The sequence below is a fragment of the Ranitomeya imitator genome, chromosome 2 (genome assembly GCF_032444005.1).
Source record: "Ranitomeya imitator isolate aRanImi1 chromosome 2, aRanImi1.pri, whole genome shotgun sequence".
Lineage (NCBI taxonomy): Eukaryota > Metazoa > Chordata > Amphibia > Anura > Dendrobatidae > Ranitomeya > Ranitomeya imitator.
Window position 1 is genome coordinate 473,293,156 of NC_091283.1, and position 72,089 is coordinate 473,365,244.

The window sequence follows — 72,089 nt, forward strand, 5'->3', positions numbered from 1 at the left end:
TGTACACCGAGGTCCTTGACGCTGCAGCACCACTACGGATCTGTCCCTCCTTTTTCAGGCCCCTCTTGAAACGGTCCTTCATGGAGCGCCATCTGGTCTTCAATTGTTTAACTGTGTATAAATTAAACAAAAAAAAAAGTTTTAGAGAATATATTGAAAACGATTACGCAACCGTGTGCAATCCCAATAGAAGACATCACAGACGGTTGTGTAATCCTGGCATGATGGGTCACAGCTGCATTTTGGAAATACTTACGAAAATTAGCTTTGCCCGTGGGGGAAGCGCTGTCGAAGCCATCCCACAGCGATTGTGCCACCTCTATCCACAAACGGCGCAATATGCCCTGGTCCGCGTGCCGGGGGTCACGGCTGTCCCACAACGGGCCCCGTTCCTCTATGGATGCCACCATCATGTCGATATCCAGTGGGTCATCATGGGCCCGTTGTGAAACCTAGAATAAATTTAAAATATTAATGTTTGCAAGATAAAAAATGTCCCTACCTCCTCCACCGCCACCTACCACCTCCACCACCACCCCCTCCCACCACCCCCCATACCCGCAAAAACAAAAAAATTAAAGAAAAAAAAAAGAAAAGGTTTGACATAAAAACTTACTCGCCGTCCTGCAACCACAGCTTGGCCCCGTGGTCTCTGCTCCTGCTCCCCCTGTTCCTCCTGGCTCTTCTCCTCACTTGAAGAAGCCTGCAAAATAGTTTACCAAAAAGTTGAATGACCCATCTACAAATGACAGCGAATAGTAAGCAACAGTAGATCATGTACTCACCGGACTCCTCAGCGGTGGGGTGTTGCTGGAATCGCAGGCCATAATGCAATTCTGAAATAAATAACAAAATAACATTTATCCTATGCTCCTAGGCACAATACAGCAATATAAAAAAAAAAAAACATTTACATTTCAACCACAAAGAACATTGCACTCCAACTGAACTAACGCTGTGCAAACAACACTGCCACATTGATTAAAAGAAACAATGGCAGAGACAACCCAATGCCAGAGTAAACAAAAGCCTAAAGATAACAAAACAAATATACAACAGACACTATGTCTAATCCAAAAAAGAGAGTTTTTTTTTTTTTTTAAAAAGTACAGTATGCACGGAGCAACCCAAAAAACACAATAGATTTTTGAAAGGAAAAAATTAACAACCCCCAAAAATTAAGGGCAGAAACGTTAATAACACACCATACTTTACAATAAAACCGACAGGGCCGGAGACAATAAAAGGCCATACAACGCCATACATCACAACCAGAAACATACAACAATGTCTTTACACAACCACAGTGCAGAACATAATACGCAACTTGCAATATAAATTATTACATTTAATAAAAGGGCGCAGAATCATTCTATACTACCATACTTTACAATAAATCCAACAGGGACGGATACAATAAAAGGCCACACAACGCCATACATCACAACCAGAAACATACAACAATGTCTTTACATAACCACAGTGCAGAACATAATACACAACTTGCAATAAAAAATATTACATTTAATAAAAGGGCGCAGAATCATTCTATACTACCATACTTTACAATAAAACCAACATGGCCGGAGACAATAAAATTCATATAACGCAAGAATAAAACATCACAACTGAATCCAAAAAAACACCACCAAACCAATAAATGGAAAAGAAAAATCTATCCTGAAAAGAACAATAATCAAGGCCGCAGACAATGAAATGCCATCCTATACAACGCCATACATCACAACCAGACTAAAAATACAACAATATCTTTAAACAACCACAGTGCAGAATATAATACACAACTTGCAAAAACAATTTTAAAAAACATGTAGAAAATGCAGAGAATCATTCTATACTTACATCTCTGGACAGCGGATGAAAAGACAGTCTGGTCTGATGTGTAGCCTGATGTGTAGCCTGCAGCAGAAGTGACAAACAATCCAAACATTTTCTTTATATATGGGGGATGTTTTTATCACTGTTTTCACTGTCTAGACACTGTCTAGACACTTTTTTGTTTAATTTTATTTAACGACGCATGCGTCGAACAACGCATGCACGACGCACACACGCGACGCAAGTGCGTTGTCAATTGGTTTCAATGGGAAATTGTAACGCAATGACGACGCACGAGCGACGCAAGTGCGATGCGTGCGTTTTTTAGACGCTACAAAACTGCAACATGTAGCATCTCCGACGCCACCCAGGTGCGGTGAAACGACGCATGCGTCGTGCGTTTTTCCGAAAACGCACGACAACGCAACGCATGCGTCCCCAATGATAAAGATAGGGGCGCATGACGCATGCGTTGTCGTGCGTCGACGACGCAGCGTCGCATGACGCTAATGTGAACGTAGCCTTAGTAATTTAATCTGGATACGCTGGGAAATTGGGAGCCAGTGAAGGGATTTGCAAAGAGGTGAAGCAGGAGTGTAGCGAGGAGAGAGATTAATTAGTCGGGCAGCAGAGTTAAGGATGGACTGGAGGGGTGCGGGAGTGTTAGAAGGTAGGCCACAGAGGAGTATGTTGCCATAGTCGAGGCGGGAGATGATTAGGGCATGCACGAGCATTTTGGTAGAGTGTGGGTTGAGGAAAGGACGGATTCTGGAAATATCTTTGAGCTGGAGGCGACAAGATGTGGCGAGAGCTTGGATGTGCGGTTTCAAGGACAGGGCAGAATCAAGGGTTACTTCGAGGCAGCGGATTTTGGGGGTAGGGGAAAGTGTGATTTCATTTATTTTGATAGATAGATCAGGTAGGGAAGGTGTGCGTGATGGAGGAAAGATAATGAGTTCAGATTTGTCCACATTGAGCTTGAGGAAGCGAGAGGAGAAGAAGGAAGATATGGCTGATAGACACTCTGGGATTCTGGAGAGCAGAGAGGTGACATCTGGGCCAGAGAGGTAGATCTGAGTGTCATCGGCATATAGATGGTACTGGAAGCCATAGGACCTTATGAGTTGTCCCAGGCCGAGTGTATAGATTGAGAAGAGTAAGGGTCCTAGGACAGAGCCTTGGGGGACTCCAACAGAGAGGGGGCGAGATGATGAGGTAGTATGGGAGTAGGAAACGCTAAATGTGCGGTTGGCAAGGTATGAGGAGACCCAGGATAGGGCAAGGTCTTTGACCCTAAAGGAAGAGAGGATCTGTAGTAGGCAGTGGTCAACTGTGTCAAAGGCAGAGGACAGGTCTAGAAGGTGAAGTATAGAGAATTGTCTGTTAGCTTTGACTGTAAGTAAGTCGTTAGTAATTTTCGGCAGGGCAGTCTCAGTGGAATGGTGGGGACAGAAGCCAGATTATAGGTTGTCGAAGAGAGAGTTAGATGCAAAGTGAGAGGAAAGTTCAGCATGGACATGCTGCTCAATTAGTTTGGAAGCAAATGGGAGCAAAGATATTTGTTAAAGGGACTTGTCATTAAGTAGTGTGTAAAATAAAAACTTATCATTAAAAATTGTCCATGCCCAATATCTTGATGATGAAAATTAACTTGTCGTCTGAAAAGACCTACCAGCGGGACTGTGGACCATACCCCTTTATAGTAGGGCACAGAAGGAAAGAAAAATTGCTGAGCTGTGACATCTGCAATGAGAAGAACAGCCATAACAACAAAAACGACATTTCCTATAGATTAAAGCAATGAAAATTTTCTTTCGGGGTGTTCTTCTCAACCAAAATGGTCGAAGGTAAGGAAGCACCTGTACCAACCTGATATATCCCCACACACCTTCCATCCTATACATTTCAAGCCAACCCTGTCCATTGATTTGTCGACCCCATTAACACCGTGAAAGCCCTCTTTTACATTCTTCCGCACCATCCTTATGCAGTTTGGGGCAAAACAATCTCACTGGTTTCCATGTAATGCTTCATTTGCCCTGTGGTGGCGCTATAGCTGTGATTCCCTGCAGTTGGTTTCAGCTTATTTTCAGGAGACTCTTCTATCGAAAAAGTAATGTTATAAAGTGGTCAATCCCTAGGAGACATCCACCTAGAACAAGTGTGAAGTGTAATGGCCCCAAAACATTAGACTAGTTGGATCAACCTCCTGATTATGATGGGATCGGCCGACTGTCTAATGTGTATGGGTGTAAGCAGGTTGTGGGATGTAGTGACAGGAGGCAGAGCTAGTTTTCATGATTTTACTTGAACGGGAATACTCCACGCAGGGAGGCAAACAGTTTAAACGGGGAAATAAACAGTTACCGGTAATTGGCAGAATGAACGATTCAATGGCAAAAGAATATGCAGGGTTGAAAAACACAGTAACGGCAGTTCCATTGTACACTTATGTCAGAAGTTTCACCGACACTAGATGCTGCTTGAAAGTCAGTATCGCCGACAACAGCTGGTGCGGTTCTTGTCCAAGAAGGTCCTGCTGGTAATGGTGGTCTGTCTTCTGGTGGCAGGTGTCGGCGTCCGGTACCTTCCACTGGGCTCCTAGTCCATAAGTGGCTGCGGCCAACGCGCAGGCAAGGCCGCAATACTGTCAGGGTCCTGGTCGAACGGTGTGGCAACGTCCGGCAATGTGGGCAGCAACAAACAGTCCTGCACACTGCCTTGGCTCTCAAGCTTATGTGCGGCGCTCAGCTGAACAGGGCTCCTGGCTATCTCCCTGACACTGCGGCAGCGTGCTTCGGCTGTGCACCTCGTGGAGCACGATGCACACGCACCTTGCTCCTCTCATGGCTGGCGGGAAACATCGAGCGCGGGTCTGCGCTATATTGATGCTCGAGGGCTGGAGCACTCACGTCCCCCTGCTGCGCGCTGTGTTTCCGCCAAGTCTCTAGGCCACCGGGTCTGTCTGCTGCAGTCCGTCGCAGCGCTGGCGGGTTGGGTGCGGAGCGCACTGCCTGCCCTGCTGCTCGCATACTGATGGCTGGGGCCTCTCTGCAGCTTTGAGCCCTTTCGCCCTCAGCTTCCAGCCGGGTGCCCTCTCTAAACTAGTGATGGGTTGTTCGCAAACGATCCGAGGCAAAGAGCCGGCTCCCTGCTGTGAACGATGGGAGCCGGCACCACAGCGAGAGCCACTGCATTTTCTGAATGGCTCTCACTGGGTGTAAAATCCCAATGTTCAGGAGGCGTAACTCCGCCAACCTGGGCAAAACTCCACCCACTCATCAATTTAATTGGTTACTAACAAGCAAGTTTTTGCCATAGGTGGGCAGGGTTTCGGCTGCATTACATCAGCATAAATATGTGTTCACATATTGTGAACACATATTTAATAGGGATCCATTTAGGATTCAAAAAGAGACAGCTCTATTTGGTGAGCTGGGCCATGAGAGCCAGATCAAAAAGAGCCGGACTGCCCATCACTACAAAACACGCCCCCTCTTCCTGGGTCATGAGGCCTGTCCTGTCCCCTATTCTTTCCCTAGGAATCAGGATGCAGCCTCAGCAGTTCCGGACCCGGCTCAATACTGGTACTTGCCGCCTGGTCTTCCTCCTTACATGGGGACCTCCCGGTTCTTCCCCCGACAGTCGGGGAGAGAAGGATACAGCTTGTCGAATTTCAGTGGCTGACCCATTTGTTCCCCCTAGAGATAACCTGCAGTATGAGGTATCAGACACCGCTCACTCATAGAGAACAAAGGGGCACTTGGCCGACCCCAGTGTTCTTATGTCCCATAATGGCAGGATAGAGAGGGATTGGGCATGTTGGATTTCAAGATGCCCAATCCTAGAATCCTGTGGCAGATAAGCATGGAAAAACATGGTCCTATATGTGTGAGGTCAGCTTTTGGCCATGGCCATGCCCATGTTTTTTTGTTTGCATCTGATCTGTAAGCTACACAGACACAAACACATGAGTATCCAGCAGTTTGTTGGGGGGTTGTAGCCTATTGACATAAATGTTTAAAATAAATCCAAAACAAAACTGATCAGAATGGAATTAATGTAAACTTTGGAATTAGTTAAAGTTCTATAGAAAAATTGCCGATTGATCTATAATTTTTTTCTTTTTAGACATGAACTCCAAACTGAACATTTTCCACTCAAGGAACAAAGGAAATAATACGGTAGAGATAGAAGAAGGAATAAGGAAAGTAGAGTCTGCAGTAAGGAGATAACAGAGACATCCCACAGCAATGCCCTCCAAGCAGAGGTCAAACTAACCGAGAAATAGTTTGATCTAGGGGTCAGGTTTCTGTCCCTCATGCTAAGAGGCCCTCTCCTTGAGCAATTTAATGACGCTTCTGCGACTACATGCGTCCCTTCTGGAGAACATAGGAATACTAAGGTGCATAAGATGGGTGACGTGAAGCAGGACCCTTAATATAAAGAGGGGGGTAAACATTTGTAACAGTGAATATTTACGCTCTTCATAGACAATGTGCAAGTTTTATTGTCCTCAGATTGAAATCTGTTGAATGGTTGTAATGCCCATTAGGCCAGAAGGGCTCATTCCTTAAAGCGAATTTCACAATTCAACCTGCATAAACTATAAATCTCCTGGACCTGATGATGCTATAGAATTTACTTAAATGGGGTGTCCTATTAGGCCGGGGTCACACTTGCGAGATCAATGCGAAAAATTAGCACGAGTCTCTCGCATCAAGTCCCGGGCTGCCGCCGACACTCGGTACCGGAGTTTGCGGCTGCATGTATTTGTATGCAGCTGAACGCTCCGCTCCCGAGTACCGGGACTTGATGCGAGAGACTCGTGCGAGTTTCTCACATTGCACTGGCCTAAGACGGATAGTAAAATTAGACCACATTTGGAGCGGTGCAGGTGGAGGTGCTTAGGAACTTTTAAAAGGAAGCCATCATCAGAAAATGACTTGTGTTTTAAATCAGGTTTTTACGTTACATGTATTTAAAGGAATGTCAATGTGTTTTGTTTCATATCACGTTCTTTATTTTAAAAATAAAAATGAAAAAAAAAACCCACAATAGATTTATTAATCTTGCAATTTTCGCACTCAGGCCATGTGCACACGTTCAGGTTTTTTCACGTTTTTTTTTCGTGTTTTTTTGCACTAAAAACGCTATAAAAACTCATTAAAAATGCATACATTATGCATTCTATCATTTAGAATGCATTCTGCATGTTTTGTGCACACGGATGCGTTTTTTTTCCCGCGAAAAAAACGCATCGCGGTAAAAAATGAGCATGTTCATTATTTTTGTGGATTTTCTGCATTTTTCCCGCAATTCTATGCATTTGGGAAAAAACGCACAAAAAACGCATCAAAAACGTGTCAAAATTGCGGTAAAAACGCATGCGGATTTCTGGCAGAAATGTCCGGTTTTTGTCAGGAAAATTTCTGCAAGAAATCCTGACGTGTGCACATACCCTCATACTTCTACTTTCAGGAACAATTGTCTGCATGCTCCTTATCAGCAGTGACAGGATTACACTGCTGACGAAGCCGTACGGGTTACGGCGATACGCGTTGGGTCGCACCCCGCTCCCACTTTCATCTGGGGCCCCCTTCTGGTTGGTATCTCCCTCTTATTTTGTCCGGGTCTGGACTTATATCATGGCTTGCAGCTTTAGATCTGTGCGACTCCATTTGCACATATGACAGGGCCTTTATTGCACTTGCTTATTTGTGCAGGCCTTACTATTTGTCTTTTATGGGCTATGGTGGGTGAACTATAGCATTTGTGATCATGGCCATTATTTTGACTAGGCTATAGGTATATACTCGCCCAAACAGGATTTATGTTGGCCACTATACTAGCTGCGCTTTGCTGCTTTTTTTATACATTCGTAATTGCCATAGGAGGTCTTTGCCATTTGCTATTCTTGGGGCAGTAATATATATGTTTATGGTGACTACTGTATATTTATATTTTTGTAATTACGTATTTATTGTCATCATTCTATTAACCATTTGGATTGTGTATGTAGTGCTCTAACAGTATAGGGGGTCCAGGAGTGGGGTGCTATTGCTCTGTTTTTACTTATGTTTTATGTATTTTTTCTGCTGTTTTGGTGTACTTAATAAAGTTTCATATATTATTAATATTTGGTGTAGTGTGCGGGCTTTACGGTAGTGTCTTTTTTCTTCTTTTTTGCTCATGTAGTCTATTACTACCGGCCCCCTGGCACCTCCCTGTTACTTTGATTATAGTTGTGCGCCTTATTTCTCTTCATTATACAGGATTACAATGACAGGTGACGCCTCTATACACAGCTGATAAGACAGAATCTACCAATCACCTCCTGTTAGGGGTCGAGTTCCCGCTTCTGCTGCGGTCTCCCATTCCTCTCCTGCCGCAGGTAAACCTGCTCAGCAGAGACGACGGTCCTTGTGTCTGGCTCAGTCTCACTCTGTGCTTAGGCTTGCTGTTGCTTGTCCAGCTTTTGCCATTAAAGCCAGTGCTGGGCAGCAGCGAGTGGACGCTTTTGAGACTAAGTCCTGCTTTTTCCCTTCTGAGCATGCCCAGGGTGAGATCTCCCGTTGGAGATCGAGGGTCACATGCTCAGATGCTGCAGTGGTTCCCATTGGTCCTCCTGGCAGGTCCTGAAAGTACTGCAGCTATATAAGCTTCGCATGACCGCACGGCCATGCGCTAGTGTACAATTGTATACGTGTGTTTGTTGTGAGTGCAAGTCGTTCATTAAATACCCCTACCCTATTGTATGACTGTTCGCGTATGGTGTATGGCTGCTATCTAGCGCCCGACTAACCACTCAACGTGTCACACACGTATCAGCGTCTATTGCTGTGACCGCCAGTGCGGCGCCACGCGCCAGTAGTGTGCCTCCTGACCCACGTCTGGGTTCTTAGTGGTGTCTGCCAGCTTGGCACAGTTTGCACTTCGGTGCTCTAATTATTACTGTTACCTAACACACCCAGTTGCGGTGTTGAGTGCTAGTAGTCTGATCGGACTTCAATCCTGAGTCTTGTGGTTGAGTTCGCTGACTCCTTGCTTGCACTCCTAGGTGCGGTATTGCGGACCAGTGGCTTAACTGGGTTCGCTTCCACCGCCATATTACGCTGCCATTTACTAGCAGCAGGTTTTCACCTGTACGGTGGACCCCGGACTGCGAACGTATCTATTAATATTACATCTTATTCTTGGTGCGTTCCGCCAGTCCTAACACCTCCCTTCACAATTACCTTTACACAGGCTCATTCAATGCATCAATATAAATTATAGCATCAGGGTCTGACCATTATGACTGTGTACATGTGTTGTTTCCTGAAACATCAGAAAGTTAGAGTCCAAAAACAGCCCCAATGACTGGTGTGAAAGTGACAAGATTTCTAATTTTTATTTTTAATACAGATTGTAATATAAGAGGTAAAACAAACATTGACAAACATTTTTATGCAACAGCTGGGAGGAGACAACAAATATAGCTGCCACTTTAACCTTCAAGAGAGTCGTCATCCTCCAGCAATCAAAATGGCAAATGTGCCTCGATATATGACATTACTGTATGGGCATACATGTTACACCAATGGTCGGCCAGAGCCCCGGCTGTACGGCAACCAAAGCTATCGAACTTGAACATTTATGGCTTTATCACATGCTATGCCAAAGCCCTAGAAATCTCTGATAGATGCACGTCCCATTTCTAGTATCTTGTTCATAGATATCTACATTGATAAAAGTACACGAGATAAGACAGGGTTCATATTGTGGAACTAATAATGGATGCCTGCAGATGATACCGTACAGTGCCATCCATGATCCATCGCTCATAGACTTCCATGACAAGAAAAGTATTCTCATGTTCTCCTGGACTCCACAGGATGTTGCAGTGTACTCCATTATTCTATTCTCTACGTTTTTTTACCTTTCAGATGGAGACAAAAATGGCGTTCCTCCTCTGCCAGCGATAGTGGCCTATGTGTAGGCTGGGAGCCTTCCCTCTGTGAACACAGTGCCCCCTGAACTCCCCTGCTACCCTATAATAGTATACCACCTACCCTTATTTTGCTGGCAAACAATAATGGCCAGCTCAGGACTTTTCACTGGACTTTTCCTTATTTGCCTTGCCCAAATAATTAGCGCCTAATGCTCAGGCACGGTCACATCTAATCTGTTGTCATTTGTCACTTAAGTGGTCCCTGCTTTGTCACATTGTCACACTGAGCTGAAGAACATCACCCCCTCCCTTCAGTTAGTGATATTTCAGTCTATGCAGTTTAAGCTCTTAAGCTTAACATGCCCATGCATCTAATGACAATACTGCTTTACATCCCACCTCTAAGAATAGACACGGGCCGGTCCGACTAACCCCCTCCTCGCCGGGCCGCACAGATATGTAATGGTGAACTGATATTATATTTATATAAGCGAGCTCATGGATGCAGCTGTTCGGGCCGTATGACCTTGCGAGCCTGACAATGCCACCCTGGCAGTACCCAGCTGTGCGCCCCTTTATCCCTAGGCTCTATATTCTGATACCTGTAGAACTACACTATCCAGCATGTCCAACCATCCTGTCATGAAGCCAGCAGGCTGGGATGTGTAGTTCGCTAATTGTCCGTTCTCTTGTAGACGCTGACTGAAGGTCTGCCTGTTCTACGAGATTTGGGGTCTTAGTAAAGCTGAGCGACAACCAATGGGGGCCGCCAACTGGCCACAAATTCATGGACACTCCGTAAAATAGGACACTGTCCGTAAAAAAAAATTGAGGCGTCCATGATTTTTATTGAGCCTGAAGAAACTTATACAGATAATTTTGACTGTAATTATCATCATTGGTTTATGCCTCAGTTATAGAAAGTGCAGGACTCTGGGAAAGCTGGGTAATGATGATTGTCCCCACCATTACAGCTACCATAGGGGGTTTTAAGACATGGCAAAGTAAAAAGCAGAGATTGTCTTGAGCACCCAGCCGACTTGGCAGGAGAAGTGTTAATATCACAGGGTATGTCAGGGCTGATAACAATGAATACTTGTGGAGTGGGACATCTCTGTCTGTCACTCTTCCTTTTATAGTAGTGCTGCTCCCTCTCCCTGGATATAAGAGGGGGCTGCGTGACCACCCTGGCTCTGTCATTCCTCCCATCTCATTCACTGCATCCCAAGAAGAAGCCCTTACACACACAGCATGCCCCCCAAGAAGCCAGAGCCCAAGAAGGATGCCCCCAAGCCCGCTGCTGCACCCGCACCGGCTGCACCTGAGCCCCCAAAGGAGGTCCCATTTGATCCACAAAGTATCACAGTAAGTATTCAAAAACATGGGAATTTATTAAGTACTAGATGGTGGCCCGATTCTAACGCATCGGGTATTCTAGAATATGCATGTCCACGTAGTATATTGTCCAGCCACGTAGTATATTGCCCATCGACGTAGTATATTGCCCAACCACGTAGTATATTGCCCAGCCACGTAGTATATTGCCCATCGACGTAGTATATTGCCCAGCCACGTAGTATATTGCCCATCGACGTAGTATATTGCCCAGTGACGTAGTATATTGCCAAGCCACGTAGTATATTGCCCAGTCACGTAGTATATTGCCCAGGCACGTAGTATATTGCCCAGCCACATAGTATATTGCCCAGCCACGTAGTATATTGCCCAGACATGTAGTATATTGGCCAGACACATAGTATATTGGCCAGACACATAGTATATTGCCCAGCCACGTAGTATATTGCCCAGTTACGTAGTATATTGCCCATTTACAAAGTATATTGCCCAGCCACGTAGTATACAGCACAGAGCCAAGTAGTATATTGTCCAGCGAGGTAGTATATTGCCCAGCCACGTAGTATACAGCACAGAGCCACGTAGTATATTGCCCAGCGAGGTAGTATATTGCCCAGCCACGTAGTATACAGCACAGAGCCACGTAGTATATTGTCCAGCGAGGTAGTATATTGCCCAGCCACGTAGTATACAGCACAGAGCCATGTAGTATATTGCACAGCGAGGTAGTATATTGTCCAGCCACGTAGTATACAGCACAGAGCCACGTAGTATATTGTCCAGCGAGGTAGTATATTGGCCAGCCACGTAGTATACAGCACAGAGCCACGTAGTATATTGCCTAGTGACGTAGTATATTGCCCAGCCACGTAGTATACATCACAGAGCCACGTAGTATATTGTCCAGCGAGGTAGTATATTGTCCAGCCACGTAGTATACAGCACAGAGCCATGTAGTATATTGGACTGCTCTATTATGGGTATACCTTGGCGATTGGTGGAGCAGCTTAACATACTTTTTTTGCAAAAAAACGTATTAACTAAATACCCTGTATTTTTTCATTTTTTGACTAGCACTTGATTATTTACTGTGACTTTTTTACAACAGAGTATTTTTTGACCTCTCTGTGCGCTTTTGTGTCTCCATGTAGTATATTGCACAGCGACGTAGTATATTGGCCAGCCACGTAGTATATTGCCCAGCCACGTAGTATATTGCACAGCCACGTAGTATATTGTCCAGCCACGTAGTCTATTGCTCAGCCACGTAGTATACAGCACAGAGCCACGTAGTATATTGCCCAGCCACGTAGTATATTGGCCAGCCACATAGTATATTGCCCAGTCACGTAGTATATTGCACAGCCACGTAGTATATTGTCCAGCCAAGTAGTATATTGCTCAGCCACGTAGTATATTGCCCAGCCACATAGTATATTGCCCAGCCACATAGTATATTGCCCAGCCACATAGTATATTGCCCAGTCACGTAGTATATTGCCCAGCCTTGTAGTATACAGCACAGAGCCACGTAGGATATTGCCCAGTGACGTACTATATTACCGAGCCACGTATGTCACAGGATTAAAAAATAAACATACTCACCTAACGATCCGATGGCCCCGTGTAGTTGAACATACTCACCATTCTTGTCGCTGCTCCTCAGCGTCCCGTCTCTCCGCTTCCTGGGATCCAACGGCGCTCTGCAGTTGGGCGCGCGGCTACCGCCATCTTGCATTCCCAGGATGCTTTGTGAAATTACCCATATGACTTAGTGGTCTCACGAGACCGCAAGATCTAATGGGTAATTTCGCAAAGTATCGCTGGGAAAGGAAGATGGCGGCAGGCGCGAGCGGCTCAGCGGACAACGGAGGGTGAGTATTGCAGGTTTTTTGTTTTTTTATTATTTTTAACATTACTTTCTTTTACTATTGATGCCGCATATGCAGCATCAATAGTAAAAGGTTGGGGACACACAGGGTTAATAGCGGCGGTAACGGAATGCGTTTCCACCGGCATTAACCCTGTGTTAACGGTGACCGGAGGAAAGTATGGAGCGGGCACCGGGGACACTGACTGCGGGGAGTAAGCAGCGGAGCGCCGGGGACACTGACTGTGGGGAGCGGAGCGCCGGCGACACTGACTGCGGGGAGTATAGAGCGGCCATTTTCTTCCGGACTGTGCCCGTCGCTGATTGGTCGTGGCTGTTTTGCGGCGACCAATCAGCGACTTGGATTTCCATGATAGACAGAGGCCACGACCAATGAATATCCGTGACAGAAGGACAGACAGACAGACAGAAGTACCCCTTAGACAATTATGTATATAGATGTCCAATACAATGTGCCAGAGGATGCTTAGAAGGGTATGGCCATCTTCAAGACCTGTCCCAATATGTAGTCAATGTAATAATAATAATATTAGCAAATACCTCCAATTAGAAATGTAGCATAGTTCTTCTGATTCGCAAGGTTGCTTACCCCAAGTTTACGACAACTAACTGTCACTATATGAGTGGCCATAACCATGAATATCTAAACTACTACAATGCCCTGCACATGGGGTAAGCAACATTGCAAATCAGAAGAACTATACAACATATGTCACTTAACCCATGTGCAGGGCATTGCAATAGCTTCGATATCCAAGGTTGCGACAACTAACAACTAAATAACTGTCACTTTATGAATGGCCGTAACCATGAATATCTAAACTCATGCAATGCCCTGCACATGGGGTAAGCGATATAGCTAATCAGAATAACTATTCTATATTTCTTATTGGTAGTATTTGCTAATTTTATTATCACAACTACTACATATTTTGATACAATCTTGGAAATGGGAAATCATTTAATACTTGTCAGCATCAATGCTTGCTGTCAATAAATGGAAGCCATTGAAAACTTTTAGAGATCTGATTCTCAGCATTTTCTACAATTGTATCCAGTGACAATCCTCTGTGAGGCAAATCTCCCTCTATTAGAGAGCACTAGTGGGTTGTCCACCCTTTGGAAGCTCTTTTTCTTCCTTAAATGCATGTATTATTATGCCTTCTATAGTCCCTGTGCTGTGCTGTCTGTTGTTGACTGCAGAATGAGTTATCTGGGTCAATAAGCTCAATTTCAAGGTCCAATAGGAGATTTTCTATTTCATCTGTCTTTGGTAATGTGCAAACAACCATGTTACAGTCTGTGAAATCCGACAAATCATCGGATCAAACTTTGACCAATGTTAGCCTATGGGGCCGTGCACATGTCCGATATTTTCCTCGGACAGAGACTGTTCATGGACAAGATCACCTTATGTCAGAGTTTGATCCGTTTTTCATAATTCACTCATCCATGAAAGTAAATGTGTAAAACGTCCGACTGCACTTAGATGACATCTGAGTGCAGTCTAAATTCCGAGCACTGACACAATGGAGAAGATGGAGAAGTTTTGTTCTCCATCTTCTCCTCAGTGTACTCCGATTCTCTCACGTGAAAGAATCAGCTCACACTATGCTGACACTCTGATCACTCTGACCCCTTTAATTTAGTGGGAAAGAAACAGAAATATTTTTTAATGACAGCTCGCTATGGTTTACTTGTAGTCCTATGTAAAACTACAACTTAATATTACAATATATTAATAAAAGCCTGTTTTCTCGGTGCCGCTGCCATGGGCGTGCAGCCTCTGCCCGCATTCTGCCAACTGCACCAAGATTTTGGAGGCAATACCTCTGCTCTCCTGCAGAATTGTGCAGCTGAAAATCATCACATTTAGCTGCAAAATGAAAAAAGTGCAGGTGCGAACATACTATTGGCGCAACCTGTGCAACAGCATAGGGGCCCGACGAGATATGGGGCCACTACTATTGGATCGCAAAGGGCCCATATACTGTTCTTGCACAGGGGCCCTCATCCGTCTGTGTCCGGACTGCCTTAGATGGTCCGCAGTTCCTGCAGACTACTGAGGGGGCTTCCATAACGCACACCATTAGTCTCTGTCTTGCTTGCGTCACTGGTCACTACTCGTCTTGAGATAATATCGCACACCATGACATATTGGGGGGGCTCCAAAGTCATTAAAGGGGAAACATGTTCATTATGTGGAAAATATCTATTAATATATATCAATTTCCAGATGGATTTAAGGAAAGAAAAGTAATAACACTTTTTTTTTTTTTTTTTTTTTAAAGCAGATCTGTCCCCTTATTTCACAATACAAGCTTGCGACATTTTATGCCGGACGAGGTAGCTGATGATCTTTTTATCAGATTTTTTTTTTTTTTTTTTAGAGCAAATACACTAGCATCATCAGGCCTAAGTGAGCTAGCCATCAATATATGCCATTTGTATTATGAAATGTGATGGGAAATCCTCTTTAGATCGGTCTCCAAATTCCATAATCTAAACTTTATACATTATTAGGCAGATCTCTTAGACCTGATAAGGTTGGTGTACTCCCTTTGAAAATCCATCTCAAAATGGCTGTGTAATGCTTTTTTGACAGTATGAATTCAGTCTCCGTCTACCTAGACTGATTGACACCTCCTCAGTGTCCCTCCTCCCTGTTGCTGCTGAGATCTCACACCACTCAGTACCAGCTGCAGGTGTCCATCGGGCTGGGTCGGGACGGAGACTGAATAGACTTGGACTCATGAGCTCTCTCACTTTTCATCAAGACTCATACATTGCTCATTTTAATATCAGGGATCATATAGACACTCTGTTAATGGATTTTCCTAGCAAGTACACCAGTCTCACCAGGTCCAAATATCTAATTTATGATGTATGCAGTTGGCATTGTAAAATCTGGTAAAATATCCACTATACAGTTGAATGCACCGCATTGGAGTAACTTAAATCCTATGTACGTCTTGTCAGTTATGATACTTTGGTGGCATCAGACTTTACAGTCAGTGGTACCCTAGCACCCTTACAACTGAAAACCACGTTCCTCCCTATTAGGTAACGTTAAATTTGCAACGTATCACACTGAATATAGTATTTGGCGCTTATAAGGGGCTGGCTTAGTAACTCATGCTATTTGTGACCGGACGTGGTGACCCATAGGGCAACACGTTGGTGAAAATCTTATTACATAGAGACATTGGCTAGCGTTAGAGAAACATGATGTCGGGATGACAAGTAATCATCAGGAACACATTACTCTGTCCGCACCTTGTAGAAATAATAGTGCCAAGTATTCACGCCCCGATCCAAACCCTCCGCCAGCTCCACCAGCCAGTGTGTGATAATGATGGAACTGATTAGGAATATTCATGGTTATACAATGCACGAGATAAAGGTGATGACCCACCTACAGCGTGGAGAAGGTGGCCCACTGATGGTACAGTAGCCGCTCACAGGCACCTACAGTTCTACTGACCTCGCCCTGTTTTTACCTCCTTTCTCTTTTCTTCCTATTGTCCGTCAATCTTGTGCATGTTAAGACCCCCATACATATTAGATAAAGTCGTCCGAACACGCCGATATCGGCAGCTAACCATTGGATCTGTATCGGGGCCTCCCAACTTTCCGCTAATGGATGTTGGGAGAGAGAAGGATCGGACAGTCGGACATTTCTTTTTTTCAGGGTAGATAAGGCAGCTGCCAGATGAGCGTGACAGCGGCTTTTTCCTCTCTCCCCATGGAAAACACACGAATGCTTAGCCGAGCACTTGTGTTTGTGAGTGAATCAAGAGATAGCTATCTGCCAAAAGAACGTTCAGCGGACTACTATCTCGCGTGTGTGGCCACTTTAGGGATCATGCAGACGAGCGCATGAATTGGATGTGCGCTGTCCGATTTTTGATCAGGAGGAACACGGACACATTCACCAGGGCTGTTCGGATAAACTTGTTTTCTCAGTCCAACCTTCCGTGATAAAGAAAATCACAGCACGCACTACTTTCTTCCGAGTATCGGATGAGACTCACCCACTCAAGTCTATGGGTGTGTAAAAAAAAAAAAAATCAGATCCCACATGGAACATCCGATTATTACAGATTCATTTCTATCACAAACATTGGAAACTGGATGTGATCATGCACAATTTTTAGCACAGATTGTATTAAAACAGATCACACAGATGTAAAATCGAACAAGCGCATAAAAATAGGATGAAAATTAGAAAAAAAAAATATGAGTTTTCTGATGCATTCGTCTTTAAGAGCCATAACTCCTATCATCTCATCCCAGTGCCTACTAGTAACTGCACGTAAGGAGATGGTATCCCAATACTGATGTAGTATGGAAACCCCCCGATTTTACTTTCCATTCATTCAGTGGAGGGTATAATTTTCCAAATTTTTCCTTTAAAGGCTATGCTTCTGATATATTATACAGACACTCTTTTGTGGATTTTCCATAAGTACACCAGTCTCATTGGGTCTAAGATATCCGCTTTTTAATGTATGCAGTTGTATTTTCATAGTATCTATTGCCTAATTTTTCACTCTGAAGCTGCCCATATACTGGTGTCTCCCCTTATGAAACCCACCGTGGCATGTTGCCCATTGAGAACACATGCACGCGCAGCCGAGCTCAGCATGCATGTGTATGTCCAGGGGGAAAGGGAGAAATAGCTGTTGGGGGTCAGGAGGAAGTGTGTATACTAATCTGTATTATTCAAGATTTGCAGTTATCTGCATATCTTACTGATTATAGCCTAATAATATTTTTATTTGTCCACAGATTGAATACAGCGCGGATCAGATTGAAGGTAATTTTCCGCATCATTTTTTACTTGAAACATAGCAATGATAAGTGAATTAAAGGCACATCTAAAGATCTGTAACTACATTGGACAATCCTGACGATATCGATGGGACTGGTCACCATCTAATGCAAGTGTGAGCTCCATACTCACCCGCAATAAATGATGTAAGGGAAAGAAAAATTGGGCATTTGGGATTTCAGCACCCTGTCCTTTTTATTTTTATTTTTTTTTCAGTAGAGATAAGCTGCTGCCAGGGCTGTCTGACGGTGGCTTTCCCCACTCTTGCCATAGAAAACACATGAACTGGGATCATTGATATTAACACAGCACTGCTGAAAAGCGAGATGTTCACATGTGAAAGGTTAACCTACCATGTGCCCTCTAGTGGTCAGTGTGAAAACTCTTAAATCCAGACTTCATTGTATATGAAAAGTGATAATTAAAATATTATATTTAATGGTTAATTTTTTTTTAACTCCAATTCCATTGCCTTAGCCTAATAAATAAGGAGGTAACTGGCCGACCTTCACCCACCCCACCTCCATACATGTGTGTTCAAGTAATGCATTGAAATAGAGATATCGGACATCAAGATGGTACCGCCTATTTTTTTTTTTTTTACTTTTTGTCTATGATTGGTTTGAAGTTATAGAAAAGGTGGGGGGACATTGAAACGCTGGTAGAGAACAAAGCCTTTGCGCAATGTCAGGGGATTAAACTGGCAGGATTTGGAATGAAGGGAATGCCCAAAGGAATGGACGGAGGAATCGCTCTAGCTTAGATCCAACATATATAATGGGAACCCGATATCCGCCGAGCCTAACGGCTGCAGTAAGTGAGATTGTTCAGCTGCTTCTGATATTCCTCTGTTGAAATACTAGATAATAGTATTACATTTCTTCACCCTGTGTTCCTGTTAAACTATATATAAAAGACAAAAAATAAATAAATAAATAAACAGCAACACAATTATTTTTAAGCTTCATTTTTTTGTCTTGTGGTATTTGCTGACATTCTTTTCAGCAAATTCATAATTTTACACAAAATCAAAACTGTTCTTTATTTTTATGCGATTTGTTTTGCACATTTTTAGCACAAAAAAGTCGCTCATTTTGTTAAAACGCTGTAAAAATCCTCCAAAGTTTCAGGCCTAGATCAAATCACAGAGTAGGGGAGGTAAGACAGGAGTGGAGTACATATGTTTTGTGACACATTTTGGATCTTTTCGTAGAGTTGAAAATGATGAATTAGGAGAACACATTTGGAAAACTCTTAAAAAAGGCACAAATAGGAAAATTAATGTGGTGAAAACAAAAAAAAAGACGGAGAATACTAAAAAGGCAGTAATTTATCAAGCTCAAAGTCAGTTGGGCCAGGGCGGCAAAGAAAAAAAACATTCTCCAATCTCAATCCTCGTGCCCAGTTCATTATTGCATTTCCACCAGTTTTTTATTCTTTTATTGAATATCTCGATTTTCGCTTATGTGCTTTAGTTCGTTTTCTAATTTTTACCAGGGCCGTGGAGACAGTAAACCAAACCTTCGACTCCGACTCCTCAGTTTCCATGACACCGACTCCACAGCCCTGATTTTTATGTCAGTGATGTTTTTAATTGATGGAATGGAACTTTTTTTTTAAAAAGTCTCAAAACTTGGTGCAATTCTAATGCATCCCCCTCCCCTGGAGACATTTTATGTATGACACTTATTTTGGAGCATTTTTTTTTGTGAAACATGCAACTTTTCCCGCTAAAAAGTCATAAATTCAATTTGGGACTTTTACGCAAAGATCATGAAGTACTTGCATCATTTTGATGAATTTGGCGCAAAAATTTCAAAACAGAAACTTAAATAAAATACATCGTCCCCCTTTTGTTTTAAGTATGGTTGACTATCAGGGCACAATTTTTTTCTGCTCATTTAAAACAGGTACCAAATATCTGTTTTCCATTTCTTCAAATGTTAGAGTGATTATATAAGAGCATAAAAATAAACCCCAGTGCCACAGAGTAATTTAGCAATAATATGTGAACCATTTCCCCCTTTGATATTAAATGGGTTTCAAAAGCCAAAGAAAACTAAGTGGGAAATTTGCCAACTACCCTTTCTGTAGGTCCCCATACCCATTAAATGGGTTCTACCAATTATAAAACCTATTTCCTATCAATATTTCTAGGGATCAACGCAAAAGCAAGAGGTTGCAGTAGTCGAGGCGGGAGATGATGAGTGCATGGACTAGGGTTTTTGCAGGTTCTTGGTTGAGGATTGTACAGATCCGGGAAATATTTTTGAGTTGAAGTCAGCAGGAAGTGGAAAGGGCTTGGATATGTGGTTTGAAGGAGAGATCAGTGTCAAGGATTACCCCGAGACAGCGAGCTTGTGGGACTGGGGAGAGTGAGCAGCAATTTACTTTAATGGATAGGTCTGTTGGGGGAGTCGAGTGAGATGGGGGAAAGATGATGAATTCTGTTTTGTCCATATTAAGTTTTAGAAGTCTAGCGGATAAGAAGGATGAAATAGCAGACAGATATTGTGAGATTTTGGTTAGTCGGGAGATGATATCTGGTCCAGAGAGGTAGATCTGTGTGTCATCAGCATAGAGGAAATACTGCAAGCTCTGAGATTCTGTGAGCTGTCCCCGGCCGAAGGTGTAAATGGGGCGAGATGAGGAGGTTTTGTGTGAGTGGGAGACGCTGAATATCCTGTCGGTTAGGTATGACGAGAACCAAGATAGGGCCAAGTCTGTGATGCCAAGAGATGAGAGGGACTGTAGTAATAGGAAATGGTCCACTGTGTCAAAGGTAGATGCCAGGTCCAGGAGGAGGACAGAATAGTGTTGCTTGGTTTTGGCAGTTAGTAGGTCATTGGTGAATTTAGTTAGGGCAGTTTCAGTGTAGTGATGCGGTCGGAATCCAGATTGTAAACGGTCGAGGAGGGAGCAAGAAGAGAGGTGGTAGGACAGTTCAAGATGGACGTGTTGTTCCAGTAGTTTTGAGGCATAGGGGAGAAGTGATATGAGGCGATAGGTAGATAGAGAGGATGAGTCAAGAGAGGGCTTTTTGAGGATGGGTGTGATTGAGGCATGTTTGAAGCATGAGGGGAAAACACCAGTTGTTAGTGATAGGTTGAAGAGATGGGTTAGGGTTGGGGTGATTACTGTGGCGAGGTTTGGGATGAAGTGGGATGGGTTCAGGTCAAGTGCACAGGTGGTGAGATGTGATCTTGTGAGTAGGGCGGAAAATTGATCTTCTGTAATGGTGGAGAAGTTGGTTTTGGAGGAGGAGGACTGAGCAGTTTTGAGGAGGGTCTGGAAGGACTGCAGGCCAAAGCTTTCTCTGATATTATCAATCTTCTGCTTGAAGAATGAGGCAAAGTCTTCAGCTGAGATGAGTGTATGGGCATCTAATGATAACGATGACAATATACCCATTTATCGGTATACAGTAGTACAGTTTTTCTAAAAGCTTATGTTATATATAATACTAATTAAAAAATAATTGAAATCTTTCTTCTAATTTACTCCCAGAATTTAAAGAGGCCTTCCAGCTATTTGACCGAACTCCAGGTGGGGAGATGAAAATCACATATGGTCAGTGTGGAGATGTCTTGAGGGCTTTGGGACAGAATCCCACAAATTCAGAAGTATTGAAGGTCCTAGGAAGACCCAAACCAGAAGGTAAAACCTAAATGAAACTCTAGATGAGTTGTTCTTGCAGATTTTATTTCCCATTATTTTTTTTGCATTAGTACCAGTAGGTTAGTTGATTAGTTGATGATTACATTAACTCCATAGAGACCCATAAGACCTATTAATATGCAGACAGTGCAGTTTCCAATAGTTCTGTCTTACAATGATCATGAATTTAAAAACCTTGTAGCCCTGAAGACATAGGAGTAACTCTGTGGCACAGCTGGGAGATTAACCAATTGCATGTGTTTTAGGTGCTGAGAACCCGGTGGCACCTACAAGCTATTTTGCCTCGGCCAGGGTATTTAGATACAGGGCTAGGGCAGAAAACTGAACCTTTGGCACTGGGTGAAAGAAAGCCTCGAAAATGGTTATCAGCTACGGCTTAAGTGTATGGAAAGCAAAGTCCCTCTCGTTGTAGAAGAAGCAAGAGACAGTCAAAATGAGAGCTGTTATGCTCGGAGAACATAAAAGAGGAAAAGACACATGGGTATTGATGAGTGAACCCATGTACCAGTGCTAAACTCCGAACACAGACTTCTCCTGGAAGTCTGTTTTACAGTTTGGGAGGCCAGAGAGGCGATAAAGAGGGAGAGATTTTCCAGCTCCAAAGTCGCGTTCCCATTGATTTCAATGCAGTTCAAGTTCTGGTTGAAGTGCGGGTACAGTTCTGGTACACGAACCGAACTTTGGAGTAAAGTTTGGTAGGGTCCCCTCATCTCTACAAAGTGGGAGAAATCAAGAGCATAATAGTCATAAGTTTTCCATTTTGTGAACCTGCTGCTGCTGGTCTAAATTAAATGAGGCCCCAATACAGATTTTTTCACCATGCCAGGGATTGTTCTTTGTAGATGAATCTCCACTCATGAGGGGGTCTTTAGTGGGTAATCTCCTGTATGATGTCCTAAAAAATCATACGGCATGGGGATTTTTTTTTGTTTCTGAGCCAATCCCTTTGAAAGGACTGTCATCCTAAATAGTAAGGGTAAACCATTTATGCATTCATATAGTGGACTATAAAAATCATACTTGTGGTACAGATTTTAATGACTTTATTTGATGTAAAAACCATTTTAATTCATATGTAAATGAGAGGGCTTCTGTTCACCATTGGTGTGGCCAAGTGCTTCGTGCATCGTTGCACCAACTCAATAACAATCCTCCACCTCTCCCTTGGTGGTTGTCAGCACTCCAAGGAGCACTGACTGTATTGAATTTTGAGTTCTGCACATATTCACATTGCAGGAACCGAGAGCTCTTACAGTGTCAGCCTTCTGATCCACCTGTCCAATCTGCAGCGGTTGCTCGCTGCACACAGAATGGTAGAGTATCGGGTGGCCAGTGAAGAAAAGAGAGGTGGATTGGAGCACGAACACTGATACTGTGTGGACTCGGCTCCTGCATTGTCAGAACGTGCATTCATCTCCTTCTGTCAGCATTGTCCACCCGCTGATGTGCGGATCTGTGTGCAGCAAGCAACCACTGCATACAGGACAGGGACATCGGAGGGCACCACGCACACTGACACTGTGAGCTCTCGGCTCCTGCAATGTCAGTACATGCAGGGCTGAGTATGCAATACAGGCAGTGCTTATTGGATCACTAAGGGAGAGGGGCGGAGGATGTTAATTAAGAGGGAAGAACGGTTCAATTAGAACGTGGCCACGCTAAGGGTGCATCTAAACCTCCACATTTTTATATGTAATAAAACTGTTTTTGCATAAAACAAATGTATTTAAAACCTGAACCACAAGTATAATTTTTTTATAGGGACTAATTCACATATGTGAATGTATAAATGGATAAATTTGAATACTGGTGGTAATAAACCCCCTTTAAGAAAAGATGTGAAAACTTATCATTCATTCTCCTTTATATGAATACCAGGTGTCACCCATAAACAAAAATTATACCTGTTGCTCTGGTGTGGAGTGTGGTAAAGAACTTTTATAACTAGAGTCAAAAAGTTGGTTCTGAATTATATGGAAGACCTACTCTATTACACTGATGTGAAAAAGTAAGGCCACTTTCACACTGTGTGTTGTCTGACCTTCATTGATAACATCAGGGCTTATGTCAGAACCCCCCCCCCGCAAAATGGTATTCGGGGGTATGTGGCCTTAGACTATAGTGATGACGACAGTCAACATGTGATCATTTTCGGGTGTGTACTCCTACTGTAGGTGGACACTCAGACTTAGTAGTCTACCACGTCTGAGTGTCCACCTCCAATAGGTGCATATGCAAGAAAATAATGCACAATAGAGCATACGTTGACTTTGTGGGCACCATTATAGTCAATGGCCATGACGGGGCATACGCCAAATAATGATTTTCGGAGGGTTTGGACATAAGCCCCAATGGGACCAACAAACGTTAGACAAAGCGCAGTATGAAAGTACCCGTTGTCTGTTGCCATCACAACATAATGGCCAAAGTAAGTAAATGATGACATAGCTGTATTATGCAGTATAGAATCAAGAAAGAGAATGGCAAATCTCCAGACATAGGACAGCCAGCCAGAATAAGACAATCCCACTTATAAATAGTATTGCTTTGGTAAACTGATATGCAAGTCCCAAGATTTTCTGGCTCTATACCACATACCTTCCATTTGGTACATACACAGAGACCCTCACACCTGGCATCATGTCTTGTTCTATTTATGCGTGAGGCGTTAAACCTCCTCAAGCCCTGAGCTATGAAAAAAGGGTGGATGAGAACATAAAGGCTACAGGCAGCTCAGAAGGATTGTAACTATTCCACCCAGTCTATTTGTGGGAGATCTAGATCATTTAATTCCTAGTAATGAAATGACAAACAAGGTCAGCTCATGGCCATGCCATTAGCAGTCCAGATGCCTACATTGAAATTCACATACCTAGAGCTGACCCATGGGAGGGCCATTGACATTTCACTGAGCAGTGGTGTATGTTTTGTTATTCATTATATGCAATTAATGCAAGAGTATGCTGTATTTTAGAAGCTGGTTGTCTCAAAGACTTCAGATCTGGTGGCTTAAAACCCAATACTCTGCCAAATGTTTGGATCTATATTCATTACATACATGAAAGCACAATTTTAATGTATCATTGATAACATCTTGATGGGGTCACTTAGTGACCCCATGGCAGTACCCTACTCACTTGTTTGCTAAAAATTAATAATAAAAGATTATTTTCCTTGTTTCAGAACTAAACACCAAACTCATTGACTTTGATACCTTCCTTCCGATGCTTCAACACATCTCCAAAAATAAGGACCAAGGTTCCTTTGAGGACTTTGTAGAAGGACTGCGTGTTTTTGACAAAGAGAGCAACGGAACTGTGATGGGAGCTGAATTGCGCCACGTTTTGGCCACTTTAGGTGAATAGCACTGCTGCATAGTGATATATTGGTGTTGACCACTATGTAAGATGAATAGGAACCAAGAAATAAGTGTTGAGCATGTCACTTATAGCACGTCTCTATCACATACAGGTGAGAAGCTGCAAGAAAATGAAGTAGAACAGTTGCTTGCAGGGCAAGAAGATGCCAATGGATGCATTAACTATGAAGGTATTAAAGGGCATGTCAGCTTTATGCAATCTTTTTAAGCTAGCATTTTCCATGATTGACGTGCAGGTCATAAAGTGTCCTGTTGCTAGCATTCCTAGCCGATAGCTGCTAAGCTGAAGGAACCTGGCTGTAGGCGTTCAAATTCCCTGCAGTGTTGTCACAGGGGAGGAAAAAGTATTACACAGTGACTATTAAATCAATCAGGCCAGTAGACTAGTTATGAAACTTATTTGTGCATATCCTCCCATTCATATCTTTCTTTTTTTTTCAGCTTTTGTCAAGCACATCATGGCTGGTTGAAGATAATCTGGTGTGTGTTTATCCTTCCTGAGTCTTATAAAGTGATTATAATTTTTGTACATGTGATTATGTTTGTAAAAAATGGTCCAAAGACATAAATACTTCAATCCATATGTGGCACAAGTTAATATTATACGCATGAATTTTCTTTAAGACAAATGTTTTCTAATACAGATACATTTTGAGTACTGAGGTTTCATTCGGTTGTCCTCAGTCAACAACTTTTCCCTTTCTAATGCCATCCCACCTCCTTTACCCGCAAGTGTTTGTATATAAAGGATGAATGACTACATTTCAATTGTTAAATTACAATTTATGTTTTTAGATCTCTGTGAGCTCTCCCCCCCCCCCCAAGCCACTTTATTGGACTTGCTTATGAAGAACTTAACAACTCAACATGGTCCAAAAGCCATCTTTGAAATATGAATGTCCTGGACTTCTCCTTCAGACTCTTGACCCCTACTGAAATACCACGTGCGATTGTAAATTTTGAAGGATTTTTTCCTCTGGTGATTTCCACCAAATAAATTTCACAAAAAAAATTATGGAAGTTGTGTCCTGTATGATTGTTTGTACATTTTATTATTACATCAAGGTTTCAAGAAACCGTTGAGCCAACCAAATTTGTTTCATGGATTCCTCGTGGAAAAGTCTGGAGATTCTCCAGAATTCTTCAGAATGGTAAGACTCATATTTAATAGGCTATCTCATTCAGTAGATGGTCTGGTGGTGAATGTTCAAATGCGCCACCAACATTTTTAGCTGATATATTTTTTAGGGTGAAGCCTTACATCTCCAAAATTAACTTTTTGTAATGAAGATAATCCCTTTTAGTGTATACAGAAGTCATAAAGGGGTGTCCCTTGCTCAGGACTACTCTATGAGCCAAACTGCTTGTTTGAAACTGGGATGAAACGATCCCATTTATGAATTAATATGAGTCTTGAACCTCACATCATAAAAATAGTATACAGCTTTGCAGGAAACTACTTTGAATCTCATCCTGGAATCATACTACGGTAATATGAAGTTCGTCTGAAAGGATAGTTGGCGTCTCTGCTCTTGTATACCATTAAACCTGCACTATCAACCATTATGTACATAGTGTCTGCTGACCCCAAAATTAGGAAGTGCCTAGAAAGTTCTTTATTATAGACCTTTCAACCAGTACAAAAAAAGAAGTAAAGATTTGACCAAGGTCGTATGTTTTGCATTCAATGTTTGAGAGATACCTAATGGAACCCAATGACCCATGAATCTCACAGTAAAAATGAAGTAGATTCAAAAGGAAAAAATCCTAATAGTACTTGAAAGGAAATATTTAGACTTGGTGTTGTCTACACAGGTACAAACACACTGGTCTATATGGTGATACTTAGTGATTTATGCACAGTACAAAAAACACAGAAATCCAAAAAATGCTGGAACTAGTGACCCAAAGAAATGGAGGTACACCAAGGTGATAGATCAGCTTTATTTGGTGATAGACCATAGAGAATTGTCTTAATAACAAAAGATTTTGGCAAAATTTTATTCAATATAATATGTTTGGTAGTTTTAGGTTATGTGCACATGTTGAGTATCTGCAGCGGATTTATCTGCACCAAAAACCAGAGAGTTGCCAGGATAAGTAATCTTCAAAGAAAAAAATAAGAAACATGGGATTTCAGAAATCTCATTCACTTTGCTGGTACTGTAAGTTGCAATGTCTTTTACCCTTGAGGAAAAGAGAAGAAAAAACGACAAAAACGCAATGTGTGAACAAGCCATTATTGAGTTTATCTGGTTTAAGAAGATTTATAAATACCCTAGTAGAATGGAAAATGACTATAAACAGCTTCTATCAAACTGGAAAATCTGAGATGTTCATGAATTGCAAAGACTACTGACCTCAATTAAAGCTGGGTAATGCTTAATGTCCTCTGTGATGGAAAATGAACACTTGCTGCTGAATTCCCCAACAGATTGCAGCCCATACCTTGTGAATCCATGGTGATCAGTCAATTGTCAGAGGAAACTTCTGAAAAAAAGTAGTCAACCCCTTTAATGTTTTCCTACAATTAAAAAAAAATAGTTCCTAATTTGCCACTGTGCTTTGTCTATGCATTTTTTGTTATCTGCCTTTATTATTACTATACCATACTACTAGCCATTACACGAGCAGCATTGCAAAAGTGTGATTTACCGAGTGGGTTCTAGATCAGGGATGTCAAGCTCAAATACACAGAGGGCCAAAATGAAAAGCTTTGACAAAGTCGCGGGCCGTCCTTGATATTTATTTAACAAATGTTTTTCCTTATCATCAAATATAATTGATTAACTTTTTCATATGGAAACAAACTTAAAGGGGTCGTTCCACAAACAAAGTACATTTTAATTACTAGATCTTAGAGTAAAATATTGGAATAGTATAATGTTATGTAAGAGCAGTAAAAAGCATATAAGCATATGGCCCGATGATCTAATTTAAATATGCAATAAAAAAAGGATAAAAAACCTTGAATAATACAGATAATAAAGTATGATGCAAACGAAAGTGCTCCCAAACACAGTATGATATAACTACAGTAAATTCCTTCACAGTACCCTCCATATGCACGGTATGATGACACTACTGTACCCCTCCTCAATCCCCCTGGCAAAGAATGGTGACCACATCACAGTATGATTCTCCAGCTGTATTCCCCACACAGCCCTCCATACAGGCAAATGGGACACACATAGTCCTCCATATAGAGTAACGGGGCTCTGCATTGCCTTCCATACAGTATAATGGCCCCACATAGTGCTTCATACAGTATAATGGGCCCCACATAGTCATCCATACAGTATAATGGGCCCCATATAGGGCTCCATAGAGTATAATGGCCTCACTTAGTGCTCCATGGAGTATAATGACCTCACTTAGTGCACCATAGAGTATAATGGTCTCACTTAGTGCTTCATACAATATAATAGATCCCATATTAAAAAAACACGAATATGCACTCACCATTTTCCCCTGCTCAGGTCTCTTCATGGTGTTTTCAGATGCTCTGCACATCTCGGTACAGCAGGAGCGTTGTAATGATGTAATTGCGCACGCTGCATTGAGACATCAGACACAGAGGACGAATATTAGGAAAGGGAGCATCAGCTCGGTCTTTGCTTTCAACTGTTTTGGCAACTAGGATGCTGATATAGTTGAAAGTGTGATGGTGGGTGAAAGTGCGAAGTCGGGGCAAGTGACCCTCTTGGCATTGTGGGCCAAATATACTCTGAGGACCCGCCCGACGTTGCAGGCCAAATATACTCAACTTGCGGGCCAGAGATTGACGTGTGTTCTAGATGGACCTTAATTCTGACCTAAAATATCAGCTTTGTATACTTGACCATAACCTTCTATTGGTAACACTTCAAACAATAAAGTTCATTATTCATGTTAACTCTAACACTATCTGCCATCCTCTCATTAGATTCTAGAAATTCCCCTTTAGGGCCCCATCAATCTGGTAAAAATAGCTGTACATTGCTGGAAAATTCGGAAGAGCAACCCCATTTGTTAGATAAGGAATATTTTTCATACCATAGAAGGCTTTGTGTCTGCATCGTCCCACCAGACGCGTCTGATAACAACACAACTCCATGACTAAGCCCCCTGCCCAGGGGACAGGTCTGCTCTTTGGAAAATAAAAGGACATTGTCAAAGTGGTGAGATAATTTTAGCTGGAATCCTAATCCACTAGACCAATATATATCTTGCCACGAAAAAGACAAATGCCTTATGTAGAAAGGAGGGTCTGATCTATTCTAGTCGGGAATGTGCTCAGTTTTCACATATATCCTGATCAGATGTGCTGGTAACTAGATCAAAATAGCAAAGTAGATTGATAAAAAAGACCCTAGCAAAGAGCAGATTAGTTATATATATAGAGAGAGAGAGAGAGAGAGAGAGAGAGAGAGAGAGAGAGAGAGAGAGTGTAATATAATAGAAGGGGTCATTTAACATTTCTACCTTTGGAACCTTTGGGGCTCAAAATCTCTGGGACTTCTAGTGTTAAGGGGTTAAGGGGATGTTGAACACCATGATGGGCACGTAATGTCAGAATGCATCCACACCACTCCTGGAAATTTCAATTGACCGGAACACTAAGGGCACTGCCACAATCATCATCAACTGGCTCAACATGTTCCTCGCCCTATCCACAGCAGGACACTATATCCTGAAACCTTATTATCATTATATAAAATTTATATCAAACACTATCAATTATATCCATCCCATATCTATCTATCTATCTATCTATCTATCTATCTGCACACTATAGCATGATTTTTCTTTTTTGAATATTGAGAAGCCTCATAGTGCTGCCTTCATATACAGTGCTTATCATAAATGAGTACATCACCTTTGAAAAGTAAGATTTTAATCAATATTTCACTGAACACAAGAACAGATTCCAAAATTTTGTCAAGACTGAGTTTTAACCAATAAAATGAAAGTAAGGTCAATAATATAACTTACTTTACAAAATCTTCATAGTTTTACTCAAATTAGTTGATGCAAAGATGAATACACCCCACATCAAAAACTACTACATCTAGTATTTGTATGACCTCCAGGATTTTTAAGGACAGAACCAAGTCTTCTAGACATGGAATGAACAAATTGGCGACATATTGTAATGGAAGGAGGTGGACTGTTGCTGTTGCACTCCTTTCCCTGAAGATGTGAGGAGACGGACATATTGAAGACATCAGTGCTGCCTATAATCTAAAGTGTAATGTGTATAATGTCATGCGTTATTGTGATGGTGATGTGTAATGTGAATTGTGTTATTATGATGCATTGTAGTGTTCTGCACTCTACTATGAGAAAACTGTGTTCTGCCCAGCAACAGACAGTAAGTAGGGTACGATAGAGTTAAAGGGGTTGTCTGGTCTAAATTGGTAAGTCTGCAGCAGCAATGGACTGGGACTACAATTCAGCCCTGGCATTTGAAAGCACACAGACCTATGCTATACACATCCCCTTCCCCAGATTGGGGTCATAGCTTATATTACCCTCCCAACAGGAAATCAAGACTATTTCCTATATTTTCAATAACACTGCTATATAAGATATAATAATATTGCAATATAACAGACAAATATCACCAGATATACAGCAGCGATAATACCGCCATACTGACCATTATTCAAAACCTCTGTACTAGGAATTATATTATCACCAGAGGCGTAGCTAAGGGTTCAGCTCAGGGGGGGCGAACTATCTGAGTGGGCCCCTAAACCTTGATTACAACTATGGTGGCACACTTTAATCATGGGTATATCAGACAGAGAGAGCGCGACAGACAGAGAGAGAGCGCGACAGACAGAGAGAGAGCGCGACAGAGAGAGAGCGCGACAGACAGAGAGAGAGCGCGACAGAGAGAGAGCGCAACAGACAGAGAGAGAGCGCGACAGAGAGAGCGCGCGACAGAGAAAGAGCGCGACAGACAGAGAGAGCGCGACAGACAGAGAGAGCGCGACAGAGAGAGAGAGCGCGACAGACAGAGAGAGAGCGCGACAGACAGAGAGAGCGCGACAGACAAAGAGCGCGACAGACAGAGAGCGCGACAGACAGAGAGCGCGACAGACAGAGAGAGAGCGCGACAGACAGAGAGAGAGCGCGACAGACAGAGAGAGAGCGCGACAGACAGAGAGAGAGCGCGACAGACAGAGAGAGAGCGCGACAGACAGAGAGAGAGCGCGACAGAGAGCGCGCGACAGAGAAAGAGCGCGACAGACAGAGAGAGAGCGCGACAGACAGAGAGAGAGCGCGACAGAGAGAGAGAGCGCGACAGACAGAGAGAGAGCGCGACAGACAGAGAGAGCGCGACAGACAGAGAAAGAGCGCGACAGACAGAGAAAGAGCGCGACAGACAGAGAGAGAGCGCGACAGACAGAGAGAGCGCGACAGACAGAGAGCGCGACAGACAGAGAGAGAGCGCGACAGACAGAGAGAGAGCGCGACAGAGAGAGAGCGCGACAGACAGAGAGAGAGCGCGACAGACAGAGAGAGAGCGCGACAGACAGAGAGAGAGCGCGACAGAGAGAGCGCGCGACAGAGAAAGAGCGCGACAGACAGAGAGAGCGCGACAGACAGAGAGAGCGCGACAGAGAGAGAGAGCGCGACAGACAGAGAGAGAGCGCGACAGACAGAGAGAGAGAGCGCGACAGACAAAGAGCGCGACAGACAGAGAAAGAGCGCGACAGAGAGCGCGACAGACAGAGAGCGCGACAGACAGAGAGAGAGCGCGACAGACAGAGAGCGCGACAGACAGAGAGAGAGCGCGACAGACAGAGAGAGAGCGCGACAGACAGAGAGAGAGCGCGACAGAGAGCGCGCGACAGAGAAAGAGCGCGACAGACAGAGAGAGAGCGCGACAGACAGAGAGAGAGCGCGACAGAGAGAGAGAGCGCGACAGACAGAGAGAGAGCGCGACAGACAGAGAGAGCGCGACAGACAGAGAAAGAGCGCGACAGACAGAGAAAGAGCGCGACAGACAGAGAGAGAGCGCGACAGACAGAGAGAGCGCGACAGACAGAGAGCGCGACAGACAGAGAGAGAGCGCGACAGACAGAGAGAGAGTGCGACAGAGAGAGAGCGCGACAGACAGAGAGAGAGCGCGACAGAGAGCGCGCGACAGAGAAAGAGCGCGACAGACAGAGAGAGAGCGCGACAGACAGAGAGAGAGCGCGACAGAGAGAGAGAGCGCGACAGACAGAGAGAGAGCGCGACAGACAGAGAGAGCGCGACAGACAGAGAAAGAGCGCGACAGACAGAGAAAGAGCGCGACAGACAGAGAGAGAGCGCGACAGACAGAGAGAGCGCGACAGACAGAGAGCGCGACAGAGAGAGAGCGCGACAGACAGAGAGAGAGCGCGACAGACAGAGAGAGAGCGCGACAGACAGAGAGAGAGCGCGACAGACAGAGAGAGAGCGCGACAGACAGAGAGAGAGCGCGACAGAGAGAGAGAGCGCGACAGACAGAGAGAGAGCGAGACAGACAAAGAGCGCGAGACAGACAGACAGAGAGCGCGAGAGACAGACAGAGAGCGCGAGAGACAGACAGAGAGCGCGAGAGACAGACAGAGAGCGCGAGACAGACAGACAGAGAGCGCGAGACAGACAGAGAGCGCGAGACAGACAGACAGAGAGCGCGAGACAGAGAGCGCGAGACAGAGAGCGCGAGACAGAGAGCGCGAGACAGAGAGCGCGAGACAGACAGAGAGCGCGAGACAGAGCGCGAGACAGAGAGCGCGAGACAGACAGAGAGCGCGAGACAGACAGAGAGCGCGAGACAGACAGAGAGCGCGAGACAGACAGAGAGCGCGAGACAGACAGACAGAGAGCGCGAGACAGACAGAGAGCGCGAGACAGACAGAGAGCGCGAGACTGAGAGCGCGAGACAGACAGAGAGCGCGAGACAGAGCGCGAGACAGAGAGCGCGAGACAGACAGAGAGCGCGAGACAGACAGAGAGCGCGAGACAGACAGAGAGCGCGAGACAGACAGAGAGCGCGAGACAGACAGAGAGCGCGAGACAGAGCGCAAGACAGACAGACAGAGAGCGCGAGACAGACAGACAGAGAGCGCGAGACAGACAGAGAGCGCGAGACAGACAGAGAGCGCGAGACAGACAGACAGAGAGCGCGAGACAGACAGACAGAGCGCGAGACAGACAGACAGCGCGAGACAGACAGACAGCGCGAGACAGAGAGCGCGAGACAGACACTGGCAGAGAGACTGAGAGAGACTGACAGAGAGCGAGGGAGACTGACAGACAGAGCAAAACATCCATTTTGCAAGAAACCTCAGGGACTTGTCAGGAGGGGAACAGTGTCCTGCCTCCTCCTCGCTGCACAGTGCAGTCACCTCCAGCCCCTGCAGCCTGAGCTCCTGCGTCCTCCTATCTCCTGTCCTGCTCCTGTGTGCAGGGCTCAGGGAGGGAGGAAGCAGTGTCCTGGAGTCTCTTCAGCAGAAACCACACAGCCAGCAATGTGTGCGTGTCTGCAGCATGCTCTGCTGGAGGCAGCAGGTACAGTGCTGGCACCCAGCGTCCCCTGACACATGCTCCTCTACTGAACAAACCGCAGCAGTGCAGGGAGATTCTGTCCCTGCTCTACCGCAGAGCTCAACTATATTGGCGTGCACAGCAGGCTGATATAGTTAAGGGTAGCGTAGCTCCAGGTGGGCCCCCTCTGAGCTCCGGGCCCGGGGCGACCGCACCCTCTGCCCCCCTGGTAGCTACGCTACTGATTATCACGATACAATGACCATATATTATTAATATCAGTTCTGCACCAGTGCTCTGCAGACCATGTATGGGTGTAGTGTGCAGGTTCTCACCAGTGACGTTCTGGCTGACTGTTCTCATTCATTCTGTTCTCATTCATTTTCCCTTTTCTTTTTTTATTTGGCTCAAACCTCAATGACCATTTCTTCCATCCATAATTCAAGATTTAACATGTTACTGCTGTTCCAGCCCCCTCTTCACTTTCCCCACCTCTACACAATCCATGTAGCGCTATAACCAGTGCACTAGACAATAATAATGCCTCCATGTGCTCTGTACAGTAATATTACCCTTCTTTTGGGCCCCACCTAGTGGCAGAGTCTCTATACAGTAATAAAATTCCATCTGTACATCCTTATAGTAACAACTAGATGGTGGCCTGATTCTAACGCATCGGGTATTCTAGAATATGCATGTCCACGTAGTATATTGTCCAGCCACGTAGTATATTGCCCAGCCACGTAGTATATTGCCCAGCCACGTAGTATACAGCACAGAGCCACGTAGTATATTGCCCAGCCACGTAGTATACAGCACAGAGCCACGTAGTATACAGCACAGAGCCACGTAGTATATTGCCCAGCCACGTAGTATACAGCACAGAGCCATGTAGTATATTGTCCAGCCACGTAGTATACAGCACAGAGCCACGTAGTATATTGTCCAGCCACGTAGTATACAGCACAGAGCCATGTAGTATATTGCCCAGCCACGTAGTATACAGCACAGAGCCACGTAGTATATTGTCCAGCACGTAGTATATTGCCCAGCGTTGTAGTATACAGCACAGAGCCACGTAGGATATTGCCCAGCCACGTAGTATATTGCCCAGCCACGTAGTATACAGCACAGAGCCATGTAGTATATTGCCCAGCCACATAGTATACAGTACAGAGCCACGTAGTATATTACCCAGCCACGTAGTATATTGCCCAGCCACGTAGTAAACAGCACAGAGCCATGTAGTATATTGCCCAGCCACGTAGTATACAGCACAGAGCCACGTAGTATATTGTCCAGCCACGAAGTATATTGCCCAGCGTTGTAGTATACAGCACAGAGCCACGTAGGATATTGCCCAGTGATGTACTATATTACCGAGCCACGTATGTCACAGGTTAAAAAAATAAAAAATAAACATACTCACCTAACGATCCGAGGGCCCCTTGTAGTTGAACATACTCACCATTCTTGTCGCTGCTCCTCAGCGTCCCGTCTCTCCGCTTCCTGGGATCCAACGGCGCTGTGCAGTTGGGCGCGCGGCTACCGCCATCTTGCGTTCCCAGGATGGTTTGCGAAATTACTCATATGACTTAGCGGTCTCGCGAGACCGCTAGGCCTTATGGGGAATTTCGCAAAGCATCGCTGGGAAAGGAAGATGGCGGCAGGCGCGAGCGGCTCAGCGGACAACGGAGGGTGAGTATTGCAGGTTTTTTGTTTTTGCACTCTTTTAAACATTACTTTCTTTTACTATTGATGCTGCATAGGCAGTATCAATAGTAAAAGGTTGGGGACACACAGGGTTAATAGCGGCGGTAGCGGAATGCGTTACCGCCGGCATTAACCCTGTGTTAGCGGTGACCGGAGGGGAGTATGGAGCGGGCGCCGGGGACACTGACTGCGGGGAGTAAGCAAACGGTGCGCCGGGGACACTGACTGCAGGGAGCGGAGCGCCGGGGACACTGACTGCGGGGAGCGGAGCGTCGGGGACACTGACTGCAGGGAGCGGAGCGCCGGGGACACTGACTGCGGGGAGCGGAGCGTCGGGGACACTGACTGCGGGGAGCAGAGCACCGGGGACACTGACTGCGGGGAGCGGAGCGCCGGGGACACTGACTGCGGGGAGCGGAGCGCCGGGGACACTGACTGCGGGGAGCGGGCGCTGGCCACTGACTGCGGGGAGTATAGAGCGGCCATTTTCTTCCGGACTGTGCACGTCGCTGATTGGTCATGGCTGTTTTGCGGCGAACAATCAGAGACTTGGATTTCCATGATAGACAGAGGCCGCGACCAATGAATATCCGTGACAGAAGGACAGACAGACAGACAGACGTACCCCTTAGACAATTATGTATATAGATGCTCCCCTGTGCCTCCTTACAGTTATACAACACCCTATAGTAATAATGATCCCCTGTGCCTCCTTATAATAATTACTCCGAACCTACTTATAATACAAACACTACGTATTCTTATAATAAAGTCACCTGTGCTTTCCCTATAATGATAATTCTCCAGTTTGCCTCCTTATAATAATGCCCTTGAGCAGGGGTGCACATAGAAATCATAGGACCCCTTTGCAAAAGTCCTTTCATGACACATAGTCACAGAAGGGCATATTTCCCAACTTTAAGACACAGAGGTGGATATGTATTGTGGCTCTTACACAATTAGGTATTTTGTCACTACTGAGGCCCCTTAGTGTATTCACCCACTATGATACCCCCTTCCATGGCGTCCATAGAGTATGATGCCCAAAAAATGCCACAACACAGAATGATGTTCCCACATTCCTTCACCTACCCAGCATGATGGCCCCACAAACTCTACACAGTAAGATGGTCACCCTGAACTCCCACACAGAGCATGATGGCCAACCCAGCATTCCACCGCACAGTATGATAATCATCACAGCTTCACCATACAGTATAATGTCCACCACAGCCTCCACACACACATTATGATGGTCACCACAGGTCCCCACACAGTATAATGGTCCCTACACAGCATGATCGTCTCCACAGCCCCCCACACAGTATAATGGTCACCACACACAGTATGACCGATAACCCCCGACAACCCCCTATATAGTATGATGGCCCTGAAACAGTATGATGGTTCTGCACGCAGTATGATGCCCCCCCATAGCCCCAATACAGTATGATGCCCCCCCCACATCCCAAATACAATATGATGGTCCACTAAACAGTATAATAATAATAATAATCTTTATTTTTATATAGTGCTAACATATTCCACAGCGCTTTACAGTTTTGCACACATTAGTATTAGTATGATGGTCTCTCACAGCCCCAATTCAGTATGATGGTCCATCCACAGCCACCCATATAGTATCATGGTCCACCCACACAGTATATTGATCCTCTACAGTCCCAATGCAGTATGATGATTCCCTCAGCCCCCCCATATACTATGATAGTCCCTTCACAGGCACCTATATAACATGAAGATCCTCCACTGTCCCAATACAGAATGATAGATTTCAAAAACCTGACCTGCACATCCAAACATAGACTGAGTGTGAACAGGTGCTGAACCCAGAGTTGCCAACTCGTATATAGTTAAGTATATGTTTGGATGTGCAGGTCAGGTTTTTGAAATGTATTCTCTAGCCTTCTGATCGTGCACTCCCGCCTCCTAGCCACAGGTGTTTTAATTATAGTAGGTCTAATACCCCTCCACAGAGAGTGAGAATTTGAGTCCAAGAAGAGGTTTCACATGTACCCGTTCAGATGGAGACGTTTATTCTCAATGAGGTAGGTCAAGCGTAGGACCTCGTATAAGAGAGATGCCGTAAAGTGGCTACGAGGTACACATAAATATGGCCATTTTTATGCGCTAAAAGCTCTCATTTTTCATATTTCTAGTGCAGTAATGCAGTTCAAATTTCGTGTTTTCAAGTTTGCATGTTTTGGCGCTGCAGTGTGCTGCCCTTTTTACTTAACTATATACGAGTTGGCGACTCTGGGTTCAGCACCTGTTCACACTCAGTCTATGTTTGGATGTGCAGGTCAGGTTTTTGAAATGTATTCTCTAGCCTTCTGATCGTGCACTCCCGCCTCCTAGCCACAGGTGTTTTAATTATAGTAGGTCTAATACCCCTCCACAGAGAGTGAGAATTTGAGTCCAAGAATAGGTTTCACATGTACCCGTTCAGATGGAGACGTTTATTCTCAATGAGGTAGGTCAAGCGTAGGACCTCGTATAAGAGAGATGCCGTAAAGTGGCTACGAGGTACACATAAATATGGCCATTTTTATGCGCTAAAAGCTCTCATTTTTCATATTTCTAGTGCAGTAATGCAGTTCAAATTTCGTGTTTTCAAGTTTGCATGTTTTGGCGCTGCAGTGTGCTGCCCTTTTTACTTAACTATATACGAGTTGGCGACTCTGGGTTCAGCACCTGTTCACACTCAGTCTATGTTTGGATGTGCAGGTCAGGTTTTTGAAATGTATTCTCTAGCCTTCTGATCGTGCACTCCCGCCTCCTAGCCACAGGTGTTTTAATTATAGTAGGTCTAATACCCCTCCACAGAGAGTGAGAATTTGAGTCCAAGAAGAGGTTTCACATGTACCCGTTCAGATGGAGACGTTTATTCTCAATGAGGTAGGTCAAGCGTAGGACCTCGTATAAGAGAGATGCCGTAAAGTGGCTACGAGGTACACATAAATATGGCCATTTTTATGCGCTAAAAGCTCTCATTTTTCATATTTCTAGTGCAGTAATGCAGTTCAAATTTCGTGTTTTCAAGTTTGCATGTTTTGGCGCTGCAGTGTGCTGCCCTTTTTACTTAAATACAGAATGATAGTTCCCCATAGTTCCCCCCCGACAGTATCATGTTCCCCCCACAGGCCCCTGTATAGTATGGTGACCCCTCCACAGGACCCTATATAGTACGATGACCCCCAAACATTCCCAAAACAACTCCAAAACAGTATAATGGTCCCCCAAAACAGTATGCTGCCCCACTACAAAATATGACGTGTCCCCACAGCCCCAATACAGTATGGTAGTCCTCCCATAAGCTCCTGTATAGTAAATGGTCCCACACATCTTTCCATATAGTTTGATGGGCCCACCACAGGCCCCTATATAGTATGACGGTCCACCAAAGGCCCCTACATAGTATGATAGTCCCCTCACAGACACCTGTATGACAGGATAGTATCACACAGCCCCGATACAGTATGATAGTTCCCCCTCAGCTTTCCATATAGTATGGTGGCCCTCCACAGCCCCACACAGTATGGGGATCCCCGATAGCCCCAATACACCATGATGGTCACCCACAGTCCCCTATATAGTTTGATGATCCATCACAGGACCCTATATAGTGTGTTGGCCCCCACGCATAATTATCGGCACCACAGACCACAAAAAAAATGGACCATCCGTATTCCATCCGTTTTTTTACGGATACCTTAACATTCTGTGGCATAGAACACTGTAAATAGTCCTGTAACTGACTGTATAAAAATAATTGCTGAGAAAAAAAAACGGATTGCATACGGATGTCATACGGATGTAAAAACGGATGATGCGATTAAAAATCGCATTGCACTCGCATTACACTCGCATGACAATCGCATGACAATCGCACACGTTACATCCGTTTTTTCGGTCCGTAAGTCGGACCGTTTTTTTCTCATAAGTGGAAATGAGCCCTTATAAAAATGAACAAGGGCTGCATTGGGCAAGGCTTCTGTACACCACCGAATGAAAACAGCGAAACATAACCTCTAATGCATTGTCTTTTTTGTGGAGGTGTATTCTCATGCACCTCTCCACAACCACACATGGGTATACGCTTCCTGATTTGGTCTATTTGGTGTTATCCTCCTCCTTAGGGCTCATACCCACTTGCGAGCAAAACGGACGAGTGCAATCCGATAAAAAATTGGATTGCACTCGGACCAATGTTATTTAATAGGTGACATCTCATTTGCGATTTTTTTTCTCAGCCAAAATCGGACTGAGAAAAAAATCGCAGCATGCTGCGATTTGCTGCGAGTCTCGCCAACGCAAGTCAATGGGTGCGAGAAAAAAAGCGGACGGAATATGGACCATCCGTTTTCCAACCGTTTTTTCCAGATACCTTACCATTCTGTGGCGTAGAACAGTGTAAATGGTCCTGCAAATGATTGTTTAAAAATTGTTGCAGAGAAAAAAAAATGCATTGCATACGGAAGTCATACGGATGTAAAACGGATTGTGCGATTAAAAATCGCATTGAACTCACATGACAATCGCATAGTTTGCATCCAATTTTTTCGGTCCAGATTACGGACCGTTTTTTTTCTAGCAAGTGAGTGTGAGCCCTAATCCTCATCCTCATCAGGGCTGCCACTAGAAATTTCGGGGCCCCATACTGGCAAAATTTTCGGGTCCCCTTTGAGACTCCGCCCAGGCTCCACCCCAGCCCCGCCTCCAGGCTCCACCCCTCGAACTGTCCACAGCCCCACCGCTCTCTCTTGGAAAATCTCCACTTCTCACCTATCACACATTGACAGTTCCCATCACCAGATCACACATATAGCCGGCCCGGCAGCTTTTGTTTTGGCCAAAAGATTTTTTAAGCCGCCACCAGAACACGGTTGACACTTTTGGCCGGGCCCTACTGTGCTGTAAGCTACTAAATATTTGTTAAAATATGCAATACAATTTAGGTATATTTTTATTTATTTTTCAATTTTTAAAATGACCTATAATACTACATACAAGGAACAAATACCACAGCACTATGACCAGATGACATATTACCACCACAGTGACCGAATAATATCAAATACAAGGAACAAATACCACCACATCATGACCAGACCGCATATTACCACCACATAGTGACTGAATACTACAATACTGATTAGTAATAAAAAAAACCACAATACTATCACCATCAGTGCCATTATACACAGGAGATCTGTAATTAGTAAGCAGTGTCTGTGTACAGGTAATACAGTGATCACCGGTGACATTATACACAGGAGCTCTGTATATAATGTATAGGTAATACAGTGATCACTGGTGACATTGTACACAGGACCTCTGTATATAGTATACAGTGTATAGTGTCAGTGTATAGTTAACACTGACTCACCAGTGACGTCTCTAGGTGAAGTCCTTCATTTTTCATCCAGCACAGACCGCCATCATTTCTTCCAGCCAGGACTCGTCTCTGCAGGAAATGACACAGTTATCTCGAGTTCCACTTGCAGAACATATTACTTAATTTTCACAGCCTCTACATTACACCACATAAAGAAGGTGACATAGTATTACTCTGCACAGTAACAGGACCTCCCCCCATTTAAAACAGTATACTCAAAAAATAAAATACATCACTGCAATAATAATATCCCTTAATTAGCCCCTATGGTAATATTTGCCATCCTAGCCCCCGTGTGTCTCATTGCAGGCTCCAGCCATATGTTCTCCCATCCTGCCCTCATGAGTATCCATTCTGCCCCATATGATCTCCCCATCCTGCAGCATCTGTCTCCATCGTATCCATCCTGCCCCATTTGTCTCCAATCCTGCCCCATCTGTCTCCATTCTGCCCCATCTGTTTCCAATCCTGCCCCATCTGTGTCCAGCACTCTGCCCCATCTGTGTCCAGCACTCTGCCCCATCTGTGTCCAGCACTCTGCCCCATCTGTTTCCAATCCTGCCCCATCTGTATCCAGCACTCTGCCCCATCTGTGTCCAGCACTCTGCCCCATCTGTGTCCAGCACTCTGCCCCATCTGTTTCCAATCCTGCCCCATCTGTGTCCAGCACTCTGCCCCATCTCTGTCCAGCACTCTGCCCCATCTCTGTCCAGCACTCTGCCCCATCTCTGTCCAGCACTCTGCCCCATCTCTGTCCAGCACTCTGCCCCATCTCTGTCCAGCACTCTGCCCCATCTCTGTCCAGCACTCTGCCCCATCTCTGTCCAGCACTCTGCCCCATCTCTTCCCAGCACTCTGCCCCATCTCTTCCCAGCACTCTGCCCCATCTCTGTCCAGCACTCTGCCCCATCTCTGTCCAGCACTCTGCCCAGCACTCTGCCCCATCTCTTCCCAGCACTCTGCCCCATCTCTGTCCAGCACTCTGCCCCATCTCTGTCCAGCACTCTGCCCCATCTCTTCCCAGCACTCTGCCCCATCTCTGTCCAGGACTCTGCCCAGCACTCTGCCCCATCTCTTCCCAGCACTCTGCCCCATCTCTTCCCAGCACTCTGCCCCATCTCTGTCCAGCACTCTGCCCCATCTCTGTCCAGCACTCTGCCCCATCTCTTCCCAGCACTCTGCCACATCTCTGTCCAGCACTCTGCCCAGCACTCTGCCCCATCTCTTCCCAGCACTCTGCCCCATCTCTTCCCAGCACTCTGCCCCATCTCTGTCCAGCACTCTGCCCCATCTCTGTCCAGCACTCTGCCCCATCTCTGTCCAGCACTCTGCCCCATCTCTTCCCAGCACTCTGCCCCATCTCTGTCCAGCACTCTTCCCAGCACTCTGCCCCATCTCTTCCCAGCACTCTGCCCCATCTCTTCCCAGCACTCTGCCCCATCTCTGTCCAGCACTCTGCCCCATCTCTGTCCAGCACTCTGCCCCATCTCTGTCCAGCACTCTGCCCCATCTCTGTCCAGCACTCTTCCCAGCACTCTGCCCCATCTCTTCCCAGCACTCTGCCCCATCTCTTCCCAGAACTCTGCCCCATCTCTGTCCAGCACTCTTCCCAGCACTCTGCCCCATCTCTTCCCAGCACTCTGCCCCATCTCTTCCCAGCACTCTGCCCCATCTCTGTCCAGTACTCTGCCCCATCTCTGTCCAGCACTCTGCCCAGCACTCTGCCCCATCTCTTCCCAGCACTCTGCCCCATCTCTTCCCAGCACTCTGCCCCATCTCTTCCCAGCACTCTGCCCCATCTCTGTCCAGCACTCTGCCCAGCACTCTGCCCCATCTCTTCCCAGCACTCTTCCCCATCTCTTCCCAGCACTCTGCCCCATCTCTGTCCAGCACTCTGCCCCATCTCTGTCCAGCACTCTGCCCCATCTCTGTCCAGCACTCTGCCCCATCTCTGTCCAGCACTCTGCCCAGCACTCTGCCCCATCTCTTCCCAGCACTCTGCCCCATCTGTGTCCAGCACTCTGCCCCATCTCTGTCCAGCACTCTGCCCCATCTCTGTCCAGCACTCTGCCCCATCTCTGTCCAGCACTCTGCCCAGCACTCTGCCCCATCTCTTCCCAGCACTCTGCCCCATCTCTGTCCAGCACTCTGCCCCATCTCTGTCCAGCACTCTGCCCCATCTCTGTCCAGCACTCGGCCCAGCACTCTGCCCCATCTCTTCCCAGCACTCTGCCCCATCTCTTCCCAGCACTCTGCCCAATCTCTTCCCAGCACTCTGCCCCATCAGTGTCCAGCACTCTGCCCCATCTCTTCCCAGCACTCTGCCCCATCTCTTCCCAGCACTCTGCCCCATCTCTTCCCAGCACTCTGCCCCATCTCTTCCCAGCACTCTGCCCAGCACTCTGCCCCATCTCTTCCCAGCACTCTGCCCCATCTCTTCCCAGCACTCTGCCCCATCTCTTCCCAGCACTCTGCCCCATCTCTTCCCAGCACTCTGCCCCATCTCTGTCCAGCACTCTGCCCCATCTCTGTCCAGCACTCTGCCCCATCTCTTCCCAGCACTCTGCCCCATCTCTGTCCAGCACTCTGCCCAGCACTCTGCCCCATCTCTTCCCAGCACTCTGCCCCATCTCTTCCCAGCACTCTGCCCCATCTCTGTCCAGCACTCTGCCCCATCTCTGTCCAGCACTCTGCCCCATCTCTTCCCAGCACTCTGCCCCATCTCTGTCCAGCACTCTGCCCCATCTCTGTCCAGCACTCTGCCCCATCTGTCCAGCACTCTGCCCCATCTCTTCCCAGCACTCTTCCCAGCACTCTGCCCCATCTCTGCCCAGCACTCTGCCCCATCTCTGCCCAGCACTCTGCCCCATCTCTGTCCAGCACTCTGCCCCATCTCTGTCCAGCACTCTGCCCCATCTCTGTACAGCGTTCTTCCCTAAGCCCCCCGGATCGCGGCTCTCAAGAAAAAAAAAAAAAAAGAAGTTCTTCTTACCTGGCCGCGCTCCTGCGGCGGGCGAAGTCTCCACGCAGCTGCAGCGTGCATGCACTCGCCGGCGACTGACAATGATGTCAGACGCCGGCGACATGCACGCACGCTGCGGCTGACGTCAGCTGCCAGCCTCAGCCGCGGCTGTTAACTGTTGACGTGCGGGCCCGCGCCCGCACGTCAATAGCTTTAAACAGCTGCAGCGTCGGCGCTAAGGGCCCGGTTCAGCCTGCGGCTGCCGGTAGGGGCCCGGTGAGCAGATGAGACGGGGCCCGATGCGGGCCCCCTCTGCTCACCGGGCCCAATACGCCAGTCACGGCCGTCATGCCCTGATGGCGGCCCTGGTCATGCGAGTGTAATGCGAGTGCAATGCGATTTTTAATCGCATCATCCGTTTTTACATCCGTATGACATCCGTATGCAATCCGTTTTTTTTTCTCAGCAATTATTTTTATACAGTCATTTACAGGACTATTTACAGTGTTCTATGCCACAGAATGTTAAGGTATCCGTAAAAAACGGATGGAATACGGATGGTCCGTATGCCATGCGTTTTTTTTCTCGCACCCATTGACTTGCATTGGCGAGTCTCGTCCGAGAATCGCAGCAATACGCAGCATGCTGCGATTTTTTTTCTCAGCCGACACAGATTTTTTCTCAGTCCGATTTCGGCCGAGAAAAAAAATCGCAAATGAAAAGACACCTATTAAATAACATTGGTCCGAGTGCAATCCGATTTTTTATCGGATTGCACTCGTCCGTTTTCCTCGCAAGTGGAAATGAGCCCTAAGAGTCAGCCTTCCAGCATTTTCAGTTGACAGGCGGATGCGCTTATTAGTTATAATTCCACCAGCGGCACTATAAACCCGCTCTGACAGAACGCTAGCGGCAGTTCATGCCACGTGTCCAGCTTGGATACCCAATAATTAAAAGGCACAGAGGAATCCCGGAGGACATTCTAAAATTAATATTTTATTGAAGTGAGGTACTACAACGTGAACATAGCAGTGCGCACGCGCCGGCCATAGGAATCATGGCGATGGGCGTCGCGTTCAGCCAACCTGTCCTGTCAGAAAGGCCTTCCCTTCTATCAGATGGAGGAGCCCAATATCTGAGGGTCTGTCGCAGTGTAGAGGGGCCATCATTATTCTCATTTGCACATGGAAACGCGAGAAGCAATGGATGAAAGTGAAAGGGAGAAGATACACATTTAGATATTAGACTGGTGACAGTGAGGACGATCAATGAGTGGAACAGGCGGCCACGAGAGGAGGTGACGAGTTCTCCTTCAGTGGGATTGGTCACACAGAGGCTGGACAGACATCTGAGGGGTTAGGCTACTTTCACACTAGCGTCGTACGACGCACGTCGCAATGCGACGTGGCGACGTACCGATGCAGACTGTGATTTACATCGCATCCGCTGCCCCATTGTGATGTCCGGGGAGGCGGGGGCGGAGTTCCGGCCGCGCATGCACGGTCGGAAATGGCGGACACGATGCACCAAAAAATGTTACATGTAAAGTTTTATTCTGCCGACGGTCCGACGTAACCGTCGCACGACGGTTGCGACGTGTGCCAATTCGTCGCAATGCGTCGCTAATGCAAGTCTATGGAGAAAAAACGCATCCTGCAAGCAATTTTGCAGGATGCGTTTTTTCTACAAAACGACGCATTGCGACGTGCAGTGCACGACGCTAGTGTGAAAGTAGCCTTAGTGGCTCCTGTGTTGCTGCATTGAGGAGCAGGTTAGACACCATAACTGTGCTGCTCAGTTTATTATGATAGACTTTCAGCCATACATGGACCTTTATGTAGTGCTAATAAGCCTGGTTCTATCATTTGTTATACTTTGCTGCCATCTACTGGCCGTTTGCTATATCACTGTAATATTTGTTATGGAATTTTCCCACAACACCTTTCTGTCTTTAGCTCCTCCTATCTTTTTCCTTCTCTTCCTGTTTTTGTACTCCGTGCCATCTTGGATCCCACATGTGCTGCAGAGCTGGAGAAAGGATTCTCTTGTTACCTCTAACCTGAAGCTTCACCAGGCTCACCCACCCACTTCCTGGACCATTTCTCTGCCTGGCTGCCGCACTTCATGTCCTCAGAACTACCAACCCTTATCCTGGGAGACTTCAACATCCCCATTAACAGACCCACTTCCACATATGCATCCCAGCTTCTGTCACTAACCACTTCTCTCGGCCTCTCACAGCTCTCAACCTCTGAAACACACAAAGACGGTAACACCCTGGACCTGGTTTTTGCCCGGCTCTGCTCAACCTCCTACCTAGATAACTCACCGCTTCCCCTCTCTGACCACAACATTCTCTCCTTCACACTCACATATCCTCGCTCACCCCAGCACCCTCCTACATACCATTCAGTCAGAAATCTACAAGCCATTAACCCTCTTACACTTTCAGACTCCCTACGCTCATCATTGTCCCCAATCTCTTCCTTTTCCTGTCCTGATCTGGCTGTACATCACTTCAATGACACTCTTAGAAGCACCCTTGACCAAGTAGCTCCCCTCACCCTCAGAACCTCCAAACACAGAATAAAACAGCCCTGGCTCACATCGCAAACCCGATTTCTCCAGCGATGCTCTAGGTGTGCTGAACGCTTATGGAGGAAAACACGCACACCAGAAGACTTCATACACTTCAAATTTATGTTAAGGACCTATAACTTTGCCCTTCACTTCGCTAAACAGACCTACTTTACCACTCTGATCTCCTCACTATCCAACAACCCCAAGAAACTTTTTGACACCTTTCACTCCCTCCTCAGGCCAAAAGCACAAGCCCCTATCACAGATATTTGTGCTGGTGACCTGGCCTCCCACTTTATAGAGAAAATAGACAATATCCGTCAGGAAATCCGCTCCCAACAACTAAGTTCAGTGACTCCCATCCCTCCCCTCATTGCCCCTTGCTCACTCTCTACATTCGATCCCATCACAGAAGAAGAAGTCTCCAAGCTCCTCTCCTCTTCTCGTCCGACTACATGCACTACCGACCCCATTCCCTCACATCTCCTCCAGTCTCTCTCTCCAGTTGTCACAAGTCACCTAACTACAATCTTTAATCTCTCCCTCTCCTCTGGAATTTTCCCCTCCTCCTTCAAACACTCTATCATTACTCCATTACTAAAGAAACCCACCCTCGACCCATCCTGCACAAACAACTACAGACCGGTCTCCAATCTCCCCTTCATCTCTAAACTCTTGGAGCGCCTGATATACTCCCGCCTTACCCGTTACCTCTCCACTCACTCCCTCCTAGACCCTTCACAGTCCGGTTTCCGCCCCCTACATTCGACAGAAACTGCACTCATCAAAGTGACCAATGACCTTCTGACAGCAAAACGTAATGGTGACCACTCTCTGCTCATTCTTCTCGATCTCTCTGCAGCTTTCGACACTGTTGACCACCCTCTCCTTCTCTCTAGGCTCCAGTCACTAGGCATTAAGGACACTGCTCTCTCCTGGTTCTCCTCCTACCTTTCTGACCGCTCCTTCAGTGTTCTGTTCTCTGGCTCCACTTCATCTCCTCTTCCTCTCACTGTTGGGGTACCTCAGGGCTCAGTCCTTGGCCCCCTTCTGTTCTCTCTCTACACGGCCCCAATTGGACAGACAATCAGCAGATTTGGCTTTCAGTACCATCTTTATGCCGACGACACACAACTATATACGTCATCCCCTGACCTTACCCCCGCTGTACTACAGAACGCCACTGACTGTCTGTCCGCAGTCTCCAACATCATGTCCGCTCTCTATCTGAAACTCAACCTCTCCAAAACTGAACTTCTTCTGCTCCCACCATCTACTAACCTCCCTAAATCTGACATTTCCCTCTCCGTGGGTGGCACGATAATAACACCCCGGCAGCAGGCGCGCTGTCTGGGTGTTATGTTTGACTCCGATCTCTCCTTCACCTCCCATATACAATCTCTTGCCCGCTCATGCCGCTTACACCTAAAGAACATCTCCAGAATCCGCCCTTTTCTCACCATGGAGACAGCTAAAACCCTCACTGTCGCCCTGATCCACTCCCGCCTGGACTACTGTAACGCTCTATTAATTGGCCTCCCCCTCACTCGACTTTCCCCTCTCCAGTCCATCCTTAATGCAGCAGCCAGGGTCGTCCATCTGGCTAATCGTTACTCGGACGCGTCCGCTCTTCGCCAGTCGTTACACTGGCTACCCATTCATTACAGGATACAATTCAAAGTACTTGTTCTCACCCACAAAGCTCTCCACAGTGCGGCACCCCCTTACATCTCCTCCCTCATTTCTGTCTATCAGCCTAACAGACCACTGCGCTCTGCAAATGACTTTCGATTAACCTCTGCACTAATCCGTACCTCCCACTCCCGACTCCAAGACTTCTCCCGTGCTGCGCCAATCCTCTGGAATGCTCTACCCCAAGATATTAGGACCATCCATAATTTGCATAGTTTTAGGCGCTCGCTCAAAACACATTTGTTCAGAGCGGCCTATCACGTTCACTAATCAAAGTTATGTTATGTTTGTGTGTGTGTAGCCCATTCACTATCCCCATCTATTCCCCAACCCCTGAAGATGGCTGGACCATGATTGTAAATACATCATTGTAAATACACAACTGTACTTTGCATCTCCCCCACCTCATTGTAGATTGTAAGCTCTCACGAGCAGGGTCGTCTTATTTTGCTTTAATTATTGTATTGTTAACGTTGTTACTTATGACTTTTGTGTTTGAAACTGTTAAACTGTAAAGCGCTGCGGAATATGTTGGCGCTATATAAATAAAGATTATTATTATTATTATTCTATTATCTCTGTCTGGTGATTCTGTAACAGCTGTAACCTACAGTCCTCACTCTCACCAAGGTACTGTAAATAAACCTGTTGAATGTATCACTGCATCATCCTTCCGGATCACCACGCGCGGCTCATAGAGACTGGTGGCACAGTTAGTGAGTAACGCTACCTGCCATTGTTTATATAGCGATTTGTGATCACATCCCTCAGACACATCTCATCCACGTATATCGGTGGCAGAATAGTAACAAGAGACCTAAGTCAACAGTGTCTGTGTGCATATGCATTGTCTGCTAGCAAGTCTTAACCGTCCGCCATCTTATCTAAAACATGTCCACAAAGGGCACCATGGACCCATCTGCAAGTGAAGCACATCAGGTTCCCGACACCGTAGATGCTGCAGGAGCAGAGCCCACACTTACTGCAGAGCAGGACGTACGACCCAAACGTGTAACCAAGCCGACACAAAAGGCCAGAGAGAACTTTGAGACTACTAGAGACGAGTTCCATGATAACCTAGAACATTTATGGGGCAGAGTTGATCACTATTTAGCAGCTTTTCCACGCTATCACAGTGACGCTGCAGGTTTAACCGCCACATTGAAGAGTTTATCTGCCGCCTATGATCGCTACCAGAGACTGTCTGCAAAGTTCATCACATTCCTGAGTAACTGTGACATGGAAGATGCCCCAGCAGAAGTAACGGAAAGGGAAACTCTTCTCCAAGAAAAGACCTCATTAGTACGAGATGCCCAGGATAAAGCAGAACTCCACATCGCTCACCTCCAAGAGGTTAGGTCACATCGCACAACATCGACCAAAATCACAGCTCGGTCTTCCAGATCATCTCACTCCAGGAAATCAACATTGTCTGACAAGCTACTGGAGATCCGTGCAGCTGCAGAGGAAGCTAGAGTAAAAAGCTCCTTTGCTAAGAAGGAGGCTGAAGTCGAAGTAGAAGCCCAAATGGAAGCTCAAAGAAATGAGATGGAGGCTCAAAGAAACAAAATGGAAGCTCAAAGGAAATTAAAAATACTCCAAGCAGAAAAGGAAGAAGCAACAGCCCTTGCTAAACTGAAGGTCCTTGAACAAGCACTGGGACAAGATGATAATCCGGACTGTCTTATTCCAGAAGAAATGGAAGACGCAGCTAATCGAACTTCAGACTACGTGCTAAGACATGCAACATCTGCACCAGCAGCACCTCCAGTTTCTAACACGGATGCGCCCGCAAGTCAAGAAATGTCGCCACCTACTGCGGACATGGTAACTTCCAGCACTAACTTACAATTTAGGCCACAGCCAGCAGAACCTATAGAGACTAAACCGCAGTTTAACCCTTATGCCGCATCATTTCGTCCTGATTTGTCGCAGTCATATAAGCCAGAGAACTTACATTCCCTACGGATACCACAAGTTCATCCTGCAACAATGACCGAGAGATCGGACATGTCTGACTTCGCCAGATACATGATTCGCCGGGAGTTAATAAACATTAGTCTCTCAAAGTTTGATGATCGTGCTGAGAATTATAGAGCCTGGAAATCCACCTTTCAAGTAGTGATCCAAGACCTTAATCTCACCGGCAAGGAACAACTGGATTTGCTTGTTAACTGGTTAGGCCCTGAATCAGCAGAGCGCATAAAGACAATAAGGGCAGTTCATGTGGACTATTCAGATGCAGGTCTTATTGCAGCCTGGGAGAGACTGGAACAAACCTATGGCAGCTCAGAAGCTATAGAATGTGCCTTATTTAAAAGACTGCAAACCTTCCCAAAGATAACTAACAAGGACAATAGAAAACTTCAAGATCTGAGCGACCTGCTAAAGGAAATAGAATTGGCAAAATTAGACCCACGTCTCTCAGGACTGAGCTACCTAGATACTGCTCATGGCGTTAATCCAATAGTGTCCAAGTGGCCACACGGCATGCAGGATAAATGGGCAGACCACGGCTCACGGTATAAAAGGCAGTATAATGTGTCCTTTCCCCCCTTTTCATATTTTTCCAGGTTCATCAGTGACCAAGCTCGGAAGAAGAATGATCCCAGCTTCGACTTCACTGAGCCTACTCCACCAGCATCATCATCATCTACAAGGTATGATAACATTGCCAAACGTAGAGATTCAAGGAACACAGTATCTGTGAGAAAGACTGACGTTCCACTTACTACACCTGCCTTCACTAAGACAAATAATGTTGCTCCTAAAGTCATGGACAGTAACCGCATGTGCCCTATCCACAAAAGGCCTCACCCACTTAAAGAATGCCGTGGATTCAGAGCAAGGACTTTGCAGGAGTATATAGATACCCTCAAGGAGCTTGGGATATGTTATAAGTGTTGCACCTCCTCAGACCACCTCGCTAAGGAGTGTAAGGCCGCCATTAAGTGCACTGAATGCAGCAGTGATAAACACGTCACAGCCATGCATCCCACGCCAGCTCCATACAACTCACAACCTTCTGCAGCATCTAACCCTGCTCAAAAGCATGGCGGGGAGCCACAGGTCCCTGACCCAACTGCAACCGCTGTTTCCTCCTCATGTACTGAGGTATGTGGAGAAGGGACTGATCCTAAATGCTGTGCCAAGGTATGTCTGATTAAGGTCTATCCAGAAGGACAACCCGACAAGGCCTCCAAAATGTATGCCATAATAGATGAGCAAAGTAACCGATCTCTAGCAAGGCCCAAATTCTTTGAGATCTTCAACATAAAGGGACAAATGACTCCATACACCCTCAACACCTGCTCTGGTCGTATTGAGACTTCTGGCAGGAGAGCCTCTGGGTACATAGTCTCTTCAATCAAGGGAAACGTGCATATACCTTTGCCAACCCTAATTGAATGTGACCAGATACCTGATAACAGGGAGGAGATTCCCACTCCGGAAGCCGCACTTTATCATCGCCACTTGAGGCACCTGACTAATGAAATTCCTCCTCTGGACATGAATGCTGATATTCTAATCCTACTCGGAAGGGACATTCTGAAGGTCCACAAGGTACGCCAACAATGCAACGGCCCAGATGATGCTCCATACGCCCAAAGACTCGACCTAGGCTGGGTAATCGTGGGCGATGTATGTCTGGATAGGAGTCACAAGGCATCCGAAGTCAACGCCTGTAAAACGTATGTGCTCCAAAATGGTCGCGCAACTCACTTTAAGCCATGCCTTCATCACTACGAAGTGAAAGAGAGGTTCTCTGATTCCATCCAGGAGCCTGACATCATTCCCACTCCCTACGGTGATGACTTGGGGAGAACAGTGTTTCACACAACAAAAGATGACAACAAAGTTGCCTTATCCATAGAAGACAAGGAGTTTCTTAAAATCATGGACAGTGGATTCTTCAAAAATGAATCTGACCGTTGGTTTGCTCCCTTACCCTTCAAGGCTTCAAGGACCAGGCTTCCTAACAACAGAGAACAGGCCTTATCTAGATTCATCTCACTGCAGAGAACATTAAGGAACAAGCCTGAAATGAAGGAACATTTCATAGCTTTTATGGACAAGATATTTCGCAATGATCACGCAGAGCCAGCTCCACCATTGCAAGCTGATGAAGAATGCTGGTATCTACCTTCCTTTGGAGTGTATCATCCAAGAAAGCCGAAACAAATCAGGGTGGTGTTCGATTCAAGCGCCAAACATGACGGCGTATCTCTGAATGACGTTCTCCTCACTGGTCCGAACCTGACTAATAACCTGGTGGGAGTGCTCATGAGATTCAGAAAGGAACCGGTCGCCATTACCGCCGACATCGAACAAATGTTCCATTGTTTCATCATGCAACAAGATCACAGAAATTATCTCCGTTTTCTATGGCACCGAGACAACGACACCAACAAGGAAATGATCGAATACCGCATGAAGGTGCACGTTTTCGGAAACAGTCCTTCTCCTGCAGTCGCCACCTACGGCCTACGTAGGACCGCCTCCGATGGTGCAGCAGAGTTCGGGAAGGATGCTCAACAGTTCGTTGAAAAGGACTTCTACGTGGACGACGGTCTTAAATCCCTGCCCACGGCGGAAGAAGCCACAGATCTGCTCAAACAGACACAAGGTATGCTTTCTAAAGCTCATTTAAGATTGCATAAAATTGCCTCCAATAGTGCTGTTGTCATGAAGGCCTTTCACCCTAATGATCATGCCGCAGAATTTAGGGACTTGAACCTAGGCTCAGACAATCCACCAGTACAGAGAAGTCTAGGCCTGAGGTGGAACTTGCTAAATGACTCCTTCAGCTTTCAGGTTAGTGGTGCAGAAAAACCATTTACTAAGCGTGGGGTTCTGTCAGTGGTGAACAGTCTATATGATCCACTTGGGTTTGTCGCACCCCTGACTATACAAGGCAAGCTCCTGCTGAGACAACTCTCAGAGTACATTAAGGACTGGGATATACCACTCCCTGCAGACAAACAACTAAAGTGGAAGTCATGGAGAGAATCTCTTTGCGCCTTGGATAAGATCCACATACCACGTTGTTACACTCCAGCATCCCTAACTACAAGTCAAAGGAAGGAGATTCATGTATTCGCTGATGCCTCCACTGAAGCTATTGCCGCTGTCGCTTACTTGAAGGTTGTAGACTCTAACAATGAAGCCCATGTTGGATTTCTGTTTGGAAAGGCTAAACTGGCTCCTAAACCCGAGCACACCATACCCAGACTTGAGCTCTGTGGGGCTGTACTAGCCATAGAGATTGCAGACTTCATACAGAGCGAACTAGCTATTCACGTGGATGACACAAGATTCTACACAGACAGTAAGGTAGTTCTGGGCTACATATACAACCAGACGAAACGCTTCTACGTCTATGTCAGTAACCGAGTGGAAAGGATCAGGAAATCCTCCAAACCCCAGCAATGGCAGCACGTCCCATCCCATCTTAACCCTGCGGACCTTGCTACTAGACCAGTGTCTATTGGTGCCTTCGCAAGCTCTTCTTGGTTGACAGGACCGGAGTTCCTTCACGAACAGTGCAAAGAGACTGCTGTTGAAGACAGCTTCAGCCTTGAGGATCCAGATGTCGACCCAGAGATCCGTCCTGATGTCAGCACCTTCATCACCAAACTCAAGGAGGAGGTTGACTTGGACTGTCGGCGTTTTGATCGCTTCTCAAGATGGACGAGGCTGGTTCGTGCCATTGCAAGGTTAGTACACATTGTACAATGCTATCGCAATAAGGACAGTAACACTGATTGTCATGGTTGTGTTGAGTCCTCTTCCGTCCCTGGCTTCCTGGATTGAGGAATCCAAGTAAATGACACGCAGCACAAAGGTTGTGTGTTCATAAACAGGGGTAGCCCCGGAGCACGCCTGCCTCACTGGGCGCTGCCCCTTCTTTATATAGTAAGAAGTTAGGCATTTACAGACATGCGCACAAGCGCTCATATTTCATAATCACTTACAAAGCAAATCTATACTAGTGAAAAGTTACAATATCTGGTATGTGGGTGAAAGGCTACAATATCAAGGAGAAATGCGCGCGTGATTACTTCTATAAAAGGAAATGTCAAGTTTGCTGTGCAGAAGCAGATTTCATCTGGGAGACAAAATGGATCCTTTGGTTCAGTCTGGTCTCCACAATTCCCCCCTTTGACATATTCTTTTATAATTTGTCATAAATTCTTGCATGAAGTCTGTGCATTCTCTTCTTTATACGGCAGTATACTAAAACATTACAAATTCAAGCATAATAAATGACAAGGATTAATATGACGATCGGATAACATATAAAAAACTTTATATTCTCGTATCAATTACACAAAATTTATTTGTGCATACTGAGATACCCTTGAGTACAACCTTGAACAATACATATATAATTACAATAATCATAACTATATGTATTATGCTCTGCATAATCCCGGCAACCCACCCACCGATCCCTCTGAACCAGTTGGCTGGGTTAAGAAAAGAAAAGGTATCTGACCACCAGCTATCCTTATTCTGGTCATTGTCTTTGTCATACTGATCTCTGAGTCGTTGTACGTCCTTTAATTTGAATGTCATACTCATAGTACTATTCGGGTCTATATAATGACAGCAGGTGGGTCCAATGATTTGACACATACCCCCTTGTGAGGCAGTTAGGTAATCCAATACCAGGGTATGTTGGTTGACGACTATTATAAGCTGATTCTGTACAGCTACACTAGTGTTTAATATATCTAATATATCCCAGATCTGATCATCTAGATAATCCGTGGCTCTAACTAATTTATCCCACATTTGTGTTAACATAGGATAAATAAAAATGGTACTAGCAATTTTGTTGGGAATTCCCATTTGTACTATATGTGGCCTCCCCGAGGGACGTGGTGAGTTATCTGCAGCTCTTTTATATAGTGTGTGCTTGGGTACGGCTTGCATATTCACTTGTTTATTTGAAATTATGAAAGTAGCTGGGGTTAGGCGTCCTAATGTACAAGTACCCTTTATACCTACGGGAAGCCATCATACACCAAGAGGGTTTTTGTCCCAAGGGGCTAAAGAATTTAGTCTTTCCCATGCCTTCGTTGTGGTTAACATTATTAACATCAATATCATGAGTTTTATACTGCTTTTTTGCAATGGCTTGCATGTATCCATGATGCCTTTCCTTCAAGCTTGACTGATGTAGGTGTTGTCAACAGGACTTGGAAGGGTCCGTCAAATCTTGGTTCAAGAGCCTTTCTGGTGTGTCTTTTTATATAGACTTGATCACCTGGTTCCAACTTGTGACTTCCTTCAGTGTTGTCAGGATCTGGAAGGGAAGCAAAAACTTGTGCATGCACCTTAGTTAATTGTTTCTGAAGATTTTGCACATAAGAAGTCAATGACTCAATATTTAACACAAGTTGCTGTGGAAAATAACATCCTAAATTGGCAGTCCTGCCAAACAAAATTTCATATGGAGACAGTTTAGTCTTACCCCTTGGGGTATTGCGTATTGAGTAAAGGGCCAGTGGAAGGCATTCTGTCCAAGGCTTTCCTGTTTCAGCCATGGCTTTCTGTATTTTTAATTTTAAAGTTCCATTCATGCGTTCCACCTTACCAGAACTTTGAGGATGATACGGAGTGTGTAACTGACTTTCAACACCCAACATTTTTAGTACATTTTGAAATATTTCTCCAGTGAAATGAGTACCCCTATCTGACTCGATCACTTCAGGGAGACCATAACGGGGCACCAGTTCGGTAACTAGCTTTACAGCAGTGTTTTTAGCTGAAGCCTTCCGAACTGGATAGGCCTCTGGCCACCCCGAGAACATGTCCACACACACCAACACATACTCATACCCATTACTCTTTGGCAGCTGGATAAAGTCTATCTGCAACCGTTGAAACGGGTAGAGAGGTCGGACGTGGTGCTTCATAGGGGTCTTTGCTGTCTGTCCGGGATTATGTGTCAGGCATATAGCGCATGCAGCACAATAGTCTCTTGCGTAGTTGCCAAAACCTGGAGCCAACCAGACTTGCTTTGCCAGTAGTGTCATTGCATTTGCAGACACATGCGTAGGGTGGTGTAATCCACCAACTACTATCGGGTACCAGGCTCTAGGTAGACATATTAGTCCATTTTTCTTCCAAATTCCCTCTTGTTCTTCTGCCCCTTCCTTTTTCCACCTGTCCCTCTCCTCTTCTCCTGCATCTTCCTGTGCTTGTCTCAGTCTATCTTCAGTATTTTCCGTGGGATTTACAGTATGGACCTGTTGTAAGGGTTTGACTGCTGCTGCTTTGGCTGCTTTATCAGCCCTATCATTTCCCCTAGATTCCCTAGTGTCGAGTCTCACATGTGCAGCTACCTTGATTACTGCTACTTCTTTTGTTTCTTGTGCAGCCTCTAAGATCTGTTTGATCAGAGAAGCATGTTTTACAGGTTGTCCTGACGCTGTCATGTAACCTCTAGCTCTCCAGATTACTCCAAAATCAAACACAATACCATGTGCATACCTAGAATCAGTGTATATATTAGCTGTCTGATTCTCAGCTATTTTTAGAGCTTCAATCAATGCTGTTAGTTCTGCTTCTTGTGCAGATTGTTTCGGTGGAAGCGGTTCTGCTTTGAGAGTTTCAGATTCTGACACAACTGCATACCCTGTATGGAAGTTACCTGTGTCATCTGCAAACCTACTACCATCTATAAACAGCTCTAAATCTGGATTTTGAAGTGGTGTTTCGGATACATTGGGTAAGCCTACCGTTTCTTGTAAAATGAGCTCTGTACAATCATGTGTATCTGTAGGGAAAAAATTTGCGTGTGGATCAGTGTCCTTATTCCCCCCTTTAGACTCGAGAGGTAGCAGTGTAGCTAAATTGAGAGTCTGAAGCCTTGCAAATGTGATAGTAGAGGGGAGCAGCAAAGAACACTGCAGCCGCAAATGTCTGGCCATGGAAATGTGTTTTGGTTGGACCTGGTTTAATATCCCATAAACATCATGTGTAGTTTGAACTGTGAGTGGATGCTCTAGGACAATTTCTGATGCTTTGTCCAACAATAGTGAGACAGCAACAACTACACGTACACAGGTTGGCGCTGCTCTAGCTACGGGATCTAACCTTGCTGAAAGATATGCAATTGGTCTTTGTTTCCCTGCATGCTTCTGGGTAAGAACTCCTGTAGCATGGGAATCAACTTCTGCAGCCATAAGCTGAAATGGTTTGGTGTAGTCTGGTAGCCCTAACGCTGGAGCTGAAACAAGGGCATCTTTTAATTGTTGGAACGAAATCTGACCTTCTTTTGTCAACAAATAAGGTTCACTTTTTACACAGTCATACAGTGGTTGCATTAGTTGACTGGCATGTATAATCCATTGTCTACAATGAGACACTATTCCTAAAAATGCTCGTAGCTGTTTATGATTTCTAGGCTCATTCATCTGTCTTATTGCTTCAGTTCTTTGAGGTGTAAGATGCTTTTTACCTTGAGAAATGCAATGACCTAGAAAGACCACTTTGGTCTGACAAACTTGTAGCTTTTGTCTATTCACTTTACACCCTTCTTTTTCTAGGAAACATAGTAAACTCACAGTGGACCTTTCTGCAGTTTCTAGATCTGGGCAGCAAAGTAGTAGGTCATCCACATACTGCAAAATTACTACCTGTGGTTCGGGTTCAAACCTCTGAAGGACTGTTTGTAGGGCATTTGAATAAAGAGTAGGGGAGTGTATCATTCCCTGTGGAAGGCGTGTCCACGCCAACTGTTTGCCCTTAAATGTAAATGCAAACAAATGCCAACTGTCTTGGTGTAAAGGAACCGAGAAAAATGCATTTGAAAGATCTATTACAGTAAACACTTGAGAACTGGCTGGTATCTGTGATAGTAACGTATGAGGATTGGGTACAACTGGGGTGATTGGATCTAGAACTTTGTTTATTTCTCTTAGATCATGTACCATACGATATTTGGGCATAGAACCCTTATCAAGAGTTCTCTTCTTGACTGGATACAGAGGAGTGTTAGCAGGTGATTGTATCTCTACCAAAACCCCTTTCTCTCTATATCCCTCTATCTGTTTTGTAATCGCTAGTTCCTGCTGGGCACTCACAGGGTATTGTCTGAGCTGTGGGAGAACAGTTCCTAGTTGCACAGATAGTTTTACAGGAGAGATATGCAATAATCCCACATCAGTGTCACCCTGTGCCCACAGTGTTTCTGGGACCGTTGAGAGGTCTAGATCTGTGGTGTACTCTTTTTCTTCAGTATAATCCTCAAAAGCCTGAATTCTGACATATTGTTCTAATATTTCTGCATCATCAGGGATAGTCAGCATAACTGTGCCATCTTCCCTAAAATGGATGTTAGCTTCTAATTTCTTTAGGACATCAGTTCCCAACAAACATGTTGGGGCACCTCTGGCATACAAAAATCTGGATGCAAAACATTTAGGTCCTAATGAGACCTCTAGGGGCACAGTATATGGCAGTGTTCGAATTACCCCATCATAACCCTCAGCAAAAGTTGTTTGTTGTGAAATATCTTCCGGGTTTGGAAGAAAATCTTGATTCAAAATTGAGGAAGTTGCACCTGTATCTATCAAGAATGGAATCTCTCTCCCCCCTACATTCACCTGTATTATAGGTCTTCTAGCTGGTAGGGAAGTTTGTAACACATTGAGTCAATCTGAATCTGGTATGGGACCATCCACTATGGATGTCTGTTGGATGTCTGAGGGCTTATTCTTTGGTACAAATTTTCCTGATTTTATGTCTGCCTGCTTCTTTCTACATTCTCTCTGGAAATGTCCTGGTTTCTTGCAGTAATGACAGGGAAAATTATGTCTTGCCCTTCCACCTGTTGTGTTTGCTTGCGCTATTCTGACAGGCTTATGATTTTCTCTTAAATCCAACTCTATCCCTACGGCTTTTTGCCTGGCCAAGTGTGGGTCTTCCAAGGTTCTCCAATCAGGAGTTGCAGCCTTAAGTTTTTCCTTTACTTTTGGAGACAATCCATCTATAAAGGTTTTTGTAATTAACCTCATCATTCCTGGAGCGGTTAGATCTATTCCTTCATCTCTAAAATTATTCTCTACCCCTAGATAATATTCATCTACCGATTGTCCAGGTCTCTGAGCCACCACTCCCGTTGTTCCTCTCTGCCTCTGTTTCTGCCTCATGAAAACTATTAAATGGTCTACAAATTGTGTTCCTGATTCTATCGTTTGTAAGGCACCTTGTCCCGCTTGTCCCTCTTGTAGCTCCTGTCCCACCTGTGGCCTGTGTCCCTGTAGATGTGTTAGCAGTTCCTGGAAGAGACCAGGAGTCATTTTCATTCTACATAATTCCTCTCCATCTGCCCAGACTCCTGCATGAGTCTGCATAATGTGCTGTATATACTGTGCGAATCTAACTGGGTACTGGGTAGGATCTGGTGCATTATGTAGAAGAGACATTCCTTCAGCGGGGGACCAAGGGAAGTATTGTCGGGTTTGGTGATATCTAGTTGCCATTGCTCCATCTACACCAGTTTCTCTGAAGGGTTTCGGTACTATCCTAACAGGAGCTAACAATTGATGACCTCTGGGGGCCCCACAGGCAGAACATTCAGTTCTCCAGTCTGGATTCTGCTGGCCACAATTTTTGCACACCCATCCTTCCACCCCATTTAACCCAGGATATAAATTTGGTTTGGTTTGTCCTCCTTCAGAAGGTACAAATGGTTGAACATTCGGATCTAGGTAAGGAGGAGGAACTGAATGAGTCGTGGCACAACATTTTCCCGTACCCATACTCCATTTGGAAGTGTCTGGATCATACTTCCAATTCTCCTCTTTAGCTGTTTTTGAGACCTTTATCATACAGTGTATGATTTCTTCCCACCCATTGTCTTTGATAATTCCACCTCGTTCTTTACTCAGTCTTTCCCATTCAGTGCTAAACATAAGTGCTTCTGAAATTCCCAATTTTTCTCTTACCCTTCTGATCTGCCTTCTGACTGTCTTTCCACATCTTTCCTGTATGATATCTTTTGCTTCTACTTGTCCTAAGACGGATTTTGTCTGTTTATTTCCCATTTTCTCTTTTCAATAATAGCTGTATCTACCCTAGGTGACGTTTGGACAACCACCTCTCTGGAGTGATGTCTCGTTGCCTTCTCTCCTAGGGAGCTAAAATATTGAAGGGCTGATTTGCTCCGTTCTTTCTAATGTGCAGAATAAACTTGATTCCTACAATGCACGCAAACAGGATCAGCAACACCAAACAGATCACCAAACTCTCCGTCTCTGTTATCATACTTGTCCCAGGCTCATGGACTCGTGTCCTGGGCTCATTCTATCAAACTCTTATCCAAAAATGAAGGAACAAGTTTCTCAAAGAGAGTCAAGCATGGGCGGAGGTCTCCCCGAAAGGACGCAACCACATGACCCAGTTAGGCTGACTTCACTAATAAGACTTGTCCTAACAATTTCGGCTTATTGTTTTACGTACTTTTATCCTTCTTTCATAACATGCCACAACCTTCACACTTGTTCACACACTGCCAGGGACAGGACTCATAAATCTATACAATATGGTAACCCGAGTTTTATAGGTATCTACTCACTACTAGACTAACCCAGCGTGACACGGCTCGTAGAGATCTTTCGGATAATACAGGGCAGATAAAAGAGAACTAATAATGTCTCTTACCTGGCCAGGTTTTTCAATTCATTTGCCGTCCATTATCCCAGATCTCCGTTGTCCGTATCCGTAGGTGAATCTCGAGTAGACACTCTCGCCTCGGGTCCCTGTTTCGGGCGCCAAGAAATGTTGAGTCCTCTTCCGTCCCTGGCTTCCTGGATTGAGGAATCCAAGTAAATGACACGCAGCACAAAGGTTGTGTGTTCATAAACAGGGGTAGCCCCGGAGCACGCCTGCCTCACTGGGCGCTGCCCCTTCTTTATATAGTAAGAAGTTAGGCATTTACAGACATGCGCACAAGCGCTCATATTTCATAATCACTTACAAAGCAAATCTATACTAGTGAAAAGTTACAATATCTGGTATGTGGGTGAAAGGCTACAATATCAAGGAGAAATGCGCGCGTGATTACTTCTATAAAAGGAAATGTCAAGTTTGCTGTGCAGAAGCAGATTTCATCTGGGAGACAAAATGGATCCTTTGGTTCAGTCTGGTCTCCACAGTTGGCATATCTGCCATAAGCCTCTCTCTGCAGAAGACATTGCTCTGAGTGAACTCATTGTGATACTCAATGTGCAGCAGAATGTTTTTCACAAGGAACTGGAATGTATACGTAAAAAACAAGACGTTCCTAAAAACAGCCCCATTGTCAACTTAAACCCAGTAATAGACGAAAGGTGTTTATTGAGAGTTGGTGGTCGTTTAAACAAAGCTAAATTGGATGAGGCAGAAAAGAATCCTCTAATTATTCCTGGTCATCACCATATCACCACTCTACTTATACAACATTACCATGAAAAAATCAAACATCAAGGCAGACACTTCACTGAAGGTGCCTTAAGAGCTGCAGGCCTCTGGATTGTGGGAGCAAAGAGACCGATTTCCCATTTAATTCATCATTGTGTTCAGTGTCGTAAGACAAGAGGAAAACTGCAACAACAGATGTCTGATTTGCCTGCTGATAGGACAAGCACAGAGCCCCCATTTACCTATGTTGGCTTGGACGTTTTTGGCCCATGGGCAGTCGCTGCACGTCGGACCAGAGGCGGGCATGCGGAAAGTAAACGTTGGGCAGTGTTTTTCACGTGCATGAGTGTACAAGCAATACACATAGAAGTGATAGAGTCCATGGACTCCTCCAGTTTCATTAATGCCTTAAGACGATTCTTCTCCATCAGAGGACCAGTAAAACAACTAAGATCTGATTGTGGAACAAACTTTGTAGGTGCCTGTCGAGAACTACAACTGAATTCAACACCAGTCCAGAACTTCTTGACAACCAATGGCTGTTCCTGGGTCTTCAATCCTCCTCATGCTTCCCATATGGGCGGATCATGGGAAAGAATGATAGGCATTACTCGTCGGATACTGGAATCTATGCTGATGGACTCAAATCTTTCAAGACTCACTCACGAGACCTTGACCACTTTCTTAGCAGAAGTCTCTGCTATAGTAAACTCAAGACCTCTTGTACCCATATCTACGGATCCAGAATCTCCTGCAATTCTCACTCCGGCAACTCTCCTCACCCAGAAACTTGGAACTGTTCCTAACCCGCCTGAAGACTCTGTGTCCGGTAACAAATATCAGAGACGGTGGAAATATGTGCAACATCTGGCTAATTGTTTCTGGAATAGATGGAAGAAGGAGTACCTGACACTTCTCCAAAAACGAAGAAAATGGCAACACGTAAAGCCAAATTTACAAGTAGGAGATATTATCCTCATGAAAGACCAGAAGGAGGAAAGAAGCACATGGCCTATGGGACTTATCTCTAAAACCTTTCCAAATGACGATGGCAAGGTACGCAAGGTAGAAGTGACAGTTACTAAGCAAGGTGACCCCAAAACTTTCATTAGGCCTATATCAGTGATTATTTTACTCATACCGGTTGAGGATTGATTATCCATCCAATCAGTAGGAACTCTTTCAAGGAACTTCAACCTTTGGATTACAAATGGGTTGGAGACAGTTTGGCCTAGCGCGGCTTCTCCAATCCGAAGATGGGTTATCCTTTGGATTACTTCAAGAAATCGTTCTAGACTTGTTATTCAATATGTTATTGTTGCATTGCATGCGTTGTTTTTATCTTACAGGTTGAGGTATCCCTCCATGCACTTCTGGTGAACACTCCCAATTCGAGACTTATGGTATAGTGAAATCCAAGGATTTCAGATGGGGAGTGTGCTGCTCAGTTTATTATGATAGACTTTCAGCCATACATGGACCTTTATGTAGTGCTAATAAGCCTGGTTCTATCATTTGTTATACTTTGCTGCCATCTACTGGCCGTTTGCTATATCACTGTAATATTTGTTATGGAATTTTCCCACAACACCTTTCTGTCTTTAGCTCCTCCTATCTTTTTCCTTCTCTCCCTGTTTTTGTACTCCGTGCCATCTTGGATCCCACATGTGCTGCAGAGCTGGAGAAAGGATTCTCTTGTTACCTCTAACCTGAAGCTTCTATTATCTCTGTCTGGTGATTCTGTAACAGCTGTAACCTACAGTCCTCACTCTCACCAAGGTACTGTAAATAAACCTGTTGAATGTATCACTGCATCATCCTTCCGGATCACCACGCGCGGCTGATAGAGACTGGTGGCACAGTTAGTGAGTAACGCTACCTGCCATTGTTTATATAGCAATTTGTGATCACATCCCTCAGACACATCTCATCCACGTATATCGGTGGCAGAATAATAACCTTTGACCTCTCTTCCAACTGTAACATTGTAGAAGAGGCAGCATTCTACAGCCAGCCAATCACAGCGCTTGCTCATCGAGGTATGCAAATGAGCTGCCGGGAACAAGGAACAGCTTTTCAACGAATTTGGCCTAAATATTCAGCGGGAGCGGGGCATTTTGACAACAGGGCTGTGTTCAATAAGTCAGCAGGTCATTATTGCTGCATTGAAAAAGAAAAAATCTCCATAATTTAACAGTGTTGCCATTACGGGAGCCATATGAAGAGCGGAGGTCTGGCTATAGGCTTGTGTGCGGTGAGGTCTGGCTGCAGGCTTGAGTGCTCGTGGGGCTGGCCTGGGATAGCTACGGTGTCAGCAGCCGTTCCCACATACAGTATAGTCCCATACAGCGGCTGCCTTATTCCGGCGGTCCCTCTGGTGCCCCAACTGCGCTCGGCGACAACCGTCTCGCTGCACACAAATTTTTTGATAAGAAACATGTGTAGAACAAAACCCGTGTAATTGCAATCATTTTCTGGAAGTGTGCCAACACGTGCGGCCATGACTATATATCTATAGGCCAAACTTTTGATGCGTTTTTCAACTTTAACATTGCTTTCAACCAATACAAAAGCATTCACTGGGAAATGTCATTGTAACATTTAACAACCCTAGCTGGCCAAGTGGTATGTGACACATAAGCAGACCCATCTTGTTTCATTTATGAAGGAGGGACTGTTAAAGTCACAGAGCCTATTTTTAGAGGGGCTTCAGGTGGCCTTAATATTCATAAACGGCCATTATTAAACAGTGGGTCTCCTATGCTGCTTTTGCCTATGCAGTGAGTGGCTTGGCTGCCAAGAGTTACGACGCACCCCAATACCCATTTCACGAGAGGTACAGGAGGGCTTACTGAAAAAATGTTGCATTGAATGCAAGGCCTGCCCTGCTATCAAGTCATATGCACCCCAAGAAGCCTTTGAAGCCAGGCACTGGAGGGCCACAGGAAAACCCACTTCACATTCTTCATTTTGTACTCCCATACTGTTTTCTTCTGTATTGACTGCAAGGCCTGCCCTGCTACCAAGTCATATGCACCCCAAGAAGCCTTTGAACCCAGGTACTGGATGGCCACAGGAAAACCCACTTCACATTCTTCAGTTGGTCCTGCCAAACTGTTTCCTTATACATTGAATGCAAGGGCCGCTTTGACCCAAATTTGCATGCACCCCAATCCCCCCTTGGAAGAAGCATGAAGGAGGGCCTCCTAAAAAAAAAAAAAACCTGTCCCACTACAAAGGAGCGGGTCTCCTAGACTCATGCCCATACACTAAGTGTATACAAACATTTCCCCATGGGGGTGCAATTTATACAAAATGTTTATGGGGATCATAGACACCCTTGCAAAAAAAATTGACTGTCTGTAGCAGCATAGAACACGTTCACCCTGGTGTTCTAGTGGTTGTGGATGATGAGGATTAGGGCTCACACTCACTTGCTAGAAAAAAAACGGTCCGTAATCTGGACCGAAAAAATTGGATGCAAACTATGCGATTGTCATGTGAGTTCAATGCGATTTTTAATCACACAATCCGTTTTACATCCGTATGACTTCCGTATGCAATGCATTTTTTTTTTCTCTGCAACAATTTTTAAACAATCAAAAAAAAAACGGTTGGAAAACGGATGGTCCATATTCCGTCCGCTTTTTTTCTCGCACCCATTGACTTGCGTTGGCGAGACTCGCAGCAAATCGCAGCATGCTGCGATTTTTTTCTCAGTCCGATTTTGGCTGAGAAAAAAAATCGCAAATGAGATGTCACCTATTGAATAACATTGGTCCGAGTGCAATCCGATTTTTTATCGGATTGCACTCGTCCGTTTTGCTCGCAAGTGGGTATGAGCCCTAAGGAGGAGGATAACACCAAATAGACCAAATCAGGAAGCGTATACCCATGTGTGGTTGTGGAGAGGTGCATGAGAATACACCTCCACAAAAAAGACAATGCATTAGAGGTTATGTTTCGCTGTTTTCATTCGGTGGTGTACAGAAGCCTTGCCCAATCCAGCCCTTGTTCATTTTTATAAGGGCTCATTTCCACTTGTGAGAAAAAAAACGGTCCGACTTACGGACCGAAAAAACGGATGTAACGTGTGCGATTGTCATGCGAGTGCAATGCGATTTTTAATGGCATCATCCGTTTTTACATCCGTATGACATCCGTATGGAATCGGTTTTTTTTCTCACCAAATATTTTTATACAGTCATTTACAGGACTATTTACAGTGTTCTATGCCACAGAATGTTAAGGTATCCGTAAAAAACGGATGGAATACGGATGGTCCGTATGCCATGCGTTTTTTTTCTCGCACCCATTGACTTGCATTGGCGTGTCTCATCCGAGAATCGCAGCAATACGCAGCATGCTGCAATTTTTTTTCTCAGCCAACACAGATTTTTCTCAGTCCAATTTCGGCTGAGAAAAAAAATCGCAAATGAAAAGACACCTATTAAATAACATTGGTCCGAGTGCAATCCGATTTTTTTATCGGATTGCACTCGTCCGTTTTCCTCGCAAGTGGGTATGAGCCCTAAGGAGGAGGATAACACCAAATAGACCAAATCAGGAAGCGTATACCCAGGGCCGGCGTCAGCACCCGGCGCACCCGGGCAAGTGCCGGGGCCCTGACAACACAGGGGGGCCACTCACGCAGTCATACATCCATCTGGCCGCTTTAACCCTTTCTACCCTTTCAATTTGCCCTGCCTGGCACAAGCATCTTCTCAGTCAGTGCAGGGCCAGGCACATAGGGGTTAAGGACACAGCCAGCGTGACATTGTGGGCGGAGAGTTCTAAAAAGAGTTTTAAAATCAGACATAACTGTAACCCCAAAGGATTACTCTTTAAAGCCATTGATCAGATCAATTTGGGGACACGTGGAGGTGATATGGCCAAGTTCCTAGCACAATTGGAAAGCAAGTGGATTTATCGACTTGGCACAATCACCCCACGTGGCCTCAACGAAAGCTTTGGCTTCAATTCCTTTTTGTAACTGCATACCTGAATACTATGGGACTGGTTCTTAGGTGTTTTTATATATTTTTTCTACATATGTGTTTTTTAAGTGGTTTTAAGTATCCCTCTTGTAGGGTGTTTTTAATTTTAGTGTATGTATTAACTGTGACATTCTTACCCTAGGCCGATTTGTGTATGTGTGGCGTTGTTCCCGGCTGTTTTGCCTCGTCGTCTTGGCCTTCCATCTGTCATTTTGGATCCTGGTGGATGTCTCGTTCCGGTGTACCGGTTTACTTCTCTTCAGGCAGGAGTCTGGATGTCCTATATATGGCTGCATCTCTTGAAAAGAAATGAGTGGATTAATTTCCAACATTCGGACTATAAAGCACTTAGTTATATATATTTACTCTTATTATGTGTTCAGCCATCTTATATCTTTAATAATCTCGTTACCATTTTCGCTCTGTACCACTCTTGCATTAGCCTTGACTATATGTATTTTTATACCTATGTCTGTGTCCTTGGGCAGGTTTTTCCCTCCCCTCCTTCCCCCTTTTTTAGTCTAGCTTGTACCTCTGTTATCCTTGGAGTTGTGTGTATATATTAGTATTAATTATCATTAGGGGGTTTGAGATAGTCCCATCCTTAGCTTTCACATTTATTGAGTAGGGCTTTATACCCTACACATTGGTACGGTCGTACTACGCATTTAGGCATTTTATTATCCGTACTATTTTATTATCATTTTTTGCTCTTTTGTCCCTTTCACTCATCGCTTATATTCTACAATGTTCACAGGTATCATCATTTTCACATATATAAGCATATTTTTCTTGCCCCTTCCACATTAATGGCTGCTTTACACATATTTATTATGTTCCTTGGTCCCTTCACTTTATTTCGTTTCTCCTAACCCTTGCCCATCATAGTTTTACATCTATGATCCGGCTGTACGCATATGGGGGTACACAGGTGTATGGGTGTGCATATGTGTACCTTTACATGCATATATATATATATATATATATATATATATATATATATATATATATATATATATATATATATATATATATATATATATATATATATATAATATATATATATATACTACCGGAGTGGTATCCAATTTTATTATCATTTCATTAGTTCCATCCATCCTGCCCTTACGTTGTTCCTTTTTTTCTTTGCATTCCAATTTTTGTATTTATTTATCTCTCTGCACTTTATTTCCCAGCCCTTTCGTTACTGCCCAGTACCTCACACTTTACTTTTTTCCAGTCCTAATAGATATACCCACCTCGGTCTCTTACGGCGATTTTCTACTCTAAATACGCATGCCCAGTCCCCTTCACTACCCTTGATGTACCTGGGAGTGGTACTGCGCGCGCGCAGGGTCCGCGCTCCCCCCGACTCCCGAGAGGCGCTAATCACTTGACCGCAGTGCGTTCCACTGCGTGCCACGGTGCGCATGCTCGGGAGTCCCTTTGGTATGGTGGGACGGCCCTTGTATGCGCGTGCAACCACAACCCTCACAGAACATTTCTGTTACCTCCCTCTTCATCCACCATGTTTCCTAGCAGTACTGCGCACGCGCGGGGTCCATACCCCGCCTCTGACTTCCCCTTGGCTTTGGTGGGACGGCCCTACAACGCGCGCAATTTGAAGCTGCTCATAACACTTCTGGCTTATACAGCGCCACTCTCTCACATTATAAAAAGCCCCCTACACCTCCTGAACCCTGTCCTCGCCCCCATTGAAGAAGCTACGGCGAAACAGCGCTTGTTGGGCGCATGGGAACCGTGCCTGCACTATCCCTCTGCACTAGATACCACCACATCTTACTACAGGTAATTTACTCCCTGGCTATTTAAACCTATTTTGGCAGTTTTCCGTTGTTGCACCTTATTGTGTGAGTATTCACCTTTACATCAGCAGGTCTCTCTCTTGCTTTGTACTTAGGATAGACATATACTTACCTGGTGCCTGGTTATTTAACCCATTAATAGGATATCCTTATGCCTTCGGGGGTCGTACCTTGTATTACACTAATACATATCTGGAATTAGGTTATCTAGTTTGCTCTATGTTTACTTATATTACCATCATACTGTTACTTGGTTTATTTGTTCAAACCCCTTATGGTATAGTGCAGTCTCGTTTTCTCTAGTCTGGTGGTTTAAACCCCCTCCTTCCTTTTCCTTCCCCCCCCCCCTCCCCCCATGTTAAATGTCTTGTTTTACTGTTAATATTTTGTTTCAATAAAAATTATTACTTTTTAATATCATCCCCCTTCTCTTCACTTCTGTTTCTGTCGTGGTACTCCATGATGGAATACGGATCTAATGAATATCTATCAGAATCAATAAAAAAAAGTCAAATTTCAAAGTAGGGGGGCTTGTTTTTTGCGTAGTAAGTTGTATTTTTCCTTGGCACCACTTTGGGGTGCATATAATGTTTTGTATAACTTTTATTTATTTTTTAGGAGAGGGAAAATTAAAAAAAAAATTAATTACGCTAATGTTTTTTTAGTTTCATTTTTAGTTAATTTCCAGTGCGTTAAAAATAAAAGAATTACCGTACTTTATTCTCCGGGTCAGGTCGGACACACCGATACCAAATTTATGTAATTTTATTTTTTTTTTACTTTTTTTAAAATGTAAAACCATTTTTTTTAAATAATGATAATGATAATGAAAACATTGTAATTTTTTTTGTTTTTTGTATAAGTCAAACACCGATAACTCAGGATCTCCGTGTAGATGTTAAAATGTACGTGTTCTATTTATATTACAGGGATTGGCAGTCCTAAACTTTCAGGTTTCCATTGTTAAATATCTATTTCTGTAAGGTATTACTTTTACTTGTGTTTTTCACTGTGCTAATAAGTAAGATTTTTTTTTTTTATAATTGAATTGATTAAAAATGAGACCACATGAGGAGTTTTTGTTTAGTCTATGTACAGGCATTTTTAACCCCTTGAAGACCGACTAGCCTCGTCGGCAAAAGTCAATGGGCGGGCCTTATTCCTCCGACATAGAGTTTTCATGTCGGGCGGGGGAATGGCAGCCCCAGCTAGCCCCGTCTGCAATCGCGGGATCCCAGCTGTCCTACCGTCAGCTGGGATCACAACCCCCCCAAATTAAATATTTTAATATTTATTCCACACGGTAAACGCCATAAAAAATATTTTAAAAAGCCATAATTTCAATTTTTTTCTCTGAGTCACAAAAAAAGTCATAAAAACGCGATAAAAAAATCAGATATACCCCAAAATGGTCCGAATAAAAACGAAAACTCTTCCCGCAAAAAATGAGGCATCCAACAGCTCTGTAGTCAGACTAATAAAAGTGCTATGGGGCTGCGCATGCGGCGAGGCAAAATCCTCTCTCATTATTTAAAAAAAATCGTTTTACATTTTAAAAGTAGTAAAAAAAAAAAAAAAATTCATAAATTTGGTATCGGTGTGTCCGACCTGACCCGGAGAATAAAGTAATTCTTTTATTTTTAACACACGGGAAATTAATTAAAAATGAAACAAAAAAAACATTAGCGTAATTCATTTTTTCTCTGTCGCCCATGACGGCACCACGGAGAGAGCGGATCCGCCCACCAAGGACAGGAAACCTACAGATAAAAAGGCGGTACCACTCTCCCGCATCAGTTGGTTTCCTGTCCTTGATTGGAGACCTACGGACTTACCAGATCGACGTGGGATTCCGGGGCCAACCAGTCCGACTCAGGCAGCTGGGGTCCCTCTGCCTCGGCTGGGGTGGTTACCCGAAGCGCCACCGCTGGGGGCTAGTGGGCCTCTAGGGTGTGCTGGGGATGTGACAAGGAGTTCGCGGTCACCTCCCCAGGTAAGATGCAGCAGCGGCAACATCCAGGTGGGTCCCTCTGTGGTTGCGGGAGGAGCGGCGCGGCCCTCCCAAGCAATGCGTCAGTCTGCACACTGTGCCGCCTCCCGGCGTGCAGAGCCGCGCGTTAGGGGGCTGCATAGGACCGGGAGCCCCGGTCAGCAGCGCCATATCTGCTCTCCCGGGCACCATCTTGAAAGTAAGGCGCATGCCCGGGAATTGCTGGTCTCGCGATGCGGCAGGGTGCTTCTGCGCAGGCGCCGGCGGTTGGTCCTGTTGCTCGGGCGCCGAGGATTGAGTATCTGTGCAGGCGCCGCCGAGGATCTCGTCTGCGCAGGCGCCGGCGTTCGGCGCTCCTCACCGTCGCTAGGAGCTACTGCGCAGGCGTCAAAAAAAAAAAAAAAAAAGCGGCGGGAAATCTTTTAAATGGAAGTGGTTTCAAACTCCCAGTGGCTCTGCAGTATTATCAGCAGGAGCCTCAGGAGCTAGTCGCCGCAGCACCAGCGCAGCGCGCATTATTAGGGCAGCGTCCACAGACCAGCAGCAGTATGAGCGACCCGGCATCACCTTTGCCAGAATCACCACCACCTATAGCGTCGCCGCAGCAGCAGCAGCAAAAACGGCGACAACAGAAAGGATACCAGGACACCACCGGTAGAGAACGCCAAAGGTCCCAACACAGTAAGGAGTCCAGTACGGCGTCGGGGAAAAAGCCAGAGGCAGAGAATCCCCAACCGGTATTTATGGGTCCTGGAGGTGGTAAGTGATCTTCGTGAAAGTCAGAGACAGTAAGATTATTATTTGTCTCTTTTAGGGGAGGAAAAGCTTAGGTAAAACTAAGCATAAAATCTGTGCCATCTGTAGAGAAGATCTCCCACCTGCCTGGGAGAAGAGACTATGTAATACTTGCATACAGCAGACAGTATCCGAAAGTCTTCCCGGGTTTGCAGCCGATCTAAAAAACCTGATTAAGGAGCAAGTCGAAGACACCTTTAGATCCCTAAAAAGTGGAAAAAAACGGAGAAAGACCAGACACAGGTCCCCGTCTCCGGCATCAAAAACTGACAGTGATAGTGCGAGTTCAGTATCCTCTAACTCCTCCTCCTCCTCCTCCTCATCTTCCTCTTCTTCCTAGGGGGGGCACAACTGTTTCCCACTAGAGGACACCGATGGCCTCATAAAAGCAGTGAGAAGTACTATGGGGTTAGTAGACTCCCACCCCAAAAAATCGGTGCAGGACATCATGTTTGGAGGTCTAGAACAAAAAAAGAGAAGGGCTTTTCCACTTAATGACGCAATAGCGGCTCTAATTAAAAAAGAATGGAAAAAAACCATGAAAAAGACTCTTTTAACTCCAAAAAGGAAATACCCCTTCGAGGATGAGTCCTGCTCCTTTTGGGAGAAAGCCCCCAAGTTAGATGTAGCCATAGCTAAGGCTTCAAAGAAATTCGCCCTCCCGTTTCAAGATATGGGGGTCCTAAAAGACCCTATGGACAAGAAAGCGGACGCCTTCCTCAAAGGCTCCTGGGAAGCAGCGGGAGGAGGTCTAAAACCGGCAGTGGCAGCCGCGTGTACATCTCGCTCCCTAATGATTTGGTTGAATCAACTAGAGGGTTAATTAAAAGGGAAATCTTCCCGGGACACAATACTGAACACCTTACCAGTAATGAGGGGGGCAGCAGCTTTTCTGGCTGACGCTTCGGCTGACTCCATCAGATTAGCCGCCAGATCAGCAGTGTTCGCTAATGCGGCCAGGCGCGCCCTCTGGCTTAAAAACTGGCCAGGTGACTTGCAAACAAAGACGAAATTGTGTACCATCCCCTGCGAAGGAGAATTTTTGTTCGGATCTACCTTAGATGACATCCTGGAAAAAGCAGGGGACAGAAAAAAATCCTTTCCCTCTCTGGGTCTCCCCTCTTATCGGAAGCCCTTTCGGAACAAGAGGTTTTTCCATAAGAACCCGGGGAGAGGCCAGGGGAAATGGGAGGATAAGAGAAACAAAAATAAGGGATTCATCTTCAACAAAAACCCCAACGATAGCAAGAAGCCTTCGCAATGAAGGTTTGCCCCAGGTGGGGG

General features: G+C 45.2%; 1 protein-coding gene and 1 long non-coding RNA gene across 4 annotated transcripts; one reads left to right on the forward strand and one right to left on the reverse strand.

Moving 5' to 3' along the window:
• The first annotated feature begins 10,937 nt into the window (after positions 1-10,937).
• Positions 10,938-25,925, forward strand: MYL4 (myosin light chain 4). The gene is made up of 7 exons (XM_069751294.1): positions 10,938-11,137; positions 17,811-17,838; positions 21,361-21,510; positions 24,715-24,888; positions 25,003-25,080; positions 25,352-25,390; positions 25,706-25,925. The coding sequence occupies exons 1-6, from the start codon at positions 11,024-11,026 to the stop codon at positions 25,378-25,380; spliced, it is 573 nt and encodes a 190-aa protein (XP_069607395.1). The 5' UTR covers positions 10,938-11,023; the 3' UTR covers positions 25,381-25,390; positions 25,706-25,925.
• A 910-nt stretch (positions 25,926-26,835) lies between these two features.
• On the reverse strand, positions 26,836-33,462 carry LOC138667502 (uncharacterized). Of its 3 annotated transcripts, none has more exons than XR_011318794.1 (5): positions 33,218-33,326; positions 28,946-29,039; positions 28,373-28,464; positions 27,271-27,400; positions 26,836-27,097 (listed from the first exon to the last, which is right to left on the reverse strand). It is a non-coding gene; the product is annotated as an uncharacterized lncRNA (long non-coding RNA). The 3 variants fall into 3 exon arrangements; XR_011318795.1 differs by having other exon boundaries at positions 33,280-33,322; XR_011318796.1 differs by lacking the exon at positions 28,946-29,039 and having other exon boundaries at positions 33,280-33,462.
• Between the last annotated feature and the right edge of the window lie 38,627 nt (positions 33,463-72,089).

Coding starts and splice junctions, on each gene's coding strand:
- MYL4 (XM_069751294.1), top strand. CDS start 11,024: ATGCCCCCCAAGAAGCCAGAGCCCAAGAAGGATGCCCCCAAGCCCGCT. Junction 17,839..21,360: donor CAGCGCGGATCAGATTGAAG/GTAATTTTCCGC, acceptor ATTTACTCCCAG/AATTTAAAGAGGCCTTCCAG. Junction 21,511..24,714: donor AGGAAGACCCAAACCAGAAG/GTAAAACCTAAA, acceptor TCCTTGTTTCAG/AACTAAACACCAAACTCATT.